A 72,089-nucleotide genomic window follows, 5' to 3' on the forward strand; every position below is an offset into this window, starting at 1 on the left:
GGAGAGGGGCAGAGGGAGAAGCAGACTCCCAGCTGAGCAGGGAGCCCAATGCAGGACTTGATCCAGGGCCCTAGGATCATGACCTGAGCCAAAGGCAGATGCTTAACCAACTGAGCCACCCAGGTGCACCTTCATAATGGCTTTTCACAGTACAATCCGGTCGAAGTTTTACTGCCAATGTCAAACACTCTATTTCTTTTTTTTTTTTTTTTAAGATTTTTATTTATTTATTTATTTGACAGAGATCACAAGTAGGCAGAGAAGCAGGCAGAGAGAGAGGAGGGAAGCAGGCTCCCTCCTGAGCAGAGAGCCTGACGCGGGGCTCAATCCCAAGACCCTGAAATCATGACCTGAGCCGAAGGCAGAGGCTTTAACTCACTGAGCCACCCAGGCACCCCTCAAACACTCTATTTCTCATCTTCATTTCTTTGAGATTATATTGGTTTGTGTTCATTTTCCCAAAAGTCAGATCTTCCTCCTTCACTCTTGCTTTGTCAGTCTTTATCTAGTTTCTGATCTTCATTTGGGTTTATAGAACTTTCTGCTCAACTTACGAACTTTGCAGGCTGAAAGGAACCTGCCCAAGGGCACCTGGGTGGTGGCTTAGTTGGTTAAGCATCCAACTCTTGATTTTGGCTCAGGTCCTGATCTCATGGATCCTGAGATTGAGCCCCATGTCCAGCTCTGCGCTCAGTGGGGAGTCTGCTTGAGAGTCTCTCTCTCCCTCTCCCCCTGCCCCTCCCCCCACTCATGCACACATGTTCTCTCTCTAAAACAAATAAATATTTTTTTAAAAAAGGAGCATGCCCCGTATTCCTCTAATCACCTTAAAATATGAACCTTTGCAAATTAGGTAAGCAGAATCAGAGCAGAAAGATAGCATTAATATTTTTATTTCCACTTAGTTCTGTCTAGACAATTCCCTTCCCCATGTTATCTCCTTTAAAGTTAACACACTTGAAGTAAAAATTCATAAAGCCAAAACAAGTCCCCCCAAAAGACAACAAACTAGAAATAAAACCCCTTAAAACAATGACATTTTTTAATGTCAGAGGCTGAACAAGTTATGCTTAGAAATTTATCTGTTTATAGTTTAGTTAAACTGGTTCATTTATTCACCCAGTATTGAGCATCTATATTAGGCAGGAAGCAAAACTGAGTATGATAAGGTCTTTGTTTTCAAGGAGCTCAAATCAGTGAGGGAAATAAATATAACTGCAATGGAGGGTGTTTGTGCTTTATTAGAGGGGTAAACAAAGAGGATTAGGGTACTGGTTCTGCTTCGGACAATTAGGAGAACCTGCTAAGAGGAGGTGTTATTTGAGCTAGGTCTCAGGAAGAAAAGAATGTTTCTGGCAAAAAGTACCATCTGAAGACTGATTTGGGGGAAGCTAGGAGATATTCAGAATGGTTGCTTACCAGTAGGTCATCCCTTGATTCTGGGCCACTAAGAATAAGTAGTAAATGAAAATTAATATTTCAGGAGTACGTAGCAATACATTTAGAAGTCTTTCATTTCATACTGGGGGCCAAATTCAGTCCTGTTTACCTAGAAACATCAGCATGAAGTTGGAAGCCAGAGTGAAAGCACAAGGAATGTAAAAGCCCTGGTTGTGATATCTGCTACCCTGTTGGTCATGGGTTGTTTTAACTGATCCAGCTGGCCGGGCACCTCTTCGTACTTCTCCCTGAACCTATTTACTTGTTTGAAGAGACAGAACCATTGTTTGGAAAAAGCCATGAGAATATAATCTGAAGGCTAATCTATGAAATTTCTAATTCATTTATTCAACAAACTTGAGTGCTAAGTTCTAGGGACTATGCTAGGTACTAGAAATACTATGTTGAAAAGACAACCAAAGTCTATCTTCATGGAGTTCACACTTAGCTACTCTTCACTCTGCTATGCATACTCTAAATGTGTATGCACTATAATTCTTGTTTTTAAGATCATAAGCTGTGTTTAGGACATAGTCTATTATATATTCTTTATGTGTGGGTATTCAGATATTAATCATCACTAATACCCTCTTAGATCTAGAGCAATTTCTAGCTGTCACGCTGCTCAGATCCAGGGAATGAAATACAGTAAGTCTAATAAATATGGACTAGATTTGTGTAACAACACGCAATATATTTTTTGTTAAATGTTTGAGTTTTTCAGTAGTTATTCCTTGATGCATTCTTCTGTTTCCTAGGTTAATAATCCAGTTGTGCGAGAAGGAACAGCATGTTCAAGATATCATTCCTATAAATAGCCACTTCAGATGTGTTCAAGGTACTAGCTTTAATTGCCTAGCTAGTTTTATAATGTTTTTCCCTGGTCATTATTGCATCGTGTAATACCATACATATTTAAATTTGTCACTGCACATAAAATGAAATGTATTACTCTTTTCATAAAATGATAACATTACTAAGCTACTATTGAGAAGATGCTTTGTCTGTGAGTGCTGAAGGATTGTACTGAAATACTTATATAGTCTCACCTGCTTCCCTGGTTGGGGGTTAGAGGTGTATGTAGTCTGTTACCTATGATGGTAGTCTTTTATGCTTATCGACCTATGTTTGGATCTAAATGACATTCTTGGGTTTAACAAACACACTGCTCATTGTAAAGTATCAAGGTCACTTGGATTCACACACATTCAGCACTTTCTCCCCGCACTATTTGAAATTAAAACATTTGGCAACAAGCCTTACCAGATTTTAATACCTTACACTCAGTTGTGCTGATTCTCAGACCTTGACATTGGTGAATCATAAGAAAATTGACTCCCAAGGAGGAAATATTTGGCTTCCTGCCTGCAAATTTGGGGACAAAGAACAGAAAATCTGTTGTTTCATCTGCTACAATGAGACTCAAAATTTGGGAGGTTTGTGTGGGAGCTGTTGCTTCTGTTATCTCACATTGCTCTAGAAGGGAAATTGATTACTAGAGAACAAATGCATTATGTTTCCAGTGGGTTCATTGTCGTCATCAGAAAGAAGTATTCTGTATCAACTGTAGCTTTTTGAAAAACTTGAATCTTAACTTACATAGATTTTTTTTCTTAAGTTTCATAGAATCTTATTTTTATCACAGAAGTAATACATATACTGTAGAAAGTTTGAAAAGACAGGAAAAGTGTAAAGCAAATAAGTACATTCCTATCCTTCAGGGATAAACACCTAACATTTTCCTTTTCTTCTACACATGTAACTTTTAGGGTGGGCAGAACTCATACTATATGCAGTTTTTTGTGTGTTCTTTATGCCGTCATATTCTGATTGTTTTTCCATGCTATTGATAGTCATATATATGCCATTTTATGAATAGCCCATAATGTAGTTATTCCAGTGTTTGACATTTGGGTTTTTTTTTCGCTAGTTTGAATAGTAATGTGATGAATATCTCTGTACATAAACCTCCTTGTATATCTCTTATTAGGATTTATTCCTATAAATAGAAATACTAAATGGGTCTGACTTTTTAAGAAAATATATATTAAGAATTAAAAATACCTGCAATGAATAGTATCCACATTATATAGAAGAATGAAATCATAGCCATTTAGCTTGCACTGTGTGAGAGGGACATATTGAACAAGACATCTGCATGCCATAGTAAGTTGCTATGGTCATTTCACTTTTCAGGGTGTAGTATCATTTATTACATGCCTAGCCCTTTAAGGAGGTGAAAAGCCATGACCTCAGTAAGTTTTAGCATCCTATTAACTCTGTACCTTTTTGTACTATTTCTACAACCTCGTTTTACATTATTTCTCTTAGTATTCTTTTTAATAGGAAATGGTCGATTGTTAGATTGTAATCTAAGAAAATATGTGTATACAAACATCGTAGTTCCCCATAACAAAAGGAACAGTTACTTCCTTGTTTTTACACCCTTTCTGTTTCCCAACCTGTTGCATCTATTTGGTAAGTCTATAAATACTTGGTTTTCATTTATTTTTTTTTTAAGTTTTTTAAAATTTATTTGAGAGAGAGAGCGAGAGAGCCACAGGCAGGGGGAGTGGCAGAGGGAGAGGAGAAGCAGGCTCCGCACTGAGCAGGGAGCTCGATGCTGGGCTCGATCCCAGGACCCCAGGACCATGGCCTAAGCCAAATGCAGATGCCCAACCAGCTGAGCCATCCAGGCACCCCAGTACTTGGTTTTAAATAATTAAAGTTACTGAAGAACAGTGAGAAATTTTTAGTACTTATGTCTTGATGCACTATTGTCCCTTGAAAGTCTCATGCTAATGAGAATATTGAGGCTATTTTTTAATATCAGACAACTACTTACAGTAGCTACTGTAGTAGCTGAATAATGGGACCAAATATACAATCTAGGCTTGTGAGGGATCTAGAAAAGGCTGAGACTACTCCATCTGGCCAAGGTAGATCCGGGCTAATCCTAAGGAGTCAGTACCCAGAGTTCAACTAGCCAGGAGGGTCTTACAGGTGCTGTTGGCCAAACCCAGGGAAGTTAGAGAGGAAGAGATGGGTTGCATCTAGACACTGGAAGGAAGGAAGGAAGGAAGTCCAGGAGAGCCAGCTGGGAGAAAATAGAACTGAACTTGGAGACTGTGCTTTGCCCTGTTTTATACTTCTTGTTGGGTGTGATAGGCCAGACCCCAGGTATTAATTGTAGCCTGAAGGTCAAGAGCTTCAGATATTCTCTGATCCTAAATGAGGCAGAGGCAGAAGAAATGAGATCACTGGGAAGTTTTCAGAGACAAAATCTGAGTTAAGAAAGTAATTCACCTCTGGGCCTTTAGGGTCACTTCCATGGCTTTTTTTTTTTTTAGATTTTTAAAAATTTGTTCATTTTTAGAGAGTTGGGGGAGGGGCAGAGGTGGAGGGAGCCCCACACACAGAGCCCACAGAGCCCTATGGAGCCAGATGCAGATGCAGGGCTCTATCCCATGACTCTGAGATTATGACCTGAGCTGAAATCAAGAGTTGGACGCTCAACCAACTGAGCCACCCAGGTGCACCTTGGCTTTCTATAAGAATTATCTAAGGGCACCTGGCTGGCTCAGTTAATAGAGCATATGACTGACTCTTGATCTTGGTGTTGAACCCCATGTTGGGTGTAGAAATCACATAAAAATAAAACCGTTTTTAAAAAAAGAATTAACCAAGTGACACAGTTAGATTATATTAAATCAGTATGTTAAAGTTGAGGGGAATTAAATTCATCTTCACTTGAATTAACATGTTTATATTGCCTACTATTGCTGTTCCTTAATTTGGTTTGAGGTGTTCCATATGGTTATTTGTTCAGTTTAGTTTTCTTTTAGTTGAATTTCTTATAATCTTTAGAAGCTAGTGCTTCCAAAATCCATTTTTAAAAATGCTAAACAAAAAAAGCAAAGGATTTTTAAAATGTTTTCTAAGACCCAGGAGTGGTGACTGAGAGAAACAGTTATTTACTTAGGCATATACCTTTTTTAGTTGTAATGAATGGTTTTCTCTTCCCTGATCCTGTTCTTTGTTCTTTTCCCTCAGAAGCAGAAGAAACTCTCTTGATTGATATAGCTTCAAACAGTGAGTACCATTCTGAATGGAATTTATTTTCATTCAACATATATTTAATTGAATACCCACTAAGACCCCTTTTGGGGCACGTTTTGATTTTACCGTTTTATCCTGTATTCTTCATTTTCTTAAGGCAGCCATACAAATTAAGTTTGCCCCCTAAAAACTTTTAGTCTAAACATAAGAAAAAGCAAGTGGCTGGCAAGAATCTAAAAAGTTGAAGAGGTGATCTGCTTCTCTAATGCTGAACTTCTTTGAGCCATCAGTATTTTTGCCATCAGTGGTTTTGTTTTTTAACTGCTATTATATTTTAAAATGTTTTCCTCATTCGCTGTTTATTTTTGCATATTAAATCATAATGGTTTCCCTTATTCGTTATATCATTTTGGGAGGCCATAGAGTCCCTCTTTTACTGAGGGACTCAGTTTGATTGATTGCTTGTCTCAGGCTACCTCTTTTTCCTTAAAATAATTTTGATCTTTCATTTAAGCTCCATCCCCTCAAGGCATCCCTTCATCAGAAAGAACACAGTCTTCCTTCTCACTGTTTCACTTTTCTCATTTTTATCTGTTTGAAGCAAATTATCATTGACTTTCTGTGCAAGCTGTTCTCTGTTTATCATCTAATTGTACTGTGTTATGGGGAGGAGAAAATGGACACTTGAATGCTACCTTGACTACTCAGTGGTTGCTATGGAAAGGAGTTTGTGACCACATGAATGTAAATCAAACTGGTTGCCTTATCTCTTGCTTGAGTCCTTGGATGAGTGGGGTTTAGCCCTTACCTTGAGGCTATGGGTTGTACATAATTTTGTTTAGAAACAGTCCCTGTCCTTGCTACCATTAATTTGTATTGAGTAGTTCAGTTACACTTTTTCTGATTTGGGTTTTATTATTCTTTTCTTTGGTCATGGATTTTAGAAGTCTTAAGGGTTGGTTCTAAAAAGCTAAATAAACCCTGCTGCTGATTTCTGCAGGTATCCAAGAGAGCAAATAACTTACTATCTATGTCTTACTGTGTTTACAAAGGAGAAGACAGAAACAACACTAAAAGAGCAAAATGTGAGCAAAGGCAGTTCAGTAGTGACTGACATTGCTGACGAAATAAGATGCCAAAATGTCCTGTTCCGTAGAAATAGATACTTGAGCCAAAGCCGAAAAGTTAAACTGAGCTGTGCCTTTTCTCTTATAAACACCTATTTATAGCATTAGTTCTTTTGGCTTTTCCTACATAGAAATTAGCCATGTGTTGCTTTGTACTGGGTTCGAGTTACTGGATCATAGGATCAGTAACCACTTGAATAAAATCCTTTGTTATTTCTGCCCATTTAGTAATATTTGCAGGGAAACCAGATTCTATCTTGATCTTTGAGCTTCATACATAAACCTTTAAAGCATATGCTATGTGCAGGAGGGAGGCCCTGGGTTTGTTAGGCAGGCCTGATTTTAATGTAAATATGTTTTCCCATTGTCTGGATGTTGGTATTAAACATTTTATATTTTTCTGATTATTGAGGTAATAAATATATCTTCATTATGTACAGTTTGGAAAATTCAGATAAGTTTGAAGTATCAAATTGAAATTATGTTCCTGCAATCTAGAGATCACTGCTATAGGTAACACTATTATGTGTCACTTTCCAGTCTTTTATGTTTTTATATGATTGGAATCTTTATATGTAGTTTTTGTGTTACATTTTCATTTAACTTTATATTGTGAGCTTTTTCCATGTCATTTAAAATTATTTAAAAACATGATTTTTAATGACTAATATTTCACCATAAGTATGTGCCAGATTTTACTAAATTAAGTCCTTTATAAAATTAAGACACTGTCAAGGAACATGGTGTATCACTGTACTAACTAATAGTTACCGGGTTTTAGATATTTATCTTTTATCCAGTCACTTTATAGAAATATATTTAAAATTTTGGGGGTGCTGATTATTTTGTTGGTTTTGATAGACAGCCTTAATCATTTGCAAATAATAATTTTGTCTCCTTTCTAGTACCTATAACTATTAGTTTTGCTTCATGTCTCATTTCACCAATGAGAATTTTAAGACCAATATTAAATAATGATGATAATCCTTGTTTAACTCCTGTTTTCAGTAAGAATGCCTCAGGTGGTGCTTCATTGTTGAGGACATGATTGCATATTGATTTGATAGGGTTTTTAAAAAACCATATTAAGAAACTGCATTTATTTCAAGTTTATGTGGTTTTTAAAATCATAAATATATATTGAATTTTATCAGATGTCTTTATACTATTTATAAAGATGATTTTATTATTATTCCTTATTTGACCTCTTGGACTATATTATACTAATTTCCTAATATTAAATCCTCCCTTACTATTCATTATTTAACAAATACTTGTTGAGTGCCTTCTATTTGCTAGGCACTGTTCTAAGTGCTGCAGAATCAGTGGAGAACAACATAGATAAGATTGCTGCGCCTGCTTTTGTTCTTGCTTCTGTGCTTTTTGGTACTATATGCCTATAATGAATTAATTCTTTCTATGAAATGTGAATACCCTCTATGTGCCAGGCACTGTGCTAGGCTCTAGGGATGTATCAGAAAGCAATATAGTCATGTTATACCATCAGTCAGTACAGAAAACAGACTTTGAACTGATAGGTGTAGATACTTACATAGTTGCAGTTTTGATAAATGCTCTCAAGGAGAAATACAAAGAGTTTATAAGAGAGTTAACTAAATTAGGTGATATGGTCAGGGAAGGCCTCTTTAAGTGACATTTAAATTGAGACCAGAGGGGCTAAGTAAGAGAGAGGTAAAAGTAGGGGAGAGAAAAGTATGCCAGTGTAAATGGAACTACATGTGTAAAGGCCCCCAAATTGGGGAAGTAGCTTGACACATTCTTTGAAGTGAAAGAAGGCCAGGGTGGTTGGAACAAGGCTTAGGCAGCAAGTTAGGATGGGCTAAGGCCAGATCCAGTAAGATCTTGTAAGCATGTTAAGGAATCTGGATTTTTACATTTAAAAAATGGGAAGAATATGAAGGATTTTATGCCAGGGTGTCATCATTTGCATGGAACCCAGTTAGGAGGCTGTTTTAGGAGTTTAAGCTAGAGTAGCATCTGGGTGGCTCAGTCAGTTGGGCGTCAGACCCTTGATTTTGGCTCAGTTTGTGCTCTCAGTGTCATGGGATCTGGCTGAGTGGGCTTTGTCCTCCACGGGGAGTCTACTGGAGATTCTCTCTCTCACTCTCCTTCTGCCCCTCCTCCCCCTGTCCCCTGGCTTATGTACACACTCTCTCTAAAATAAATAAATCTTGGGGTCCCTGGGTGGCTCGGTTGGTTAAGCATCTGCCTTTAGCCCAGGTCATGATCCTGGGTCCTGGGATGGAGCCACACATTGGGCCCCTAGCTCAGCAGGGAGCCTGCTTCTCCCTTTCCCACTGCCTGCTGCTCCTCCTGCTTGTGTTCCCTCTCTGTCAAATAAATAAATAAAATCTTAAAAAAAATTTTTTTAAAAAAAGGATTTTAAGATCTAGAATATGAGCATGGTGGCAGTATAAATGGAGAGAAGTGGACAGATTTGTTAAATGTTTTTGGAGATTAAAGCAACAGATTGGTTTGGGCATAGGGAGTGAGTTGAAGAGAAGTGTCAAGGATGAATCTTAGGTTACTGGCATGAATGTGGATGATGGTACCATTTGCAAAAATAAGAACATTGCAGAAGGATTAAGTTTTCCTTTGAGGGGGTTGTGAATTCAGTTTTAGTTATGTTTAGTTTGAGATTTTTTTGAGACATTTGAGTGTAGGTGATAAATTGACAGTTGAATGTATACATCTGAAGCTCAGAAGAAAGGTTTGGGCCACTAGCACATAGATGGTATTTGAAACCCTGAGAGATGATGTGACTGGACATAGAGCTGTGCTATCAGATATGGTAGTTACTAGTTACATGTGCCTGTTTAAATTAATTAGAAATAAAATGAGGTTCATTTCTTCAGTCACACTAGTTAACATTTCAAGTACTCATTTGCCACATGTGATTATTGGTTACCGTATTGGACAATGCTGATAGAAAATGAGGAGAAAGGTTTTAGATTGAACTCTAAGGAACCCTGCTTTTAACAGGTTAGATAGAGGAGGAAATACCTCAAAGGGTGTTAAAAAATTAGTGATCAGAGAGAGGCAAGCTAAATGAGTATAATATCATAGAAGCCTTCCGAAAAGATTATTCAAGGACTGGTTAACTATTGATTTCTGCTGATAGGTCTAATAAGACGACTGAAGAGGATCTATTGGATTTAGCAATTTGGAGGTTATTGGTGACCTTAACAAAGATATTTTAAAAGGGTTGTGGGAGCCAAAGTCATATTGGAATGGATTAATGAGAGAAATAGGACATGAGTAAGTAGTGACTGTGTTTTTTTTTTTTTAAGGCTTTGCTGTGAGGGATGCCTGGATGGCTCAGTCGTTTAAGCGTCTGTCGTTTAAGCATCTGTCTTTGGCCCAGGTTATGATCCTGGGGTTCTGGGATTGAGTCCCACATCAGACTCCTTGCTCAGCAGGGAGCCTGCTTTTCCCTGCGCCTGCTGCTCCCCCTGCTTGTTCTTTCTCTCTCTCTCTGACAAATAAATAAAATCTTAAAGAAAAAAAAAACCTCTGCTGTGGAGGGGAGTGTAGAGATAGACTAGAGTTGGAGGGAAATACGGGGTCTAGGAAGGTTTTTTGTTTTTAAAATAGTGTAGTGCATAAACAATGAATTCTGGAACACTGAAAAGAAATAAAATGAAATGAAAAAAATAATAAAATAGGATTTGGAATACAATTTAATGCTAATGGGAAGGGGCCTGTGAAAGAGGGAGGTTAAAGATAATTGGGGGGAGGTGTCTGGGAAATGATCATGAGTGTAAGGTTCCTGAGAGAATTGGAGGGATTATAATTCAAAGAGAAGGTGGCCTTTAATAGGAGGACTTCCCTTCCTTAGAATGGAAAGGAGAATTGGAGTACAAATACAGGTAGGTTTCCATGTGATGGCTTCCATTTTCTCTGAAGCATGAGGTGAAGCAATCCACTTGGAATGAGAGGGTTTGAGAAGAGGGGATCCAAAAATTAAGGATAAATGAAGAGGTGTGAAATGGTTGTCCCAGATAGTAGTGGGAGACTAGTTGACTGTGGAAACAGATGACTTCCTATCGTAGAGGGCCCAGTTGTTGTTAGCAGTCATTTTATAATGGGGTGTGTGTGTGTGTGTGTGTGTGTGTGTGTGTGTGTGTTTACTCCCTCTGGAGTAAGGCAGTTAGTTGGATTTTTGAGGGTTGAAAGTTAACCAGGTAGAAGGAACAGGATGGTGAGGCAGTAGGTGCTGTGGAAGAACAGGGTGATAAGGCAGTTCTGGACTTTTGCAACAGAGTTTAATGATGACATCTGTTTGACAAAATAGAAAGTGAAAGCAGGAGTTAGCAAATGGATATTAAGAAAGTAGAGAGGGGATCAGTCGGCTGGAGGTTCCCATATGAGCAAGTAAGCTGGAAGTAACGGGTCAGAATGGGATATTTCAATTAGAGATTTATGAGGTGATGGTTTCTATGATTAAAAGGTTCAGAGTATATCTGAGGGAAATCCCAGTAGGGACTGAAGGAGCAGGTGGCTAAGGTGGTGGGCCAAGGTCATTGGATGAGGAAGTTGAAGATGTTGACTGTGTTTTCTACACTAATTTGTAAGGAACCCAAATTTAAGTCAAGAGTTTGAGTGGAGAGAAAGTCTTAGGAGTTGGGTATTGAATCGTAGATTCAGAAATTGTAGGGAGAATGGTACATGATCTCATAGAGGGAGGAGAGAAGGGAAGAAGCTGGTATAACCCAATGGGTGAACCTAAATGGAAAAAGGATTTGTCCTGAGGGAGAAGAGGGAATGGTTTGGAGATGGCATTAGGACAAATAAGGACAGCAGTCTTAAATTCCATAGGGTGTGAGAGACCATAAACAGCATCCAGGGACCAGCCACTTCACAGGTGACTCTTTGATTTTCAATTTGGATACACGTTAGAATCATTTGGGGAGTATTACAAAAACTACCAGTACCTGAGCGTCACCCTCTGAGATTCTGCTTCATTGGGCTGGGGTGAGACCCAAATGTCCATTTTCTAAAAATGTCTCTGGTAATTCTAACGCAGCCATAGTTGAGAATTGCTGAGAGATTGAGAGATTGTTGAGAGAATTACTGAGAGAACAGGGAGTGTTCAGAGAAGTTTGTTGATTAATATAGAGAGGCTAGGGGGTTTTGGAAGGAAAAATAGTAGAAGGTTGGGTCATGGGGTAATTTGTCTTCTTTCCTATGCAACATGGTGAGAGAGTATCCAGTGTTATTTTGTAAGCAACTTCTGGAATTTTCTGTTAAATGAGTCAGTGTATTTTTTATATTTGCTAAAATATATCTTTCAAGGACTGTGGGAAAGAGATTATGTATTCTTGTTTAAGTTTATACCAGATAGAAACTTATCTTTTAATTTTCTTCTATTTTTTATATAAAGTATCCAAGAAAGGGAAGACTGTGCCCCAAAGGAGGTTTTCCCCTCTATCTTCAAGGCTGTGATAATTGACAGCCTTTATTCATGACCTTTGTTTTTTCTTCTTATGGTAACACCCTCACTAATGTTCTTATCTGTGGTTCACTTGGGTGCCTTCTTTCTTACATTTTTCTTTTTTATCTCTTTTCTTCTAATCACTAAATCTATGAAGATAGAAACATAAAGAAATGCAAAGGAAAGAGAGATTCAGAAGTGGATTTCCAACATAAGAAACAAGGATTTTCATTTCATTTTCTCATCTCTTTCATTTACAAGTGTGAGGGAGTCTGGTTCAACAGTTGTCTATTAAATACCTTTTCTCTGTGAAGTCTGACAGTGTTGTCGCCAGCAAAGTAACCAATCATCCTGGTTTGCCTGGGACTTTCCCAGTCTTAGCTTTGAAAGTCCTGAGTCCTGAGAAGCCCTTCAGTCCCAGACAACCCTAGGAGATCATCATAAGTGTTGTGTTGGATTACTTGTATGTGCGGCCCCACTTCTTGCTCTCAAGGAACTTATGGTTTCCAGGGGCATGAGAAAGCAATATATGTACTAAATCAGTTAAAATAAGAATATAAACAAGCACATAGGTTTCCTGGATTAGCATATCCAGACGATTGATACATATGATAACTAGGGCATCAGAAAAAGGGAGACAGTATGTTATATACATAAGAAACTAATGTCCTAGATCACTTTGCTGCTAATTATACTGTTTTCCAATTGGCTATGCTTGAACCAGACCACTCCTGGTCATAGGTCATTATATTGCTTTTGTACATTTATTCAAAACATGCACTTTTTACTTGAGGTAATGAGGTATAGATGCTTCTTTTCATAATAATTCAAACCAATCCCACTATTCTTTTCTTTTTAAATTAGTTTGTAAATTCAATTGCCTAAGTACAGTCTATACCCAGGAGCAAACCATCTTGTTTTCTTTATTCCCTTTATGCTTCAGATACTATTACTATATAATCTGGCTTTGAAATGGTAGGAATTTCCAACTGGGAGATGGGAGGAGGGTGGTTGGGGAAGTGATCTTTTGTTAGAATTTGGTCCCTGCACTGACATTGGGGAGCTATATTAGAACATAGGAAAACTGTTTTTAGTATGAGTCATATCACTATAATTGGGCTGCTTATTGACACAGTTCATCAGCCCTGTAGATTTCTTCCCTGTATTGTTCCCCCATCCACCCAATCCCCTGATCCTATAGGCATGTTTCCTACATTAGAGGTCTTAGAATTTTTGTGATCTGGACCTTCTCCTGCTCAACTGATAAGTTGAGAGTATGACCCCAAGAAAGCATGTATTCCATAGTTATATGTGTGTGGATTTCACTTCTTTTTAGGTGGCTGCAAAATTCGGATTCAGGGAGATCGGACCAGAGAGCGGCGCTTTGAAATCCCTGATGAGGAACACTGTCTGAAGTTCCTCTCGGAGGTCCTTGCTGCTCAGGAAGGTAAGTCAAGACTCAGAAGTTTTCTTTCTGCTCTTTGAATGGCAGTGAAATTCTGACATGCTGAGGCAGAGGCAAGCAGCCATTAGCAAAGTACCTTACCCCTTCAGTCTTCAGTGCTGATTTTTCTGCTTTCAGGAATGAACCGAGGGTTAGGTTAGGGAACAAGTCTATTCAGCTTTAAGAACACTGAGCCCTTTCCAGAATCTTCAGTGTCACAGCATGGATAGCTTACTGAAGACTATCATCCTCCTTCTGCTCCCAGATGATCCCAGAGCTACCCTCACTCTCTTTGTCTCTTCCTTTACGTTTAAGAGTGCTGCTGGGTCCTGCATTTGAGGAGTGCTGAGTAAATGGCTTTTGATTATGATAAATCCCACTCAGTGAAGGGCTCCCCTGTTTCTGACCATGACTTTTATCTCTCTAGCTCAGTCACAACTTCTTGTTCCAGAGCAAAAGGACTCATCTAGCTGGTACCAGAAGTTAGACACTAAGGACAAACCTTCTGTTTTTTCAGGTACTGTAAAGATTCTCTTTTGCCTGGTTGCTATGATCATTGCAGAGTAAGTAGGTTTCATCTGGACAGATAAGACAATGTCAGTCCCAGACACTTTCTGCTATGGAGTGGTTTTACTGAGTCCATGCCCATTGACTGATGTTCACTCTTGATCCTTTCTGTGGCATGTTAGCTCCTCGGGAGCCTGCTTAGCTGTGTGGTAAAAATTGCAGGCTCCAGGGCCAAACTGCTTGGGTTTAAACCCCAATTTTGTGACTTGCTAGTTATGTATAACCTTGGTCAACTTACTCAACAATGCTGAGCTTCCATTTCTTTTTCTGTAATATGGGAAGATTTTTAATAGTATTGGCTTCATGGGTCTTTATGATAATTAAAGGAGATAATGACATAATCCCTTATATCAAACAGGCATTATGCTAAGTCTTTAGTAAATGTTAGCTATTAATATTCAGACTATTCCAAATTAATGTAACTTGTTATTGTTCTAGTTAGTATGTCAAGTCTTTCAGGGTATCCCTATGGTACCTCTGTATTTGGTAATGCCATTGAGCAAATAATGATCAAATTAATACCACTGATCAAAGAAAAGCTCTGTCTATCCTGGATAAATTGGATGTTATCTTTATTTTTTCCCCCTTTGACTCTGGGTTCTGTGTACTAGGGCTTCTTGGATTTGAGGATAATTTTTCATCTATGAATTTGGACAAGAAAATTAATTCACAAAATCATCCTACAGGGATTCATCGGGAACCCCCTCCACCACCCCCTTCAGTGAATAGAATGTAAGTCCTGTTTCAAAACGTGTTTCCCATTTAGGAGACTTTTTTTTATTATAGGCAGTTTCACTTTTGAAATTCTCATTATTTGCTAGGCTTCCACGTGACAAAGAAGCTTCTAACAAGGAACAGCCCAAAGTGACCAACACTATGCGGAAGCTCTTTGTACCAAATACCCAGGCTGGGCAGCGGGAGGGCCTCATCAAACATATCCTGGCAAAGCGAGAGAAAGAATATGTCAACATTCAGAATTTCAGGTTAGTCTCTCTTCTACTTACTGAGGTATGGCATACAAATGGTTATTTGTTATTTAAGGTATTATTTTAATTAATAATTATTATTATAATTTAATAAATTTTATTAAAATTATTTTAATTTTAATTTAATAATAAAATTTTTAATTATTTTAATTAATAATCAAAGCATAATAAAAGGAATGGTCAGCTGGCTCAAGCCCCTGTCTCTATATTTGTCAATAACAAATGTACAAAATAACACAAATGCTACAATTTCCCTTGCATTTTCTAACTACTAATGATACTATGTCTACTAATGGTTCTAGCCACTCAGAACCAAATCAAGCTCACATGTACTAGAGAATTATCCCCTAGCACATTCCCTAAGCAAGTGTATTTTTCTTTCTGTCCTGCTGAATTTTTTCTCACCAATATTAGAAGATCAATGTCTGCTCTTACCACTAGCATAAGTTAAGTACAGAAAATTTCATCCAGTGCTCTTGATTGAGAGGTCTGTCTTGGATTCTTTCTTCTGTATCATATTTTTCATTTCACATTTACTTATTGGTATCTTTTGTGGACCTAATGTGTGTGCTGTGGCATGGCGTATATTCCGATGTGCAAAGCAGCAACATTTTTCTTTGTTGTTTGTGAACAACACATACCCTTAATAGTCCAAGATTCTGGTCCCATCTGCTATCCCAGTGTGCCTCATTTGTCCTAATTCAATTATAACCGTATCCCCTATGCTAAAACCTGTAGTTCCTCATATTCCCCATGATGCTTATTTTTGTGTATAAACAGTTAAGACAGTTATATTCTGCTATCCCCCTTAATACTGTATCTGCCTCAACAGAATTTCCTACACAGATGTCCTTGTAATCCTTCAGGAAGTGAGTTTTTGGATTCAGTTACAGCTCCTTATGGAACAGTTATCCACATTAGATGTTTTTACAGCATGAAGATACCTTTTTCCCATCCACAAGCTCTCCAAGTATAAGTTTGGGTGGACTTTAATTGAAAGGAAATATGGTAGAGCAATTAACTTTGCATTTTTTAAATAGAGACTTGGTTCCTTTCTGTGGGTTCACCTAATGTAAACTTCAGAGAATAAGCCCACTGCCTTTGTGTTCTACATGTGAGAGCATTTCTTATATGTATAGCAGAACATTTTGAGAAATTATGTTGGTTTATTGTGAACATACCCTTGTATGAAAACGATGAGAGAACTTCAATGGTTCATACTTAACCCTCGTTTTCAAATAATTTTTGGTGTTGTGTATTAGATTTTTTGTTGGAACGTGGAACGTGAATGGCCAGTCTCCAGATAGTGAGTTGGAACCTTGGCTGAACTGTGATTCAAATCCTCCTGATATCTACTGCATTGGGTAAAGAACACATCTGGAATTTCCTTTTGGCTATATATTTGGTATTAGTTTCCGTGACATTTTGTCCTCCTTTTGCTTTTTTAACTGTTTGGTAAAAACTCACCTTAGACTATATGTGAGAATTAACTTGTGGGTCAAATTTATGAGATAAGAAAGAAATGATACCTGAAATGGTGAAAGGAAACATCTAGTCCTCTCAAAATGCAAAGAAAACTGCATTCTTAATAGAAACAGACTTGAGGTCAAGTCCAACAGTGACTATTCCTAGAATATATAAACAAAGCTCCACTGTTGTCCCTTGTAGAGGTTTTTTGTTTTTTGTTTATGTTTTGCATAGTCTTTGCATATATTTTTTGGAGACAATACTATTTTAATTTTTCTATGGAAGACAATGTCAGATTTACAAAAGTAAAGATTAGTTTTTTTGACATTGATCTTTGGCAAGATTCTTATGCATATTTTTAAAATTTATTTTTTAATTTTTTATTAACATATAATGTATTATTTGTTTCAGGGGTACAGGTCTGTGAATCATCAGTCTTACACAATTCACAGCATTCACCATAGCACATACCCTCCCCGATGTCCATAACCCAGCCACCCTATTCCCCCCACCCCCCACCAGCAACCCTCAGTTTGTTTCCCTTTTTTAAAAAATATTTTTTTTATTTATTTGACAGGCAGAGATGACAAGTGGGCAGAGGGGCCAGCAGAGAAGGGGGGGGAGGCAGGCTCCCTGCTGAGGAGAGAGCGGGCTGCCAATGCGAGGCTCAATCCCAGGACCCTGAGGTCATGACCTGAGGTGAAGGCAGAGGGTTAACCCACTGAGCCACCCAGGCACCACTCTCAGTTTGTTTCCTGAGATTAAGAGTCTCTTATGGTTTGTCTCTCTCCCCGGTCCCCTCTTGTTTCATTTTTTCCTCCCTTCACCCCGCGACCCCCTGCATATACTTTTTTAAAAAAAAGATTTATTATGGGAGAGAGAGTTCATAAGCCCGGGGAGGGGCAGGGAGAGGAGCAGGAAGAGGGAGAATCTTTGAGCAGCCTAGCCACTGAGCAGGGATCCCAGGACCCTGAGATCATGAACTGAGCTGAAATCAGAAGTCAGCTGCTCAACCAATTGAACCACCCAGGGGCCCCCGCCCCCTTTTTAAGATTTATTTTGCATAGTCGGTGCATATACTTATAGAGGATCTTTTGAAAAAGAAAGCTGCTTGTCCTTACTGATCACCTGGGTCAATAGAGCAGTTCTATAAAAATTTGTCTCTTTCCCCATTCCCTTTTCACCTAATGTCTCAGAAAATGGGAAAGGAGGTAGACAGAGATAATTATGGGAGATGTATGGATCTCATGTCTTCTTGTTTTTTTCAGATTCCAAGAGCTGGACTTGAGCACAGAAGCCTTTTTCTACTTTGAATCTGTGAAAGAACAAGAGTGGTCCATGGCGGTGGAGAGAGGTTTGCATTCCAAAGCCAAGTATAAAAAAGTAAGCTGCATTTCATTTTCTTTTTTAATATACAACTAAATAGAACTCCCTATAAGTTATTCTGTTATCTATAACTTGTTCCAAAAGAATGGTTTAATTGACTTTTTCCCTGAGTGTAATACTGCAATGGGGCAGACTAATTCTTTACACCTATTTTTCTAGAAAAAAATTTTCTTGAGCTTTCTGATCCTATGTTTTCATTGTTTAGGTAGTTTTAAGAGAAAATAAGAATTTTATTCTCAGAATGATAATTAGCTTAAAATAATTACTTGTAAGGTAACAGTAAGAGTTTAAGATCAGAATTGTTCGCTGACATGGTCAGAACTGGATGCTTTATAGAAAAGTAGTTTGAAGCATGTGGGTGCATAGGGCATGCTGTGGAATCAGCAGGAAGTGTTGTAGAATTTAAATGAGTTCTAAAATTTGTTATAAATCAAAAGTGAGTTGACTTTAGCAAGGTGGGCCAATTTGTTGGTCTTTAGAAAGCATGTGGTAGAGGCTACCAGAAGAGTTATTTTAATTATATGGCTACCATACAAGCCCTTTGAAAGCAGTAATCTGAATATTTTTCATTTACTTCTTCTGACAGTTGATATAGGTAGTAAAAATCCTGAAGGTGTTACTCCTCTAATATAGGTCACTGATTTAACACATATTTCAGACGTATTTCTAGCTCTAGTTCTCAGACTAAAAATAATCAGAATAAAAAAGATTGCTCTTGGGTGCCTGGGTGGCTCAGTGGGTTAAAGCCTCTGCCTTCGGCTCGGGTCATGATCCCAGGGTCCTGGGATTGAGCCCCACATAGGGCTCTCTGCTCAGTGGGGAGCCTGCTTCCTCCTCTCTCTCTCTGCCTGCCTCTCTGCCTACTTGTGATCTCTGTCAAATAAATAAATAAAATCTTTAAAAAAAAATTAAAAAAGATTGCTCTTTTATAAATTTTAATTTCTTAAGAAATTGGAAATCAGAAACTAAGAAGGAGAAGCAAAAGGAACAAGCTGCGATAGGGGATTTTTATTTGATTTTTTTTAAAGATTTTATTTATTTGACAGAGAGAGATCACAAGTAGGCAGAGAGGCAGGCAGAGAGAGAAAGAGAGGAGGAAGCAGGCTCCCTGCTGAGCAGAGAGCCCTATGTGGGGCTCGATCCCAGGACCCTGGGGTCCTGACCTGAGCTGAAGGCAGAGGCTTTAACCCACTGAGCCACCCAGGAGCCCCTATTTGATTTTTTTTAATGCTGTCTACTCCTGGTAGGTTTATAAGTGTTTAAAATAATGAATCCTAGAGCTGAGTGTACTTGATGTCCCCAAAGACTTTTAACTCCTGCTGGTCAGAGTCAGATAAGAGCTTACCCAGAGAAATTTTGTTTCCTTTTTATGGGGTCCACTGGGAAATTAGAGGATTTGGATTCATATTTGAGCATCATTAATATCTTCCTGGTGGAAAATCAGTTGTTGGGCAAGATGTGTGGCAAAGAGTGGTATTAACATGAACCTTTTCTAACTCCCTGGAACTCATAGGTTCAACTAGTCCGCCTTGTTGGGATGATGCTCCTCATATTTGCCAGAAAGGACCAGTGGCGATATATCCGTGATGTTGCTACAGAAACAGTTGGAACTGGAATCATGGGGAAAATGGCAAGTTACTTTGGAAATGAGCTTGATTATTATTTATGTCCATTTGACGTTTAACTGCTTGTTGTGTCTTTGTACTAATTGTGAATAATTACTCTTGCTAACAGGGAAACAAAGGTGGGGTAGCTGTGAGATTTGTATTTCACAACACTACCTTTTGCATTGTCAACTCCCACCTGGCTGCCCACGTGGAGGACTTTGAGAGAAGGAATCAAGATTATAAGGACATCTGTGCACGTATGAGTTTTGTGGTCCCAAATCAGACCCTCCCACAGCTGAACATCATGAAACATGAGTGAGTGGTTCAATCTCCTTTGCCTTTGAATAGTGGGGCTGAGAAGAGATTAAATGAATAGGAAACTGTGAAGAGTGAAGGATTGCCATTTAGGGATTGGGGTCACAAAGAAGATAGGGTTTTTGAGGAATAGCAGATTCATTGAGGCAGAGAAATCAGATTTGCTATCAGAGGTAAGATTAATTCTGTTAGTGGCCATATAAGAGTAATGCTGGAGGCATCTGTCAGCTGGAGTCAGTTTTTATTGTTTTTTAATTATAAAATAGAAATGTTCATTGTAAATATAATAAAAGCAAATTAAAAGTAGAAATCACTCTGCTCTCCCGGCCAGTCTCTCAGAGGAAACTGATATTAACATTTTGCTGCATACCCTGGAACTATGCTGTCCATTGTGACAGCCAGCCATAAGTGGCTATTGGACAATTGAAAGTAGTTAGACCAAATTGAGATGTGTTGTGAACATAAACTGTACAAGGATTTCAGAGACTTAGTGGGAAAAATGTAAAATACCTCAGTTTTTCAATATTGATTACATGTTGAAATGATAATCTGGATATATTGACTTAAAGGAAATTTATTGTTAAAGTTATTTTTACTTGTTTCTTTTACTTTTTAAATGCAGCCACTAAAAAATTTAAAATTACATCTGTGACATGCATTTTATTTCCTGTGAATAGTGCTATTCTAGACCTTTCTCTATATGCATACAAATACATGCACACTTATTATATAGGACTATATCATCTTATTATTGTGGGTCTCTTTCCAAGCCATTGTGTATGTCTGTGTACTACATTACCCATATTAATGTATATATTTTGTATATACTGTATATATATATATATATATGTGTATATATATATGTATATGTATATTCTTATTAGTGGCTGTGAATTATTAAGAATAGGGGCAATGGAGATTTAGACGACAATGGATTGATATGATAATATGGGAGAAATGTTCATGGAGAATAGGACTTAAGGATAGAAGCAGAAATCAGTTGAGGGATGGATTGGGTGGTAGGAAATGAAGAGACTGTCTTTTTTCCACTGGATATTTTTTCCTGTTTTGTCAAAGATTATTTGACCATAGAGTTGAGGGTCCATATCTGGGCTCTCTACTCTGTTCCACTGGTCCATGTGTCTGTTTTTATGCCAGTACCATGCTGTCTTGGTGATCACAGCTTTGTAGTAAAGCTTGAAATCAGGTAACATGATGCTGCCAGTTTTATTTTTGTTTTTCAACATTTCCTTAGCAATTCGGGGTCTCTTCTGATTCCATACAAATTTTAGGATTATTTGCACCAGCTCTTTGAAAAATACTGGTGGAATTTTGATCGGAATGGCATTAAAAGTATAGATTGCTCTGGGCAGTATAGACATTTTAACGATGTTTATTCTTCCAATCCAAGAGCATGGAATGGTCTTCCATCTTTTTGTGTCTTCTTCAGTTTCTTTTATGAGTGTTCTGTAGTTCCTCGAGTATAGATCTTTAACCTCTTTGGTTAGGTTTATTCCGAGGTATCTTGTGTTTCTTGGTGCTATAGTAAATGGAATCGATTCTCTAATGGTAATTGAAATTCTGAGAGTGGTTTGAGATGGGAATTAGTAGGAAAAGAAAAGATAATTTAGGATATTAGCATCAACAGAGTGGGGTAATTGAGGAAAGAATAGGGAAGGGTAGTGATATTAGCCTGTTTCCATATTATCTTAACAATTAGGATCATATACAATTCTGTATCATGGTAGTAAAAAGTCAAGGCCTTGACATTTAATAAACAGTTGCCCTGAAATTCCTTAAATTTGTTTCCTCAGAATTCCAGAAATTTCGTGTTGCATTTAAGATTGCCAAAGAGACCCCATTCAGGACTTGGGATAGCTCACAAGGAGAATCCCTTTTAGTGGTAATTTCAGGGTCTCCCCGTGGGGGCTCTCAGTACATGTAGGGACCTGTTGCTGTGATTGGGAGCCTGAGAATCCTGTGGTAAGCCAGTCTTCCTCCTGTCTGCGACTTGGACTGTGGATCTGGGGCAGGGATAGGCAGGTTGGCTATAGTGTAGAGCTGTGGACCTACTTTTGCTAGGGTCCTGACTGGGAGAGCTGTCATTCAGACCATGCAAACCTTAGTGGAGAGCCTGCAGATGTCAGGGCTCAGAGAGGCAGAAAATGTTCAGATTCTTTTCCCCTGGAGACCTGGCAGGCAGCCAGACAAAATTTTGGCACTAGTCCAGCAAATAAACTATATGCTTCTTTTAGGCAGTTAACTCCTTGGCTTCTGAATCCCACACATACACTGTATTTCCCTATCTTTGTTCTTCATGTATGGAATGCCTATCTTCCCACCTATTTGGTAATCCCTGGGCCTTCTCAGTTGTTGGTAGTACTTCCTTCTGAAGGATAAGTTGTAGCTTAAACCCTTTGTCTCAGGTAGTGATAAATGAACCCTTATCGATAATCTATCTAGTTTTTTTCTCTCCATTTTCTCTTTTTATGCTAATTATTGCTACTCCTATTTATGTATTTCTTGATCTTCAGTGTTGTCATCTGGTTGGGAGATTTGAACTATAGACTTTGTATGCCTGATGCCAATGAAGTGAAGAGTCTTATTAACAAGAATGACCTTCAGAGACTCTTGAAATTTGACCAGGTGAGTAAATTTTCATGTTATAGGTACTTTCCTAAATGGCAGACAATATTGTTAGGTTTATGAGATATGTGTGTGGCAGGTGTGTCTCACTCTAGGAATAGATGGAAAGGTCTCATTGTCCTGAGAAAACATATGACTAGTAATACACGCAAGGTTTGTAGTGCTTTTATGAAGTGCTTGGATAGGAACAGGAGAGATAAAAAGTAAAAACAACATTTGTTCATTGTCTTTATCAAGAAGAGATTTCAGAGATTTATATAAATAAGTTGGAGAATGGGTGGGGTTAATTGGAGAGTACTTCCTGGAGGAAGTGGGCCTTCAGCTATGTTGATGTGGTTTGGCAGATGGAACAGGGAAAGTTGCTGTGTGATTACTTGGCAGGCTTAGCAGCAGTGTGGAGGTAAAAGAGGGAGGCCCTGTGAGGAGATTGGGAAGAACAGAAGAGAAGTTTGGGATAAATAACACAGACTGTGGCTAATGGGAACTGATTGAGAAGTTGGGGCTATCTGGCTTATCGATGTTAAAACCTGTAGGAAAAGTATTGATTCAGTAACATTTATATAAAACTGGATATTCAGAAACCTAGTTTTCTGTAAATTTGCCTTGGAACCTGGCACATGACTTGAATTTTTACTTCAGCTTCTGGATATTGGTTACTAAAAGTGAATGCTTCTTATGGAGGAAGAAAATGTTTTGATTTGATTTTAATGTCTTTAAATCCTTATGTAAGCCTTTTTGACCTTCAGACATGGTAAAAATTTAGGAGTTTTGTAGTTGAATGGTTTTTTTTTATAGTGAGCCTTTTTTGGCTGTATCTTTCTTCATATTGAGGTTGGCTGGCGGATTTCTTTACATTTCTTCCTCTGTCAGGCTTCCAAAGGGGGTACAGTTGGAATAAATTCTGAATCTTATGTAATTCTAGTAAAGTATTTGAGTGAGGATAACTTTCAGAATGATCCATAACGATTCACTGAATTTGGCTTTTGGAGTTATCCATTCATTTGTATGTATGTGTCCAAATTCACTGAATTTGGCTTTTGGAGTTATCCACACATTTGTGTGTATGTGTGTTTTTAAATTAAAATTTTGCTAGATGGTTCCTGCCCAGTTTGGGAAAACTTTAGATTATTCGTATTTCATTTTTCCATTCTACCCGATGACTGTTAGCAATAAAAACTTAGCTATGTGTTCATAATGAGCATCCTATCTGTGGGTAAGTTTAGATGCTATGGGAATGGCAAGATTTTAATTCACTAGGTACAGAAATTTCATTTATGTATCTGATAGTTGGAAAGGCTGTGGAACTAGTTAGAAATGGATGATCAACCTGATTATCACTTGTATTAAGATGGTGTTACCCTGCTTATTTCCATCTCTAGCTAAATATTCAGCGCACACAGAAAAAAGCTTTTGCTGACTTCACCGAAGGGGAAATCAAATTTATCCCCACTTATAAGTATGACTCTAAAACAGACCGATGGGATTCCAGGTAAAGTAACAAGAACCTCCTCCTGGAGTGGGTTCAGGCCTGCTTTTATTTCTGTCTGACTACATTGGTGAAGGACTAGGAATTTTTTCTGTTACACCAGAAGCAGATATAAAAACTCAATGGCTCAGTGCTATTACAGAAGAGTTTTTAATTCATGTGAACTTAAAGGTGAGCTTATCTTAAGAAAGTATTACTTCTTCTGTGTCAGAGCTGTTCAAGTTTTATGGGCTGCCTGCAGTGCCTTATTTCTGTCATCTAAACGGACTTAGATTTTTACCTTCCTGATTCTACCCTTATTTCCTTACTGATTATCCTGTTCTGAATGTTTTTTTTTTCCAAATTGTTTCTCAGCTCCTTAGCTCAGAACACCAGAAAGTGAACCATGATCGGTTCTTCCAGCACAGTGGTTCTTAGCCCTGACTGTCCATTAGAATCTCTTGGGGGGACTTTTAAAAATACTGATGCCTGGGCCCAACCTCTGCAACTGCCAGAGAAAGCTAAGAACCACTGTCTGGTGGGAGAGGGGAGCTTTGATTTCCTAATTCCCCCCAGTAAAGCGCCCCTGTCAGTATGTTCCTGGTAACTGTCTTCTACTTGCTATCTGTTCGTTTCCTATGGTGTCCTACCTGGCTGAGCCCAGAAGCTTGAAAGAGAAAATCCCTGGGCATATTCAGCTTCTGTAGACTCAGAGCACTAGGGTGTGGTGGAGAGGAGTCTGTATCCTTGTGCCCTGAGGGAGCTGGTCAGCAAGTGAAAAGTGACACTGGCAGAGCTTATGCACTTCACCTTGTTTTTCCCACTCACCTGACTTGAGAGTCAATTGAAGAGCTACTGATAAGAACTTATTTGTGTCACTTCTGGATCAGGTGTACAAGGTGTTGCTTATTTTAATATAATGATGAATAGGCTTTGTCCCTAACCTTAGTAATCTGTGGGCTGTTATATGTTCAGACTTGCATGCTTTGTTAGTTCATCTCTATCTGAAAAAGCTAGACTTGTCATGCAAGTCTAGGTTTAAAGGACAAATCTCTACTATTACTTATCTCCAGAAATTAAGCCCAGTCTTGGAATATAGGATTGGATTTTTAGATTTTTATTAGTTGTCTGTCTCTGTGAAATGTCATTGCAGTTCATCGAGCAAAGTGCTGAATATAGTCCTGACCTTCTGAGGATATTTTAAGAAGAGGCTATTATATTTTCCCCTGGGACAATGTTGTTGAAGTTGTAATGCGAATTTTGGGAGCACTGTTTATTCATTCATTAAACAACTATTCATTGAACACCTACTTTGCACAAGATAATGTGCTAGAGGTTGGGAATTCAGTGGCAAACAAGCAGACACAGACCCTTTATAGAGCTTGAATATAGGGAATATTATAGTTGGGATCATTAGGAAAGGAGAAGCATATAAAAAAGGACCTAACCCAGGTCTGAACCAGTGTGGTATGTATTACATTATTGTGTGGTATGTTCCCTTTATATGTCTTTCTTTACTTGCAGTGGGAAATGTCGGGTTCCAGCCTGGTGTGACCGGATTCTTTGGAGAGGAACAAATGTTAATCAGCTTCATTACCGGAGTCATATGGAACTAAAAACCAGTGACCACAAGCCTGTTAGCGCCCTCTTCCATATTGGGGTAAACACTTGTTTGTTCGTTTATTTGTGTGTGTGTGTGTGTGTGTGTGTGTGTGTGTGTGTTAGGTATTCTTAGAACATCATTTAGACTCAAAACAGTTCAGTAGTTCAGTGAGCCCTAAATGTTACCATAACCAAATAATTGTTTGCAACATTGAGAAATTAGTGCCCTCAATCCTCCTAAATGCTGTCCATATGCTTCTTAATGTGCTAGGCCTTATAGTGACACAGATATTTCTTATGCTGCATAATGGCTGGGTGGTAACCTTAGACTCCTACTAAAGTTGTTATGCATAAGGAAGAATTGGAAGCTACGTTTTAAAGGATGAGTAGCCTCTCATCAGATAAATAGTAAGGAAGGGAAGCCCTGGGAGAGAGGTTCCAGGTGAAGGGGTGGGGACAGCAGGAGCAAAGGCATTTGACTGGGTGGCATACAACCACTTCTGTATCTTACCTTAAAAGGCATGTTGTCAGCCATACTATTAGTGAAATTTGCTGTCCAGGAGCACAAGTTTTAAATTTTTTAAGAGATTTATTTATTTATCTTAGAGAAAAAGAGAGCATGAGCAGGAGGGGCAGAGGGAGAGAGAGAGAGAATCCCAAGCAGATCCCATGCCAAGTGTGTGGAGTCCGGTATGGGGCTCTATCCCAGGATCCCAAGATCATGACCTGAGCGGAAACCAAGAGTCAGACACTTAACCGACTGTACCACCCAGGCGCCCCCAGGAGCACAAGTTTTAAAATTTTTCTTTAACTGTTGCATCCTGGGCTGGATTGATGGCCAGTTATTTAATTTTTTTATCTCTAATGTGAGTAGTTTTTGTTTTCACTTGTATATTTTAGCTGCATGTTAATGGTATGTTATGTCTTGGGATCTTACTGATTTATTACAGCTAGTACATTTAGATTATTTCTTGTAGATTTTCCAGACCTACAGTCCTGTAATCTGTCAGAATCTATAAAGTGCAGTGCTTGATAGGGTGGACTTTAGAGATAGACTGCTTAGATTTGCATCCCAGTTCAATGACTTTCTAACTCTGTAACCATGGAAAACATATGTAACAGCCCTGTGCCTCAGTTTCCTCCTCTATAAAATGGAGATAACAATGGCACTTACTTATGAGGATTGATGAGGTAAGACATGTGAAGAACATAATAGATGTATATTTGATTCTTTTGGCTTTTCAGATTATCACCAACATGTCTTGTCCTACTCCTATCTTAAAGGGGAATGACTTTGGGGTATTTCCTTTATTTATAGAATTAGTTCTTAGTCTTAGAACAGAATCTAAGTTTTATCGAGGCACTTGTGACTTGAGTTTTGCCCATTTTGAAATTTTAAAATAATAGTAAGTATTTCTCAAATAGTAGCTAGTGTGTGCCAGGGACTGTAATGAAAAATTTATACACATCTCATTTACTCCTCATAACAGTACTTTGAGTTAAATATTTCTCATTTAACAGATGAGCAAATGGGGAACTGATGAGATTAAATAACTTCTTTACATACATTCAACTAGAAGGAGAGCTAAGATTCAAATCTTGTCTGTTTAACTCCCAAGCCTATAGGTGTTCTTTCCACTAACCCTATAATGCCTCTACAGTTCCAAAGAACTTATTAACTAGATAAACCTTTAGATAACTACTTTTAGCCCACCTAATTTTTTGTTTGTACTTGTGGTCTGCCCTGTTTTCTTCATTTTAATTCTCTTAAACCATTTTTTAAGATATTATTTATTTATTTGACACAGAGAGACAACAAGAGAGGGAATACGAGAGGGAGAGAGAGAAAGAAGCATGCTCCCTGTGAGCAGGGAGCCCTATGTAAGGCTTGATCCCAGGACCCTGGGATCATGACCTGAGCCAAGAAGGCAGACGCTTAACTACTGAGGCACCCAGTTGCCCTCCCTCTCTTGATCCATTTTTAAAAGGATGTCTTTCCCCAGACACTAACCTTTTTGGTTTAATCAGCTATGCTTGGCTTTTTTGTTTATATTTCTTTTCAGAACTTTGGAATATTTGTAATATTCCACACATATTAATCCAGAGCTCCCAGCAGGATATTTAAAAAATTTCCATGCTTCCTGTGTATTTTTGTGTATCTTTAATAAAGGTCTACCTTTCTAGTTTTTAATACTACTTAAATTGCACAGGAATTCAAAAGTGCTTTTTCTTTAAAATAAAAGAAAATGTAAGCAAAATTTACAGATAAGTCTGGAGTTCTTCAATCCCTGTTCTATCCCACACTCCCACCTTTGCCCAAAAGCCCCACTTCCCAGCCAGGCCGACTACCATTATGAATTTATATCTTTATAGACCACAGTCCAGTAGGTGTTTCTGTGATGATGGAAATGTTACAGATCTATACTGTCCAGTACAGTACTGCTAACTTTAGGTGGCTCTGGATCAGTTGAAGTGTGGCTAGTATGATTGAGAGAGCTGAATTTTCTGTTTTATTTAATTTGAAGTAATGTATATTTAAATGTCCGAATGTGGCTTTTGGCTATTATCTTGAACAGCACAGTTCTAGACTTTTCCATATGTTTTTTGCTGACCCATACACAATAGAGTATTTTTCTATGTGTTGGTGCAAATATTATAGATGGTCTCATACTGTATATGTTAGTCTGCGCTTGCTTTTAAAAAAAAATTCAGTAGTGTGTCTTGGAGAGCTACCCATGTCACTGCAGAAAGATCTTGCTCATTGATCATCTAGCTCATTCTTAATTCCTAATTTTGTTGGTAATTTCCTTTTCTAAAGTGGGTGTATCAGGTGGTGATTACATTCTATGTTTTCTTCCCCTTCATTATCCTTGATGTGCCATTAAGGGTTATGATCATGATAACCCACTGAGGAAAGATTTTAAATTTTACTTAGTAACCACCCCATATTTTGGATTCTTGGGGATGCTATGATTAGAGGGTTTAAAAAACACATTATATTTTTACCACCACTGTCATCAGTGACTGTTAACAAAGGAACCAAGTGCTCAATGGCCAGTTAACTTTAGAAGACTTGCTGTGGGCTAGCTGAGATTAGGCTGAGATTGGGTTTTGACCCTGGTACTTGGTAATGGGATCTGTTGCATTAGTTCTGACTTTGGTGGACATAGAAATTGCATAGAGAGCTTTTAAAAACTGCAGTAGGCCAAGGCATCTGTATTTTTAAGACCTACCTGAATTAATCCTGTTGGGTAGCTGGTATTTTGGAAAGGGTCTTGGCAGTAGAGGTCCATATACAACTTCTGGTATTAACTGTGGCAGGGAGCAACTTAGTTGATCTTTTTGTATCTCGATCTATTCAATGATCAGAAGAATAATACTTGCTTGGGTAGCTTTGCAGGTTATTGTGAAAAGATGACACATGTAAAATACCTTATAAAAAACAAGTTGCAAAATTTTATAAAAATATTTTAAAAGTATAAAATTTCTCTTAACCTAACACTATAGTGTGGATGCTGGTGACACTAGTGATTGCCTGCTCCTCAGTTTTCTAAGTGTTATGGTTTAGATACATAAAACCTTCCCAGTCTTTGAGATATTTGGCTCAGCTTTGATGCTCTTATTTTCCACATTTGATTTATAACTTCTACATGCATCAGTCCTTTTTTTTGACGTTGAATTTGTAAAGTTTCCTATTCTAAAAAGAAACTGGGACTTCAATAAGTTAAAATGCTATGTTAATTATGTTCATTTTTGGCATTGATTTGTATGACGTTTTAATAGTGAAAAAAAAACACAACTATATCAGGAAGCCTGAATGTGCTGTGGGAGATGTTTTTTGATCTATTAGTTGAGATGATTTGTTTGTCCGTTATCATGCTTTTACTCTAATCTAGGGCATTTTGTATTGGCTATTTTCTAAAATGGCCATAGGATCTATTTACTGACATGCCTTTATCATTATATAATCTGTGTGTTGACGTTATGATTCTTGGCATTGTGCATAGCAACTAATAGAATTAAATGGTTTAATCATTTTTTCCGCTGTTTCAACACTTTGTGATCATTACTAGAAACAGTACTTAGGTATGTTTTGACACTTATTTTCTGCAATGCAAGAAATAATTTCTACCACAATTGTCACATTTCCCTCACCACCAAATAACAGTGGAGCAAGAAAATGTTCTTCCCAAACATTACTGCCAAGCTTCTTAGTACAGAGGTTTGACTTTTCCAGGAAGTTAACCAATTAACCATACCTTTACGATAAAGTGGGTATGCTGTAATGCTTACTTTAATTTATATTTGTTTTAGTGACATTTTTAAAAAAGACTCTTAGATTCAAGCTGAGAGCACACAAGACTAAAATAAGATCTGTTTTCTTTGAGGTGAAAGTTGTGGATGGAGCGGTATTTCAGAAAGTGTTTGAGGATGTTGTTTGCACCACAGTTTATTTTAAATGATTGCTGTAACAACCCATTTTAAATTATTAGGTAATCTCAAGGGAAGATGAACTAGGAGCATGTAAGACTGAAAAGAGGGTTTGTTTTCTTTCAGGTGAAGGTTGTGGATGAACGGAGGTATCGGAAAGTGTTTGAAGATATTGTACGGATTATGGACAGGATGGAAAATGACTTCCTTCCTTCCTTAGAACTCAGCAGGAGGGAGGTGAGCAAAAATACATGGCTTCCCTATCTACTGCCATTGTGGTTAGTTTGGGGGAAACCATGTTTGGTAGAGGAGGCAGCACAGCAAAGTGGTGAAAACCGTGTGTGCTAGAGTCAAACTGCCTCCCGTGATTCCAGCACTGTCATTTAGAGGCATTTGTGTAACTCTCTGAGAGCCACAGTTTCCTTTTCTGGTAAAGGGGTGGTTGTGAGGATTACATGAGTTAATATGTGTGACGCTCTTAAAACAGTGCCTGGCATGAAGTACGCCCTCAGATGTTAGCTGCTCTTATTTAATATTTCAGAGTTGCGCTGGTTAATTCATATGTCAGGAACCAGGGCTTACTTGGTCATGGGATGGATGTCCTGACCCAAGGTTGGGTTACCGTCTTAGGTTCTCAGGAACCATTAGAATAAGCCTGGAAAAGTAGTAAGAGCTGTGTAATTCTTCCTCTGCTGGTGTGAATACAACAGGAAATGAGAGGGCATCTTGTCCAGCTGGCTCAGCTGGTGAATGCATACAGCAGTTGCACACCTGGTTAATAATTACTTTATTCTTTATTCATATTCTCTATGGAATAATCCAACTGACATACTCCCCCTACTAGTGATGCATGTTTGTGTCTGTCTGTTATTCCCCAGTTTGTGTTTGAAAATGTGAAGTTTCGGCAACTACAAAAGGAGAAGTTCCAGATCAGCAACAATGGACAGGTTCCCTGCCATTTTTCTTTCATCCCTAAACTTAATGACAGCCAGTACTGCAAGCCATGGCTTCGGGCTGAACCTTTTGAGGGCTACTTGGAGCCAAGTGAGTTGTCCCTTTCCCATTGTCTCTGCTTGCAATGTACCATCTCCCCATGACTCCCATGCCTCCCTTTGTTTAACTTCTTGTTTTCTAACCACATGTCTCTTACCTTCACTGTCATTATACTGGGGAGACCTCTTTTGTGTGTCCAATGTCTCCTCCATCACTTGGTGATTTTTTAGAGGACACTACTTCTGTTGGTTCTCATCTCCCTTTTGCTCTTCCATCAGAAGTTTCTGTTACCATGTGTCATTTCTTAAATTTCAGATGAGACTGTGGACATTTCCCTTGATGTGTATGTCAGCAAAGACTCTGTGACCATCCTGAATTCAGGGGAAGATAAGATTGAAGATATTCTAGTCCTTCACCTGGATCGAGGCAAAGATTACTTCTTGACCATTAGTGGAAATTACCTCCCAAGTTGTTTTGGTACATCCTTAGAGGCTTTGTGCCGAATGAAAAGACCAATCCGAGAAGTTCCCGTCACCAAACTCATAGACTTGGTAAGAAAGATTCTAAGACATGGAACCTCCTCTAGATGTAATTTTCATAATACTTAAGGGATATCCTCATTGTCTCTGTGCTTTCTCTTTGGTCGGGGTTGGGGGAATTGTCAGGTGATAAATAAGAGCAAGAATGTCACTTTACTCTGGCACTACTTGCATTAGATTAAGCCTAAAAGGAAAGCGAAGAGAGCAATCGGTAATTGGCTCTTGTCAGGAATATAATGTGTAATACTAAGTTCACTGAATTAGATTAAAGGCTCCCTTCTCAAAGATCTAATGCTTATTTGTTACGCTCTTCCTACTCTAAGTCACTCTTGTATATATTAGCGTGTATGCAAGATACAGTAATTGGGGGCAGCAGTATTATCCTCATTAAACACATGAGAAAGCTGAGGCACGAAGACAAGAACTTGCCCAAAGTGGAATAAGTTAGTGACAAGTCTGTCCCCCAGACTTTTTGATTCCTAGTCTAATAACTCCTCACTGTATCATCATATCTAATCCCAAACTTGGCTGCGTGTTGCAGCCCAGACCTATAAGTGAACTTCGGAGTACCTGCCTCAGAATCCCGCAGGGGTCCTCGAACAAGTACACATTCTCTCCCCACCCCCACTCACCTCTGGCAATAGAATCACAGTCACAGGGCGCAGGGCTTAGGAACCTGCATTTTATCAGCATTCTGGATGATTATAATGTGCCCTGAAGTTTGCGGCATGTTCATCGGGACACACTTAACAAAGGGAAGGAGTAGGATTTCCCCTCCCTGATTCCAAGCTCTAATATCAGTTTCCTTATGGAAGAAACGCTTATCTTCAGTAACATAAACTGATTTAGTAACAAGTTCATCCTATTAAGAACTTTTCTTCTAAATGAAAATATTCCTGCACCTGAAGAGTGCAGACCTCTTCGGGCTATAAAAGCATACTTTTGGTCTTTTACCAAAGAAAATGAGGTGATGTAAAAAAAAAAAAAAAGAAAATGAGGTGATGTGACAGCCATACTTTATCATTTCTATTAGTAATCGTGTTGATCCTTTCAGCCTCGCCAGAGCAGTGATTTTATCATCTAGCAAGGAGGGCCAGACCAGCGGGCAGGCTGCTGGCTTGTCTGAGTGTGATCTGTTCTGTTGCCATAGAATTGTTTTAGCTATGACTCAGATGGTAGATTAAAACACTTGAGTCCAGTCCCAGCATTCTTTCTTGGAATTATACTTGTTTCCCTAGAGCCCTCATGACTGGGTGTATTACCTCTGTTTGAGAGAGAACCATTTTCTTCAGAAATTCACATCCTTACATTCTGTTATTTCTTACAATACTTGTTTTCTCTTTTACCACTATATTCTGTCTTTCAAATTGAGTATTTCACCATTTAGGATATATTCCAAATGAAGTTTCCCCTTTTTTCCCTGCCTCCTTCCCTCCATCCCAAACACCATTTCCCAGCTTTCTTTTCCCCAACTTTTAATTATGAAAGTGACAAATATGCAGAAAAATGGAAAGAACAATACAGTGAACATTCATGTTCCTTATAGATATAGATCTGTATTTTTTCTTTTCTGCCGTACCATTTGAAATGAAGTGATGTGTCACTTTACTGGTGAACATGTTAGCCTGCCTCTTAAGAAAAAAGACAATTTCTTTATAAGCACAATACCATTATTATGCCTAAGAAAACTAGCCACTCCACATTTCAATTTCTCCAGTTGTCTCAAGAATTTTTTGATAGCTTTTGAAGCCAAAATCTCATCTGGGTTCGTATAATACCTTTGGTGACGTCTCTGCAGTCTCTTTTATTTATTTTTTTTAAAGATTTTATTTATTTATTTGAGAGAACGAGAGCATGCACAAGTGGGGTAGGCAGGGGCAGAGGGAGAAGCAGACTCCCAGCTGAGCAGGAAACCCGACAGAGGCCTCTATCCCAGGCCCCCCAGATCATGACCTGAGCTGAAGGCAGATTGTTTTTTTTTTTAAGGATTTTATTTATTTATTTGACAGACAGAGATCACAAGTAGGCAGAGAGGCAGGCAGAGAGAGAGGGGGAAGCAGGCTCCCCACTGAACAGGGAGTCCGATGCAGGGCTCAATCCCAGGACCTTGGGATCATGACCTGAGCCGAAGGCAGAGGCTTTAACCCACTGAGCCGCTCAGGCACCCCCGATTTTTTATTTGTTTGTTTGTTTGTTTGTTTTTAAAAATATTTATTTATTTGACACAGAGAGAGCGAGACAGCGGAAAAAGGGAACACAAGCAGTGGTGCCGGTGGTGGGGGAGGAGGTAGGGCAGAGGGAGAAGCAGGTTTCCCACTGAGCAGGAAGCCCGACCTGGGAGCATGACCTGAGCATAAGGCAGACACTTAACAGCTGAGCCACCCAGGCGCCCCTGCACTCTCTTTTAACAATTTTTTTAAAGATTTTTATTATTTATTCACTTGACAGACAGAGATCATGAGTAGGCAGAGAGGCAGGCAGAGAGAGAGAGAGGAGGAAGCAGGCTCCCCGCAGAGCAGAGAGCCCGATGTGGGGCTCGATCCCAGGACCCCGAGATCACGACCCGAGCCGAAGGCAGAGGCTTAACTCACTGAGCCACCCAGGTGCCCCCCTGCACTCTCTTTTAGAGTAAAACAGTTCTCCCCTTTTGTTTCTTTAATGACATTGACTTTTATTTAAGAGTCCAGGACAGTCACCCAGTCAAGGATCCACCATTTCCTAAATTTGTCTGTTTCCTCTTGGTAACTGTTTAAATTTAATCCTTTCATACTCCCTCCTTTCACTTTATTTCCTATAATCCGGAAACTAGTTTTATTTTTGGTCCAAGTTGGCAGTGGCATTATGATACCCTTTGTTGTAATTGTCCTGTTTTAAATAGAATGACTGGAAGGAGGCTCAACCAGCGTGAAAGTGTTTTATTTTGTTTAAAATATTCAGGTAATTCATTGTTTGACCATGGATAAGAAGTAGCCAAAATCTTTAGTGGAGTTAATGGGTCTGTAGGAAGCCCTTTTCCTGCACAAATGATTCAAGGTTTAAAAAAATAGAACCCCGTTAATTTTTTCATTATGAAATTCTGAGTTCTTATTAAATTATATGTGTGTGGTCCCTGTTTATTCTTTTAATTTTGTAGAATATAGGATTCCTTTTAAAAAGATTTTATTTATTTGAGAGAGTGGGGGGTGCACAAAGGAGAGAGAGAGAAGCCAACTCCCTGCTGAGCAGAAAGCCTGATGTGGGACTTGATCCCAGGACCCTGGGATCATGCATGACCTGAGCTGAAGGCAGAATATAGGGTTCTGATTTCTTTCCACAGCCTGTCACATTTTGGTATTATTAAATTCCTGTATCTCATTGATGAAGAAGTTGTCCATATTAGTGTAGGGCAATAAACAAGAAATCTAAAATTATCTGTACCCCATTTGTATTATCTTCCCACTCTGTTTTGACTTGATTTTGACCTTCTGCAATGCTTTCTTATGTTTGTTCCTATTTGTCCCAAGACCCAGAATGATATTTCAGATCCTGTGAGATGATGCTATTAATAATGATACCTATTATCCTCTATTATATTATTTACTTTAAAATTTTGGTGAAACCAGAAATGAGTTCAGTGCCTACGTCGACTTTCCATGTACTATTTCAGAAAGATTGTTGTGCCACACCCTTTTCCTGCCAAATGTGGAGTGAAATAACTGGCACAAGTCCTTTTCATTCTTCTTGCCCTTCTCAATGACAGTGACTTTGCCACTACTAGCATAGTTGGAATTAGCACAAATGGCAAACAGAGGAGAATTTATTTGTAATTTTCTTTATTCTTTTCCAGAATAAAGATAGATTTTTTTCTGGTTTATTAACTAGCATATTAACTAGCTTGGAGTCATCAATATTTATTCATTACACATTGAATACAAAGTATTATGGAGTTTATGCAGGGACTGTAATTTAGTGGTGATGAAAGTTTGTTTATGTATACAATATGGCTAAATTCTAAATCAAAGTTAATAGGGAATTTGGTTAAAGGTAATCTGAACATTAGCTACCTTTACTAGCTGATGTCCAATGTGTTTGGTAAATCAATATTTTGGAAAGGCATTTAGAATGAGAGTTGTGGAGCTTGTAATTTGTATTAATAGATTCCTATGCCATTTACTCAAGCCTTATATGCTATAAAAGCTTATTGATTGACCAGCTAATTTCTATAAAGATCAATGTCAGAACCAGCCTATTTTGGCTTTTTGAAAATTTGATTTATGTAACATTAACATAACTAGAAACAAATTCAGCACATAAGAATAAAGTGGACTAGGGGCACCTGGGTGGCTCAGTGGGTTAAGCCTCTGCCTTCAGCTCAGGTCATGATCTCAGGGTCCTGGGATCGAGCCCCGCATTGGGCTCTCTGCTCAGCAGGGAGCCTGCTTCCCCCTCTCTCTCTGCCTGCTTCTCTGCCTACTTGTGATCTCTGTCTATCAAATAAATAAAATCTTTAAAAAAAAAAGAATAAAGTGGACTAGAACAGTGATTTGGGGTTCATCATAGACGTATTTTGAGTCAAGTCCAAGTACTAAAGAAATATGTATTAACATATTGGGCGAGCAGGTTCTTCCAGGTATAATGGACATGATGAATAAATGTTAGAAGGTGAAAACAAAAAGACCATATATGAAAAATAGTAAGATTTCCCTGGGAAGAGTGAAGATTAAAGAAAAGAATAGGTGAGGCTGTTGGGGTGGTTTGGGAGCAGGGGATAGAATCTCGAAGTCAACAGATAAGTTTGTGCTGGAGCCACAGGGCATCTACAACTATCAGAAGCCTTTCATGAGTAGTATGAGGTTGTAAGTTGACATATTTTGAGGAATCGTCTGGTGTTGCTTATAGATTGGACTAATGGAGAGACCAGGTTTGAACTTACCAGATCTGGTTAAAGGTGTTGCTGGTAGATACAGAGACAAGAAAGGTTGAAGGATGGGTGGACAGACTGTATTTGCTTGGGGACATGTTTATTTGGAGAACTGTATCAAAGTTTGAAATAACAAGAATAACAGCTTGGTAATTAATTCGTCCCTAGTGATCTTTTCACTAGGTGTTTACTTCGTCTTACTGATCCAACCTCTCATTCCTTATCCTGTTAGGTATATGGTTTGTGTTTCTTCTCTTTATAGTTTATAGGAACTGATCCTTTCTAGCACTTTGATATCCATTCAGTTTTCTGCTTTTTATTTTTAAATTTGAATCTGCCTCTGAGTGACTCTTTTACATTATTTTAACTGCATTTACAACTGGCAAAATTCCTCTATGGGTGAATGTTGGAGTGAATAATGATTTGCAATGCATTTGTAGCATGTCATGGTTGCCCCACTGGGGAATCCTGAATTAGGTTCCTTTTTTAATATTAGATCTTCATGAATCTGAATTTTTTTAAAGATTTTATTTATTTATGTGACAGAGAGAGAGATCACAAGTAGGCAGAGAGGCAGGCAGAGGGGGGGAGGGAAGCAGACTCCCCGCTGAGCAGAGAGCCTGATGCGGGGCTTGATCCCAGGACCCTGAGATCATGACCTGAGCCGAAGGCAGAGGCTTAACCCACTGAGCCACCCAGGAGCCCCTAGGTTCCTTTTTTAAATGTGAGCAACACACAGCCTTTTGCAGAGTGGGCAGGTCAGTTGAACCAAGTGATTATCAGCAACCTTAGGACTACCTTAGGAGTGTGCTGTTTTTGAGTGGAGGCTAAGTGGTGTTTCTATTTTCAGAATCAAGCCTAGTGTTAAGATAAATGTTATTTACATCTACTATATGCCTATAGCCAGAGAAGTAAACTCTCAGTGTAAATGTGCTGCTTCTCCACCAGTATCTAATCAAAGTCCTTTTGATTCTTCTTTCAGAATTTTCTCTTTAATCCATTCATTTAAAAAATATATTATTTTCCCATTGTTAAAGTGTTTACTTCTTTTTGACCTACCTTGATAGCCTTTTAAGAATTCCCTTTGCCTTGGGACGTCCGGGTGGCTCTGTTGGTTGAGCGGCTGCCTTCAGCTCAGATCTTGATGCCAGGGTCCTGGGATCTAGTCCCGAGTTGGGCTTCTTGCTCAGCAGGAGCCTGCTTTTCCCTCTGCCTGCTGCTCCCCCTGCTTGTGTATTCTCTCTCACTCTGTCTTTAAAAAATAACAACAAAACCAATTCCCTTTGCCTCTATCACTACCCTTTCATTTTTCCTATTCAGGGCTGTCAGACTGATCTTCCTGTAATACAGCTTTGGGGCCTATGACTTCCTTAAAGGTAGTCAGCAGCTTGCTCGTGCCTGCTAAATACAATCCATATTGCTTTACCTGTCATTCAAGTTCCCCCAAAGTCTGACTTCAACATTGCTTTTCATATTTGTTTCCCACTACTTTTCTCAGCATCCCCCCCCCCCATGCTTCCTGCAGAACAGATGACCGACTTTTCCCTACTTTCACCTTGGGATTTACCTTCTCTGAACCTGTGTTTATTTCCGCCTCTTCCACTTGTAGTGTCCCGACCCCATCTGCACTCTTTAAAATCCTATGAATCTTTTAAGGGCTAGTTAGGTCCCGTCTCCATTGTAAAAAGTCCCCTGATCGCCCCATCTGAAAGCCATCTCCTTCCTTTGAACCCCTGTTTTGTTTGTTTTTCCTATTAACCATTTATTGAGAACCCATATTTGTGAATTATAACAATATCAGGCTATAAATTCTGGGACTTCTTACCCCAACTCAATTGCAAACCCAAGTCAGGGACCATATCGTTTTCTTCTGTATAGCCTCATTTTTCATCCTCCCCCGCCCCCACCAACACTCCCCCAAAACATGCATTGCACTAGTAGATGGTCACTGCTTGAAGAAAACTTCTTTGAGGGCCTGATTTAACAGGTTAGTATATGAGAACTGCCTAATTTTACTCATCATGTCATGTGGCATGTATTCATGGAAGGAAAAATAGAGAAGTCTGTTAGGCAGGTTTTACAATTTCTTAATAAATAGTCCTAAATTTTTTAAAAAGGTTGTTCTCCAAAATTGTGTTAAATTGGGTATTTGGCACTCAGAATTTAACTTTTAAATTAAAAAATATTGTAATTACAATACTATAAATATCATATATTTTATGAAGCAATATTACTCTGATGATTTTTATCTCATATGTGGTATTTAGAAGTATAGGTAAACCTACAGGAGCCTGTTTAATTCATAATGTATCTAATAATACTAAAATATCTACCCACCATATCTGTAACAGTCATTTGGGGGAAATGCACTTAACATTGCTATTTGGAACAGGGAACACATACTCCCCCGCCTCCAGTCTCCTGCACATCTTTCATAGTAAGATCAGGACTTCTTTTACTGTCAGACCTGAGAAATGTGTTTTATACTCAGGTTCTTGGTGGCCTATGGCAGAATTGGGAGGATTCCAGTTGGCAGTGGCCAGGAAGTGCTCATACACTGCGCTACCACTGCCTTAACATGCCTGGATTTTAGGCTGCCTCCTTGACCCTACAAAGGAGATATTATTCTCTCTGTTTTGGAGATGAGGAAACTGAGGCTTTACAAAGTTGAGTAACTTGCCTAATGTCTGTACAAAATTAATTGGGGGCAGAACAAAGATTTGAACCCAGGACTGTCTACCACCAGTGCCAGTGCTCTCTCCGCTAACCATGGTGCTTTGTTTCTCACTGTCTTTTTCACAGCTTTCCCCTGCCTCTCTGCCTAGGAAGCAGCCAAATTGTACTTTTTGAGTTGTGTAGGAGACCGTGGTGGTAATGATTATAGAGTCCATCGGACCTGAGTTCTAATCCTGATACTGCCACTTAATACCTAGTAGTATGACCTTGGGCAATAATTTAACCTCTCAGAGCCTCAGCCTACTCATCTATAAAATGGGAATAATACCTACTTTGCACACTGTGCAGACTAAATGACACTGTACATGAGCACGTTAGGCAGTGCCCACTAAATGGTGGCAGTAGTTATTGTTGTAGTGCTCGTTACTGGATTGTAATAAGAGCACAAAAGACAGAGACCATTAAAAAGGTGCCTTCTTCCCTTTCCTTTGCTTCTTTTTCATCTTATACATTATAAGAAAACATGATAGGGGTTAATGATGGGTCTTCTGGTCCACAAAGTCTGAAATGAAATAAATTTGCAATTCAGATGGGCCTCCATATTTGGGGATTCTCAGATCCTTTGAAGAGGGGAGTAGGTATAGGGCTAGGGAAAAGAGTGTGGAATACTGCTTAGGGGACCAACTAAGGTGAGAGGAATGGCAGTAGAGAGGAGAGAAGCCGATTGTCTCCTTCTGAATGGCCACTGTTGGACTCACATTCGTCCTTCGGGTAGCATTAGGATGAGGTAAGAAGCTGCACTGTGTAGCAGCAGGGCCTGGCTCCAAGCAGCATGTGGAAAGGAGCCACCACTGGGCATTTGGCCAGGTCAGCTGGCAGCTGCCAAGGGACACAAAAGTCTAGGACTGTGCATGTATGTTTCTTGAGTGATAATCTCAATAAACTGCATGAAAATTTAATATGTATAATAGAGAACTTTTACATAGGAGAACATGTTCCATTTTCAACAATAATGATTTATTTGAAAAATTTAAATCTGTTTAAAGTGTATGTATCTAGTAAGCTAGTGAGTTCTAATAATACTGATCTGTTTCTAATTCTGTAAATTAATTCAAATAATTTTCTGTCTGTCAATGACTTTCTTTTCCTGCTCTGCTCTCAGGAAGAAGACAGCTTCCTAGAAAAGGTAATGCAATCCATTGGTGGTTATGTGTTTCCTGTGCTTGGTTAACAGTTAACTGTTGTCCCTAGAATTTGTCCCTAGTCTTTCCCATATCAGAGTCTTCTGGCTCCATGAGAATCCACCAAAGTCCTACCAGCTGTCTTTAAGTATGTCTGAAGCATAGAAAAGATTTTTGTTGCACTGGTAACCATTGAGACCCAGTACATAAAAGTAATAGGACTCAAATTCCAGATTTGTATGTTTAAAATGAGAAATAACTAAAGAGCTGTCTTGATATATCTACAAGTTCATGAAGTGAAGGAGGGCACTGCTTAGCTGTCCTCCATTTCCAATGATAGTAAAACCAGAATTGGATTTCTGTCGCATTAAGAATGGTTTGGAGTTGGTGACAATAATGGTTAATTACTAAAAGAATACATAGGTATATGGTTAAGAAACAGCACAGAATCCTCAAGCTGCACGAGATCATAAGGGATCATCTGGTCTAGCGCTCTGCCTTCAGACAGGGTAAGGTATTTTCTCCATTCTAATAGACAGGACAACCAAGGCCCAGGAAGGTTGAAACACTCACTGAAGTCCTACTGTTCCTGACATCAGGGGTGTGGGGCAGAGGGGACTAGAACCCAGGTCTCCTGAATACCTAGTGAAGGAAGCTAGTAAAGCAGTCGTGCAGTGCTGGGCCACCTCCCATGTTCAGGCTGGAGGGTGTCTGGCTCCATACAGGCCTATCCAGTAGAGAAACGTGGGCTTGAAAAACATTCTTAAAGCACTGTCACATAGTATGTAATGTGATCTCCCCATTTGGTGGAGTTTAATGCGTTTTGATAATGGGGATGGTATACTATTTTCTGCCTTAGTTTTTAGCACTATGGTTTCAAACTGTGGGCTTATCAGGCACCACATGTGTCTCATTGAAAGAAAACAAAGTGTGCCTGATTTCCCTTTGAAAATTAGAATTCAGGATAATTTGTGGACGTGAGAAAGTATTGTTTCTTGTGCATGATCTTTCTCTAGACTTTAGAGACACAAATACGACATTTCATATTATCACACATGATTTTGAAAATGCATAGTGAATGATGTATATAACCTACTGGCATTTTATTAACCTTTTTAAACTGCTAAGGATTGAGGCGGTTCTGCTTTCCAGCCCTTCCTTGTTAATAGCGGGCCATAATGTCTTTTCATCTCAGACAGTGAGATGAAATTGCCTTGTATTGCCTTAATGCCTTAGTGCAAGAAAAGCGTCAGTTGGATGTCGAATTTTTTAAAAAGTACATGAATCAGTGCTGAATAACTTATATATTGGAGGCATCTGCTAAATCTATACATGTGTTGCATTTGGTTCAGAAAATGACCAGAGTGCATTATGGACAGTGCTTTGGTTCAGACACCATGTGTCTGCCTGGATTTAATACTAGCAACTGGAAAGAAGTTAGTGGATGAGCCACTGGTAGAAATTCTGGCAGCTACATGGAACATGAATATCAAGTGATAGAATCCCAGGGAAAAAAAGAAAGGAAGCAAAATGAATGTGAAGAAATTAGATTTTAAACAGCAACGGAATGTCATGCTCTTTTCTCTTCCTCATTCTCTTAGAAAGGTACAGCAGCTTTAAAAGGTCACCAGTGCTTATTGAAGAACATAATGTTAAGCAGAGCCCTCAGCTCTGCTCTAGTATACACAGTCTCTGGAAGCAGTGAAGCACTTCTTTTTTTTTTTTCCATAAAGCAACGTGGTTGGGGGTTGGGGATAGAATGTACAGAGTTTCCTAAACTTGGAAGTACACAATATATAACCTTACGCCAGAGTTAGAGAAAGGGGGAGAAGATCCAAAAAAATGGTCACCATTTTCTCCACTAGGATTTTTCTGAAGGCTGCTTTCATATGACTTTTAATCTGTTGCAGACACTTTTTAATGTAATTTCTATTTGACTATATAAACATAAGATAATTGAGTTTATTTCCCCAGCCATTTACAAGTTCAGATTTGGTTGTCACTTTTGGGTTTTTCTCTTAGATTCCTTCAGGAGAATCTAAGAAAGTAGAAGATACATGAAAAAGGTCACAGCCCTGAGAAATCTCTGCTGAGTTTTTAATATAAAGAATAACTTCTGGACTCAGACGCTGAACTGTTCACAGTATTTCTGGCTCTTGGTGTGCTGTATTTGGTTTACTATTTTTGGATCTTAAGGGTTATGAGTTTTAGTGCCTTAAGATTAGACCTTCCATTGAGCCTGAAATATTCATGAATGTAGGTGTAATGTGGAGAATTGTCTTTAATTTCTGAGTACCAGAGAGCCTCATTTAAATCAGCAGTGAAAACTGTAATATTTGTGGTAAGACCTGAGAGAATCGTAGGTTAAAAGTCAACAAAAACTTGCCCTCTCCGAGGACTGTATAGGCTGCCGTGCTGGAACGGTCCCCAGGTCTTGGGCAGCCTGCGCACTCCGCTGTGCCCGTACTGCTGTAGCGCTCGTTCTTCACGTCACCCTGAGAGGGTTTACAGTACACAGTGCACCCGGCACCCATGTGATGAACATAATAAACCCAAATGGAATGCTTCACTGTTAAGCATCTAGAAGAGGAAGGAAATCCTTTAACTGTGGGAATCCGTATCAAGTGCCTTCTGACCAGGGGTGTCCCCAGGAAGAAAAAAAAAATGAAAAATCTTATGAAGATCACATTGTACCTACATAAGCAGAATATGAAGGAGATTAAGTTACAGAAGTTTTTACTGAGAACTCTTTGATCTCCTTTTTCATCTATTAGGAGAAATCCCTTCTGCAGATGGTTCCCTTGGATGAAGGTGCCAGCGAGAGACCCCTTCAGGTCCCCAAGGAGATCTGGCTTCTGGTAGATCACTTATTTAAATACGCCTGTCACCAGGTAAGTGACTGTGGGCCTGCCCTGCAACTTTGGAAGGTGTGTGAATCTGGTAGGAAATGATAATACCTCATGTCAGAATAGGGCTTGTAACTTTTCCAAGCTACATTCACAGAGCAGCACTATTGGGTCATCTGGGCAGATGGAAGTATCCTTATTTAAAGATATGAGACTTGAAGCCTGCAAACTAAGTGATTAAACTAAGACCACAGCATAAGTGTAATGGTGGAGCCAGGCCCAAACCAAGCACGCCTGTCTACTGGCTACACAGACTTTTCCCTGGACCGCTGTGTACCTCAGTCTGTAAGGCCTGCTTCCGGGTCTCATGTAGGCATTGCAGATTTTAAAGTCCAAAGCAAACTTCAAGCCCATTTCTTTAATTTGGTTTTCTTTTCTTAATCCTATCTAAAATGCTAGCTACCTCCAACCCAACCCCCCAGATAGAGAAATTTCTTGGGACTAAATTGAAGGAAAATGTTTTCTTACCTACCGAAGAGTAATAGAACTCAAAGGCAAGGTTTGGTACGGGCATGCCATTTAACCCTGCCCTAGCATTCCCTAGTATCAGTATCTGAATGCGGTTCAGCTCTTTGGACTCTGCCTTCTACTTGTCAGGGAGCTAGAAGTGGGGACACCTCATCTCCCACTCTAGGCATCTAGTCCTCTTCCATCTCAAGTACAGGCTAAAACATTTGAAGATCATTTTCTGGTTTGAAACAAAATTTCATGTGGATTATGCAGATGATAAGTGGAAAAGATGCCATTATCACACCTCTGTTCCTAATCATGAGTGTGCATATTACCCTTCCATCTGCATCCTGCCACTCTCTTGATCCCTGGGTGGTCTTCAGAACCTTAGGGCTGATTATCTTGCTTTGTTCCATTCATTGTGACCTCTCTGGTAGGAGGACCTGTTCCAAACCCCTGGAATGCAGGAGGAGTTACAGCAGATCATTGATTGTCTGGATACTAGCATTCCCGAGACAATCCGTATCCTTTTTGACAAAGGCTTAGGAAGCAGGATGAAGAATTTTTGATCAAACTCTCCTTCCCACCTGCATTTGAGTTTTGTATTTCCATCTTTACTTTCGTTGTAACTGTCTTTTACTATAAGGTAATCATTGACTCTGCAGTTGTTTTTCAATTCCTTTCAGGAACTTTTGACTTCTCTCTGTCTCAGATTCTTACTGAAAGGAATCAAGGGGTAGGTAACAATGACTTTTAATAAACATGGAACATAGGACCCACAGCACTGGTACTGTTCTGCTTCAGGCCCTTGATCACTCCTGCCACCACATGTGTTGTCACTAGGACATGGAAGAGGATGGGAAACATTGGTGACTAGTTTCAAGGACTGATCCAGTGTGAACGTCATTCTGCACGCCATATTCCCCTGACTCGAGTTGAGCCAAACCTCCCAAGAGTCTTTGGTCAATTCTGTAACAACTCACCTGCAGCATACCTGGACCAATAAAATATCAAATCCCAATTAGGATCAGTGTGCCCTGAATAATAGGAAGGACACGTCCCTGAGGGAGCTGGAGGAAGAAAGCAAATCGGGTCTCTGTGTGGACTTTTTCCTGGAGCCCCTTTCCCTTGACTTAAGTTAATCCAGCTGGCAGTAATCACTCTGTGGCTGAAGCACTGCTCATTTTCCTGGAAGCCCTGCCAGAGCCTGTCATCTGTTATGAGCTGTATCAGCGATGCCTTGACTCTGCTCAGGATCCCCAGAACTGCCGACAGGTGAGTTTTACTGCTCTGAGGATATATCTGGGGCAAGTGCCCCCATAGAGAAATCAGTTTTTAGATATGGTAGGATGGGTTTGAATCTGTCACTCATGGTAGGACACCAACATTGAGAGTTGGGACTCTTAAATTTTAGGTTGTGTTATTTCCTGTTATATTTGCCACACTTTTCTGGTTGGCTTATTGAGTAGGGCAGATACCTCTACTCTGGCATTGGATTGGTGAAGCTGATCATACATGGAATTCTGGCTGACATTACCAGGAAGGATCTGTGACATTTGTGAGCCTTTCTCCTTTTTGTCTTCATGGTGTTTTTTTTTTTAAGATTTTATTCATTTATTTGAGAGAGCACAAGCGAGGGGGCGGGGCAGAGGGAGAGAGAGAAGCAGACTCCCTGCTGAGTGGTAAGCCTGCCACGGGGCTTGATCCCAAGACCCTGAGATCATGACCTGAGCTGAAGGCAGACATGTAACCAACTGAGCTACCCCGGAGCCCCCTTGGTGGTTTTTTTTTCTTTTAAGATTCTTTTTTTAGGGACACCTAAAAGGCTCAGTTGGTTAAGTGCCTGCCTTCAGCTCAGTCATGATCCCAGGGTCCTGGGATCAAGTCCTGTATCAGGCTCCTCGAGCCTGCTTCTCCCTCTGCCTGCTGCTCTCCCTGCTTGTGTTCCCTCTCTCTCTCTGACAAATACATGAATAAAATATTTTCTTCAAGATTTTTTAAAGTAATGTCTACATCCAATGTGGGGCTCGAACCCACAACCCCAAGATCAAGAGTCGCATGCTCCACTGACTGAGCCAGCCAGGTGCCCCTTCTTGGTGTTTGTTTTCAATCTTGAAATAATTTTTTTTAAGATTTTTAAAAAAGATTTTATTTATTTATTTGACAGAGACCACAAGTAGGCAGAGAGGCAGGCAGAGAGAAAGAGAGAGGAGGAAGCAGGCTCCCCACTGAGCAGAGAGCCCAACACAGGGCTCGATCCCAGGACCCTGGGATTATGACCCAAGCCGAAGACAGAGGCTTTAACCCACTGAGCCACCCAGGCACCCCTTTTTTAAAGATTTTTATTTATTTATATGAGAGAGAGATAGAGAGAGAGATAACAAGCAGGCAGAGAGGCAGGCAGAGAGAGAGGGGGGAAGCAGGCTCCCCGCTGAGCAGAGAGCCCAATGCGGGGCTCGATCCCAGGACCCTGAGACCACGACCTGAGCTGAAGGCAGAGGGTTAACCCACTGAGCCATCCAGGCGCCCCTCAATCTTGAAATAATTTTGATGCACAGTGGCTGAGAATACCATTCAATCAGACTAGTAAATATTGAGAGGAGCTCCCATCCATGCTAAATGACATTACAGAGAAAACCATTGAGCTTGGCAGATGCCGAGGCTACTTGTCTGAGGAGATGGAAAAGACCAGATTAATACTAACCTGCTTGTGAGGTGGTGTATATGTGTGAATGTGTGATGACCATATCACACATGTGACTGTGGCCTGGTCATCGAGTGTACAGTGACCAAACAGAATGACCATTCTGACTTGGAAGTTTTCATTTGGCAGGTACTCTGGTAGTCATGAGGAAATAAAAGAGAGTTGTGACAAATGAATGGGATCCTGTATGGGTTGGATTATAAACTACTGTGGCAGCTATAAGCTCTTCTTACTCCTTTCTTTCACTTGTTCTCCTCACTGTCCGCCCTCCTCTTTTTAAAAACAGGTGATTTCCCAGCTTCCAAGATGCCATAGAAATGTTTTCCATTACTTGATGGCATTCCTTCGAGAACTCTTAAAATTCTCTAAATACAACAATGTCAGCGAAAACATGATCGGTAAGAGTACTTCATGAGAATAGCAACATGAGCAGGAGGGCGGGCTGGTTGGGAAAGCTTTCACATCCAGGCACATGGCCCACTGCCCTCATCCCCTGGTCCCCCAGTTCCCGTCCCTGAGCCTTTGCTTAGGTTGTGTCTAACAAAGATTTTTCCCCTTTCCTTTCTCTCACCCTCTAGCCACTCTCTTCACTAGTCTTCTCCTAAGGCCTCCACCCAACCTTATGGCAAGACAGACTCCAAGTGACCGTCAACGTGCTATCCAGTTCCTTCTGGGATTTCTTGAAAGCGATGAAGACTAATAAGCCTTTTCCTCTTAGTACTCTCTGAGATTCTAGAGGTGGAAGATCTTGGGCACCAAGTATTTCAGAATGATTTGAAAAGTCATGCCACAGGAAGGGTCTGTTGCAGAATTTTGAGGCTGTTGGCATAAAAAGGTTGTTTCTAGTGCAAGAGGAAGAGAGTTGCCTAATCGCTCCTTTACCATATCCTACACAGCAAAATACTTTTAGACTTATATTGCCAAGCCAAAGGTACCATATTTTGGTGTATTTGTGTTCTCTCTTTATAAGGCAAAGGGATCTGTATTTACACTCCTTTACCTGGGGATGTGTTTGTTGCCCTCCTGCCCAGCTATCATGATTGTCCTTAGCGCCCTAGGCCTAGATTCTGAGATGTTCCCGTTCTAGGTCTACAAGCACTACGTGCTGTAGCTCAGACTCGTTTGCAGTCCTTCGTCTAAAGCACTTTTGCCTGACCCCCTCCCATATCATCCCTTTGCACTCCACTCCACTAGTTCTATTACGTCGAAGGAAGTCTGAGTGAAGCTAGTGACTCCTCGAATGTCCCCAACAGTGAATTAACCATCTACATGTGGTTGTGACATGCATTTGTGCATTTCTACTACAGTGGCATCTGTATGTCTATAACATTGGCCTTTTCATGGGTCTGCACTGAGTGGAACCATATCCTCTTGTCCCAGACCACATTTCCTAGCAGAAGTTTAGGGACTACTAGAGATGACATCCCATTGATGTGAGAGAATCACGGTCAGAGTGGAAGCACTTTGAGCATTTCAGAAGTGAAAATATTCGTGTTTGACAGATCCTGCTTTCTACCATCTCTGTCTGTTCTTAATCAGATTTTACATGAGAACTAATACTGGTTGTCTGGGGGACCCATTCCTCACTTAGAAATCCACCTCCAGAGCAATGCTTGCATCACAGTCAAAAAGGCAGTCTGGACCTCAGGTGGGCCTCTCTGGCGATACTGCTCCTTCCCCCAGCAGGGTATTGTGAATAATCCTTAGAACTCCTCTCTGGTCTCCTGAAATACCGGGGGGCAGCTGTTGCCCCCTCCCTCACCAGGGTTGGCTCTGGGCTCTATGACCAGCTCCCCATGGCTCCTTATCCAGTGTTACGTAAAAGAAACTGTGCAGTGAGCCCAATGAAGCCCCTTTCTCTCCCACCCAAGACAACCCTCTGAGCTTTTCGTTTACTCAAGCTCTGTGGGGCAGCATTTTTTTTTAAATTATTCTGTGATGATTGGCAAACCAGCTACCAGCCACTGACTGCAGAACTGCCTGATGCAGTTGGCTTCTTCCTGGATGTCTTTCATTAAAACCACCCTGAATCAACTCATTCTTGACTATTAACATTAAAGCCAAGGAGCCTAATGTACGGGCTCTGTGTCTGGTCTTGGGCATTGACTCTTGACACTCTTAGCACACTGAAGGAGAGAGCCAGGGGAAACACCACTGCTGAATGCTGCTTCAGTTCCCCCCATCTCTCGTAAGTTGAGTTCTGTAGGGGAAGAAAGGGCATGTATCCTGTGATACACTGGTTAAACCCTTTCCTGATTTGGAGTTATGAAACTAGGAGTCAAGTTCCTGGTGCCAAGTAGCTGCAGATCTGATAGGTCAGAATTTCATTAATGAAAGACTGTGAGCAGAATGCTTTTGTCATCTCCACTAGGCCAGAAAGTGATCATAGGAGAGGCAGATTATAGAAGCTGGGGCAAGGTCGTAACACAAAGACAGGGAAACACCTGTCCTGGGCACATTGTCTAGTATATTGCCAACCTGGGATCTTTGGGTCATCAAGGATATGGTTGGTGGGGACCGTTTGCAGCATCCTAGCTCTTTGTTCTTGAGGCAAACACACTAAATTTGTTTACTGCCTCTGTGTTTTTCCAGCTCTGGCCCTGGGATGTATACAGCATTAAGGGTTTGAGACAATCTTTAGGCAGGGGAGACAGAAATAGAGTAGGTGTAAGAAATCTGCTCCCCTACTGTGCCTACTCCAGCAGCCAACCTCTAATTCCTAAGTAACTCTAATGCGCTATTTATTTCATAGCAGCTCTGAAGTAAGGAGTTCAGATCCAGCTGGTAGAGAAGAACTCTGCATCTGTATTGTTTTAGGGAAGAAATGGTTCGAACCCACATGGTGACATTGCATTAGTTTCCCTTTCACTGTTTTCTGATTCTTACTCTGTAATTCTTATATTTCCCAGAAATGTCTTGGTCACTAAGCAAAGCTGCTAGTGGTATTCTGTATTTTGTGTCATCTTTTTTTTATTATAATTTATTGCAATTTTTTTTCTGAATAAATATATGTTGTGTGAAAAATCAGTGTGATCTTGGTAAGGAAGACCTGAGGAGGGAGGCTTAGGTCACTGGGTCCCACTTGACTGCGGTCCTCACAGCTGTGACTGTTCTGTCATTTCCTTACAGGGAAATACAAGAAATCTCAGTATATTTGCCCTTGGGTGGGAGAAGCAGCCACGTATTTTCAGAGGCTAAGAAAGAATTCACAGTGCTTCCAGAGACCAGCCCAGGATTTTATCTTAACCCTGGGGATTCAGGCATCAAAATAACACCGTTAGGAAAAAAAGATGTTGATTCTTTACGCATGTAAATGTCACCCTGGGTCAGATTCATGATCATCTCACCCCCAGAAATCCAACAAACCCCAACATACATATTTTGGGAGAACCCAATGTCCTTGCCAACATAGCCTCAGCAGTTTAGACATTCCCTACAAAGAGCCTGTTTTCACAGGATTCATTTTGCAACTTTGAAAATCAGTTTTGAACCTTTATTACTTCTTGGGGGGACAAAGTCCATAAATTTAGTTTTGGGGGGCTCTAATCTGAACATTTAAGAGGAAACCCCTAATTTGAGCATGGTGCCTTTTATTCCCCTGCCGATCTCCATTCTGGTTCTGTTCCCTTTCAGACCAAAGAGTCTTCAGCTGGAGCTTTCTTTGCAACCAGGGCCCTCTTCCAGTTCCGTCTATGAGCTTGACCCTGATGAATGTGCTGATTCAGTGTTGTCATAAACAGTTTTTTTAGCCCCACCCGAAGCCTTGGCAGAGGAAGGTGTTTCCTTTTGAGAGAGATTTCTCCCCAGTGGACAGAGACCACGGACATCCAGCAGTTTTTACACAGCAGCAGGCAATGTTGGCAGAGCAGCCTCAGTGACGACCTTTCCGAGGTGACAAACTGCAACCCTGGCTGCTGTTACAGGAGAACCACTGGGGTCTTTCAGACCACCGGGCAAGTGGATGACCTGGCTCTTGGTGTAGCCTAATAATTAACAGCTACCCACAGCCAGAGTGGGATCACCAAGTGTTAGGGAGAGAACCTTAGTGATCTAACTCAATCTCATTGTTCCCACAGGCAGACTCAGGCTTAGAAGGGACAAGGAGGGACTCAAGGTCACTTAGGTTAGTGACAGCATGCCAGAGTGGGAAAAATGAGTTTAAACTTTGGTGTTAGACCTAGTTCTTTCTTCCAACTTTTTATTACAAAATCTTTCAAACATACAGAAAAGTCAAAAGGATACAGTGAACACCCTATACCCTTAACTCACCACTGTTAACATTTTGCCACCATTCATCTCAGAGAGGTTTGATCTTCGCTCTGGATTCTGCCACTTCCTCCTTGTGTGTGACCCTAGATTGGCTAGCCTGTAGTTTCCTGGCCTATAAAATGGAACAGGCCTAGCACTTGTTTTGATGACTTAACTACATCTCCTCACTTCCCTCTTCAAAACTCCTTAGTGAGTTCCCAGTGCATTTAGAAGAAACTCCAAACTTCCCATGGCCTACCAGGCCCTGCATTATTAAATGAAAAAGAAATGACGTGGCAGGCCCAGTATGTAGTGGGTGCTGTGTAGATGTTAGCCGCTGCCCTGCGCCCTTTAGCTCTCCCCTGTATTTCACTGATTGTCTCGCAACTGCCAAAGGCTTTCTGTCTTTTCATTTGACGTTAATCATGTCAACTAGATAACAGACCCCACGCTCAGCCTAGTCCACTGCCCTCCCCCTCCACCACAGACACCCTACAGTGCCACCTTCTATACTCCCATATTTCAGCCTTCTCCTGCACGTTTGGGAAGTAGGGCTGAGGTGTAAATTAAAGGATGTATAACAAGCGGCCATCACTAGTATGTGACACCTGGCTGTTGTTGAGCCTCAGGAACCACACCTACAGTCTGCCCATCGCCCCAGGCACCTCCTTTTGCTTTTTCCTGTCCTGCTCCGACCTGCCCTGGGTGCCTGGTTCCTGGCCCTTCTTTCTCTGCTTTGTAGATAAATCCCCCCTCTAGTTTCCACTTCTGCTGCTCCTACCTGAATTGATTCTTTTTTTTTTAAGATTTTATTTATTTATTTGACAGACAGAGATCACAAGTAGGCAGAGAGGCAGCCTTCCCGCTGAGCAGAGAGCCCGATGCGGGCTCGATCCCAGGACCCCGGGATCACGTCCTGAGCTGAAGGCAGAGGCTACAACCCACTGAGCCACCCAGGCGCCCCGCCTGAATTGATTCTTACCCAGCCAATGCCACTTAACCTTCTCCCTTGTCTGTCCTGTGGAGGCTACTCCTATCCCCCAGCTCCCCAGGTAGACAAGAGGGACTTGCCTTTTCTTCAATCACACTTTGAAGCCGTGGTTTTGTGCCTTTCACTTCCTCATCTTCAGTATAGATGAGTGGTTCTCAACCCTGGCTACTCACTAGAGTCATCTAGAGCATGTTTCTCCAAGTGTGGGCCCCAAGTGAGTATTACGTGGAAATTGGTCTATATCAGTGATTCTTAACCCTGGGCACATAACCCAGGGTTTTAAAAAATACCAGCGCCTACACCCTACCTTAGAATGTTTGAATGCTCACCAGTAATGTTGCCCTGTCCCCACCACTATACTCTGACACTGTCCTTTCACTCCTCCCAGTTAGCTAAGCTCTTTCCCACCTCAGGGCCTTTGCATGTGCTGCTTTCCTCTACCCAGAAAGTACCTCTCTTGTGCACTTAAGAATAGCTAAGCTTCCTTGGGACACATGGGTGGCTCAGTCGGTGAAGCATCTGGCTTCGGCTCAGGTTATGATCCCAGGGTCCTGGGATCGAGTCCCGAATTGGGCTCCTTGCTCAGTGGGAAGCCTTCTCTCTCTGCCACTCTGCCTGCTTGTGTGCTCGCTCTCTTTCTGACAAATAAATAAAATAGGTTGGTTTTTTTTTTTAAAAAGGGCTCATGCTTACTGAAGACTGACTTGAACTGAGCCCAAGAACCAAAAAAAAAAGACTAGCTCGGCTTCCAACTTGGCCAAGCCTAACAAAGTCATCACCACCCCCAGCACCTCCATTCCTGGGCTTCCTGGCATAGCCTGGTAGCTGGCTGACTGCTATAGGCCTACATATATCATCCGTTCCACAGTCTTCCTCTTCCTCTCTTGAGGACCCTTCATAGACTTGCGCCTCAGGGACTGAGAGACAGGAAATTGCTGTGGTTCTTTGCATAGGCTCCAACAATCAGATTGCCTGGATTCAAATCCCAGCTGTGCCACTTCTAGGTGTCCAATGTTGGGCAAAAGTATATTGACCTCTCAAGGCCTCAGTTACCACATTTTGTTTGTTTGTTTGTTTATTTATTTAAGCGGGGGTTGGGGGAAAGAACAGAGGGAGAGAGAGAATCCCAAGCAGACTCCGTGCTGAGCATGGAGCCCAGCGGAGGGTTTGATCTCACAAGCCTGAGATCACGACCTGAGCTGAAATCAAGAGTCAGATGCTCAACCAACTGAGCCACCCAGGCACCCCAGTTACCCCATCTTAAATTAATAATAGTACCTTTCTTCATAGGATCATCATGAGATGGTATCAGCTAGTACATTTCAAGGGCCGGGAACAGTGCCTGCTGCGCAAGTGCTAAATAAATAGCAGCTAGTATAATTACTCCAAAACTTCCACTGGCCTCAAGGCCCAGACCTCTTCCTCAGCCCTTCCGCTCTCAGTAGGTGGCCACACCCTTTACCTTGTGAAAATGTCAAAGTGGTTAGCCAAAGCAACCCTCAAAGTCTTGCTCTGCAAATCAAAATGTCACAGCTTTACCTCATCCTTCTCCCTTCCCACATGTGTCAGAAGTAAGTGGTCTTCCTTCTTGCCCAGGCTAACTCTGTCGCTGTGCTTTGAGTCCATCTCTTCCCACTCTCACTGGACTTGTTCCCATCATTCATCACCGCCACCCCACCCCACCCCTTGCCTTGCATCTTCAATATCAGCCGTTCATTAAGTATTTATTGAGGCCTCATATGTGCAGGCGCTGTTCAAGGTGCTGATGATATAGCCGCCATGGGGCAGGATGGGGTAAAGCAGACGGAAATAATGCACAAGGTAACTGGAGAGTAGGACAAACGCTCTGGAGAGAATAAGGCAGGGTGACGCACCAGAGGGCACAGCAAATAGACTTGGTCAGGGAAGGTTGCCTTGAGGAGATGATGGTTGCTAAGACCTAATCTCAGGAGACCAACAGGTCCCATATTTTGATTGGAATGATGATCGCACAGTATATAGGCACCTGCCCCCTAAAAAGCCAGCTATACAAGATCTGGCAAAGAACATTCCAAGCAAAGGAAAGAGCAAATGCAAAGACTTTAAGGCAGCAAAGCAGCTTGCTGTGTTCAGGAGACAGCCAGACAGAACACAGTGGGGTGGGGGTAGCGGTTTTGTTGAGAGGTGGGCAGAGCCTGTGGAGCCTGGGAAGGCTGCCTTTTATTCTACAGGCAACAGGAAGCCATGGATGACTTCACTCTGGAACTTCATGATTTATGCTTCTCCTTAATAACAGTAATAGTCACAAACAACTACAGCTATCATTTACTCCAGATGCTGTACTAATATATTTAACCTCACTTTCAGCCTTGACAATGACTTTATTACGGACTACTTTATCCCCCTTTCATAGTTGGATAAAACAGGCTCAGAAACACTACTTAGCTTGGTACTTGGCTAGTGGCAGACCAGAATATGACCCCAGACCAAAATTTGTGCTTTTACATATAGCTAGTATCTGCCCAGCTGGAGTGGGGATGAAAGAGGGGATGCTCCTTGAAATCTCTCTTCAAGCTACATCCCAAGATTTCACATCAGCCGGATGACCTGCCGGTAGGTCAAATTAACCTGACTCTGACCCTGACCAACTTCTCCTGGCATTTCCTCTCTCCCATCAGCCAGACTGGAACCTTTGATTATTTTTGGTCCCTGGCCCACTTCTAATCAGTCACCAATTGCAATTCAACAAATATTTATGGAGCACCTGTAAGTGTAGGCCACTATGCAAGGTTCTGAAGGAAACCAAAATGAGTTGAACTGGTCATCATAAGACATACATAATATTTTTTATAAAGAAAGAGGAAGAAAAGAGGGAAGGAAAAGGAGGAGAGAAGGAAGAAGGAAAGAGGGGGAGGCGAGAAAGGGTGTGATGGGACATTCTAATGGGGCCAAATTCAGGTTGTTCACAGTCTCATCCATCTGACACCTTCTTTCCTCCTTTCCACTGCCTAGTTCCCAGGCCCACCACCAAATTCAAACCCTCATTACCTCAAGCCTGGCGTGTCCTGCTTAATCCTTTTCTGACTAATTTTTCAGCTCCCTTTCAGTTTATTCTACACACATCACTGCCAGACTAATCCTCCCAGTGTACTGCTTTGATGTCATTCCCCTCATCAAAACCCCTCAGAGTCCTGAGCCTCCACTTACCACAGAAGTCCCAATTTTTCGGCCTGTTATTCAAGCTCTCCTTAGTCTCTTCTGCCCACCTCTCTGGCCAAAACTCCCAGTCTTGACCTTATCATGCCCTTACCTTCCCTAAACTCCACTTGGGCTCAGTCTGTGTCAGTCGCTTGAAACTCTAGCCCCCACCACTCCACCTGCCCAAACCCTATCAAGCCCAAATGTCACCTCCTCCAGGAAGTCTATTCCCACAACTCCTGCTTCCTCTGAACTCTTAGAACCTTCCCTTTGTACTACTGTTTTAACACACCACACAGAAAAGGTGTTGTTGCCCATCTGGGACTAGAAGCATCATGAGAATAGGAACCAAGCTGGGCATATTTTGGATTTCCCCACAATGCCTGAGAACATCGTCAGTGCTCAACGATATTTTGTTAATAAATAAAGACTGTCCTTCAAAGCACTTAAAGACACAAGTCTATATACAATAGGTGTTTCTGAAATGTGAATACACTTAATTATTCATACTGAGCTCTATTAACTTGAGGGAAGTTCACTTGTGGGTGTGTACAGGGTACTTGGTAAATTATATTAGTGTCGTCCAAAAAGTTAATAGCTTTTAACAGCCAACCAGTTCTATTTTCTTTTGTTCTGTAGCCAACAAAATCAGCCTTGCTGAATTAGCTTTTTAAAAGTGATACTCAAGTTTCCTCAAAAAGTTAGAACTATAATAAGATCCATCAATCATACTTCTGGGTATAAGATCCAAAAGAATTGAAAACAGGGATTTGAACAGATGATTTGCACACCCACTTTGATATCAGTATTATTCACAATAACAGATGTGGAAGCAGCTCAAGTGTCCATTGAGGGATGAATGGAGAAACAAAATGTGGTATCTGCAGGCAGTGGAATATTATTCAGCCTTAAAAATGAAGGAAATTCTGACTTGTTATAGCATGGAAGAGCCTTGAGGACATTATGCTCAGTGAAACGAGCCAGTCATAAAAAGACAAGCACTGTATGAGCCCACTTGTATGAGGTGCCTAGCACTGTCAAATTTAGACAGCAAGTAGATGGTAACCATCAGGGGCTAGGGGAAGGGAGATATGGGAAGTTGTTGTTTAATGGGGATAGAGTTTCAGTTTTGCAAGTTGGAAACATTTTGGGGATCTGTTGCACAACAATATGAATATATTTCACACTACTGAATCATGCACTTAAAAATGGCTACAGTGGTAAATTTCGTTACTTTTTTACCACACTTTTAAGAATTAAAGCAATTTGTAAGTGAATCTCCAAAGGTAAATCTAATCACATCACCCCTCTGTTTAAAGCCATTTAGTGACTTCCCAGAATTGGGACCCACTGCAGGTCTGAGTGCCACTGACTCCAACCGCCTCCCACATCCTACCACCCCCATTCTCTCCGCTTCAGCTACATGGGCTTGTTCCTTGACTGCTCTCAGCCCCCTCTCACCACAGAGCCAACTCCTCCCATGCTACACTCTCCGCCAGAGCATCATCACAGTGTGATTTACACATTCATTATTGGATCAGGCCGCTCTCCCACTGGGTCAGTCACTGTGGAAGCAGAGACCATGGTTTATTTCCTTTACCATGGTATCCCCAGCACCTAGTCTAAAGTCTAGCATCCAATAATCCATGTCATCTACAACTCCAGTGTTAGCAGAGGGGAGGATGAACTTGCGTGTCTGCTGTTTGTCAAAGGGTAAATGAGTATCACCTTCCTAGAAGCAATGTGGTCATGTATTAAGAGCCTAGAAACATTCATAGTAGCGATTTTGCTTCTAGGAAATGACCCTAGAAGAGCACAAAGGGTTAAGTCCACACAGGGTCATCATAGCATTCTTCATTAGAGCAAAATCTGGCAACAATCTACGTACCCTTCAGAACCAGAAGATGGGTAAACACGTTATATATTTTATGGATAAAATATGCAGCCTTTACAAATAATGTTGCTGAGGAATGGGGACAGGGAAAATGCTAAGAGGTAACATTGAGCAGAAAAGCAGGCTTCTAAGTAGGTATGTACCAAATGTCCCTAAATTTAAGAAATCAGATATAAAGATAATACATAAAGATTAAACATGTGATGTATAGCATGGTAAAGAATTTAAAAAATGGTAAAATGGTAAAAAATAAAAAATAGCATATATTTGTATATATTCTGTAGCATATATTTGAAAGTTGCTACAAGAGTAGATCCTTTCTTTACCAAGGTTCTATTTAATTTTAAGTTAGTTAACATGTAGTGTAATGTTGGTTTCAGGAGTAGAATTTAGTGATTCATCACTTAGTATAACACCCAGTGCTCAGCATAACAAGTGCCCCTCTTAATGCCCATTACCCATTTAGCCCATCCCCCACTCAGCTCCCCCTCCCGCAACCCTCAGCTTGTTCTCTATTATTAACAATCTTTTATGGTTTGCCTCACTAAGAGAGTAGATCTTAAAAGTTCCCCTTCCAAGAAAAAAATGTGTAATTCTGTCGTAATGGATGTTAACTAGACTTACTGTTATCGTTTCGCAATATACGCAAACACACCTGAAACTAATGTAATGTTATATATCAATTATATCTCAATAAAAAGTAAAATTTTAAAAATAATCCATAGGCACAAAAATAACAGAAGTCGATGCTCCGTTCTATAAATAGCTGTTACCCCTGGGTGGTGGGATTTTGGGCTGTGGTGGCTCCAGAATGTCTATAAAGGAAGGTTTAGAAGCCATTCAGAAAGAGGCTAGTGACTTTGTCTTGAAACTGGAAGCTGTATTTGCATAGCAAGCAGAGTTTTTCCTTAAACTGCATGTATATTTGGAGAGACTTTGGGGGTGCTGTTGGAGATTATGGCCCCCCAAGCCACCCTCCAATGCCAACCTAAATTATTTTTTTACCTTCATATTTGTCTGGTTCTCTAAATGTTTTACAATGAGTGTGCATTACTTTTTTATTTCAGAAAAAGATTAAAGAAAACATTATTTCATAAAAGAAAGAAACGTCTGTGTGTTGGAATGAACAGACACAGTGTCCTTCTCAGGCTTGTAGGCGGCTGGAGAGGGCCTCTCGGGCACAGAGCCCAGCCCACTCCATACCACTCCCTCACATCGCCGGCCTGCTCTGTCCCCAGCATCTGCAAGCTTCTTCTAGCTTCTGGCACGTCAGACCAGCACGCCATCAGACAGCCGAGGGGCCCTCCAGCCAGCCTCACAGCTCCCTGGGGCGTGAGGCCGTAAACCACATCCTGACACAAAGCACACTTGCAAGGGCCATTTGGTGACCACGGGCCACCCCTCTACCTCTAATGGTGACCCTCGTTCCCAGGAGCAAGGATCATTTACTGATTGTAGTTGTGGCCTGTAGGTGGCAGAGGAGAGTGTTCCCAGTTGGAAAACTGGTATTTGAAGCTGCAGTTACTTTTCTGGTTTCATGATAATTTCTTTCTATTTTGAGGAACTTTATTGACTGTTCGTTCTCCTTACAATCTCTTACTTACAGCCTCAAAAGTCAGCAAAAACAAAAACAGTTTCTCAGAAATTATCTAAAGGCCATGGAGCGTTCAGCCCCATCTTGCTGAAAACAGGCAGAATTAAATATCACTTTCCTCTCTTTCTTCCTTCACCATCCCTCAGTGTTGCAAGTTATTTAGAAAGTTTCAACAAGGGCGGGAAGTCTTCTTGCTGCAGAAAGTTGATGAGTCAGATCTCCAGAGAGGGGTAAGCAGGGAAGGAGGGATGGAAGCGATAAGGAGCTAGAAGAGGGGAAGGCACAGATGTGAATGGGAAGGAACAGAATAGTCTCTGGGCAGACAACTGGAGAGGAAGTGGAAAAAATGAGACCAAAAGGCTTGTTATAGGTTGAATTGTGCCCGACCCCAGTCCGTATGTTAGAATCCTAACCCCCTACCTGTCATTTTGACCTTATTTGCAGATGTAATCTGTCAAGTAAAACGAAGTTATTTTGGAGGAGGGTGGGCCCTAGTCCTGTATTACTGATGACCTTATAAAAAGGGGAAATTTCGACACAGGGACACACAGGGAGAAGGTCATGTGAGGATGAAGGTAGAGATCTGGGTGCTGCATCTACAAGCCAAGGGACACCAAAGACATCCAGCAAATGACCAGAAGCTCTCGGAGAAGACTGGAGCAGAGTGTCCCTTGCAACCCTATGAAGGAACCAACCCTGCCAACCTTGATATGGAACTTCTGGCTTCTAGGACTGTGAGAGAATAAATATTTGTTACTTAAGCCACCCAGTCTGTGGTACCTCATTATGGCAGCCCTCAAAAACTACAATCTTTGGAGCAAGGTTCTAGGAAAAATGAGATGATGGCAGAAAACGGAGGTATTTCCTTTGCTTCTCCCCAGGACTGCATGCCCTAGTATGAAGGAGTGATGACTGATGGAGAGAAGCCTTCCTGCTCTAACAATCTGTCGCCAACAGCCACACTTAAAAGAGTTGTCTCCACTTGCTGTCCCCACTTCTTCACCTCCACTCACCCCTTACCCTTTCTGGCCCTTCCCTCTGATACCACGCTCATCAAGGTCACCAGTAACCACCATGCTTCCAAAGCCAAAGGTCATTTCTTAGCCCTCACCTTCTCTAACTTCTCAGTAGCACTTCCCCACTTCTGGAACACTCCCTCCACCAGACTGCCAGGACCAAAACTCCTGGTTTCTCTCCCACTTCACCCACCGTTCTGTCGCAGGCTCATCTCTCTCCCTGGTCCTGTTGGCAAATGACAGCACATCCTAGGTCCAAGGCCTTGGACTTGGGCCACTTCTCTTCTTACTCTTTTTTCTTGCCCCGAAAACCGCACTCAGTCTTCTGTCTGCTGTTGCCACCCATCCGCCAGTAAATCTCAAAATTCTGAAGCAGTGTCCTTCCCCACTACCTTCTGCTTCAGACTCATTTACAGTGGCATCACATCCCATTCAGCGTACTCTACAATTACTTCAGGAAAAATGGAATATACCCCGAAAAATCCCTTAAATATCCCAAAGTGAAATAATGGTCCCAGGAAGCAACACACACACACACACACACACACACACACACACACACCATACAAGAACAGCTTTATTTTTTGATAAAGATTTTATTTTTAAGTAATCTCTCCACCCAATATAGTACTCGAACTTATAACCCCAAGATCAAGAATCTCATGCTCTACCCAACCAGCCAGGCACCCCACAATAGCAGCTTTAAATGCATGACCCATATCAGCCCAGACAGATGGTCATACCATGATAGCTATGGAAGAACTGGGACTCACTGAAGGAGCGGCAGACCTACTTCTTTGTCTCACATTCTTTCCAGAGTCCAGGCTCAGTTGCAGGTGGAATCACTAGAATACTTTCCATCATCATCTTTTCTTTCTTTGGCAGCATGAGTAGACTTGAATTCAGGTAAATCAAATGCTTACGTGAAACCGCCTGCTGGATATCTCCATTTGGATGTTCCACAGCCATCTTAAACTCAACACATCACAAACCGAACTCACCGTACCCCCATAAACCTCCTTCTCTTCCTGTGTTTTCAGTGAATGTCAGCTCCGTCTCACCCTGGCAATCCTCATGTCCTTTCTCTCCTTGGACAGGCAGGGCAAGGGGTGGCCCAGGGTTAGCTGGTAGTGTGCTTGGCATCAGCCAGTGAGCTAACACAAATGGCTTGGTGCAGGTAAGGGACCAATACCTATGTGAAGCGGCCCTGGCTGAGATTTAGACTTAATCTAGTGATAATCTAGGAGACCTAGAATGCCAGGATGGCTTGCTCTGTGAGGGCGGGCACGGAACATACTATTGAGGAACCTAAGCCAGAAGCCCTGTCCACCTACCCAGCCAGAAAGGCTCCATTTAAGATGTCCATGAAGACTCTCGATGACCCCATGTTTGATATAGCACTCTCCTGTGTGACTCTTGTATAATTTGCCTCGGACAGGTCTTGTAGAACTATGTCTCAGTTGCTCTTGGATGTTGGCAAACTATGGCCCTCTATCTGTTTTTGTAAATAAATTTTATTGGAACATAGCCATGCTTATTTCTTTACATGTTGTCGATGGCTGTTTTTGCATGGCAAAAGCAACATTGAGTGGTTGCAAGAGACAATGTGGGTTGTGAAGTCTAACATATTTACTGTCTGGTCCTTTACAGAAAAAGTTTGCTGACTCCTGCTTTAGACTGTGGTGGTATGAGCCCCCCGCCCCAACACTGGAGGCTGGGGCTTCTTAACAGAACACCCACAAACCTGGAGGTTGGCCTTGGTAGTAAGTACATATCATGTAGCTGTAGCATTTAACTTCTAGGAATTTATGTATATATGCTCAGAACAAAAAGAGAGATTTAAAAAAATGACTAAGTGCAGGGATTTCAGCCTCTTACCACTCAACGAGCACATACCTAAACAGAGCGTGAGCTACACGGGGATTGTGAATCTGCTGTTCCCTCACTGTCTGTCCCTACATGCTTTTCCCTGCATGAGTAGCTCGCTGTGCTAGTTGTGATTCTAGTGTTTACTCTTCAACAAGCCATGTTGGGACAACCAGGTAACCATTCAGAAGAAAGTACAGCTGGATCCAAAGCTTACATTTAAACAAGGGAAATGCCCCTCAGTCAGGGACTGAGAAACTCCTGCCCTGCCCAGGGAGACCACTGGCAGGATGGTCAGGTTGCACACCTTTTGGGACTCAGAGACTGCAAGGAATTTGGGTATCATGGAGCTGGTCTGCAGCAGGTGGAGCCCTTGGCTGGACAGAAGGCACCCACCCTGGGCTTCTCAAATGTGTATCTCTCAGAGCCAGCCAGGAAATGGGGCTAAAGCAGACAGTAGGATGGAACATGCCAGCGGCTCACATAAGGCGAAGCCTCAGGAGCATATCTCGTTGGCCTAAGCAGACCACAGCCCGTCAGGCCAGGAGGTCAGGCCAACTGTTACTCATTAGTTACTGAAAGATTGCTGGGGAGCTGCATGACTTAATGACCATGATGATGGGCTCTCGCATCGCCTGACCTGTCCTGATCCACAGAACCTCCGGAGGTCCTCATTTCGGAAGACTCAAAGCCCATGCAAAAGATGAAGCAATTCGTGTTTCAAGTCAACAACCGGAGTCTCTAAGGGGAAGAGAAAGGGAGAAAGTTGGAGGCACTTTGGACCCAAGTTTGTGTTAATATCCTGGCAGGGGCCCAAGCTCAGACCCTGAGAAGCAGTAATTACAACAAACAATGAAGCACTTTATGTATATTAACTCATGTAGCCTGGGTGACCCCCCCCCTATGAAGTGAGTATTATTATTATTCCCATTTTACAGATGAGCTTCATGATAAATTATAGATTTCTCCAAAGTTGTAGGCCCAGGAAAATAAGGTCCAGGCTTCCCAGGGGCCATGACAAAGGCTGATGACTAAAACGTGCTAGGAGGGGATGCCATTCTTTGGGGATGGCCCACCATCTCTAGTCAAATGGTATGGGAGATACAAGCAGTGGGTTAGTGATCATCTCAGCCTCAGTGACACAGCCTGGTGTGTCCCTGGGCCCTCATGACAAGTTCCTGGAGTCAGAGGGCAAGGGAGGGAGCTGCATTTCCTGAGCCAGTCTCCTTAGAAGACCTTTCCAATTACTCCAGACCAGCCTTGTGCTACAGCCCACAGGGTCATCTGAGGCCTGCTGTCTCTCAGCTCCCCAGCTGGAGGGCATAGAACGCTGGCTCTGGCCATCCACTCACAGGCTCTGGTGTGGAGGAAAGAGGGGCACTTGGTAGTTCTTTCTGACTGGCTGTAACCCCAGAGAGGGAGGTGGCATGCTGGAAAGTGGCCGGGCCCACTGTTTGGCTAGCAACTTGCCCACCATGGGGAACCCAACTGTGGGACCCACTCTGCTCCTCTAGTTTTCTGGGTGGGAATGTCCACAAGCAGGTGTGGGAGGGACTGCAAACACAGCTACTTTTACATAAATACCAGGTTTGCATCTACCAAATATGGAAGGCTTGGAAATTTGAAGACTATGACCAGTTCAACCTGGAGCCCAATTTCCTGAGTCCAGCCACGGAGAGAAACCTCAAGGCCTAGTTGTTCAGTTCTTTGGATGCCATCTTGAGCCACCTCTGTACCAGTAGGTCCAACCAAACGGATGTGTTGCTCGGATTCGTAAGAGTTGAGGAGTATCATGGATGGATAGCCACCAGCAGAAGGAGGACCCATGTGCCCTGCCAGGGGAGAGATAGGAATGTGAAGCTCTCCCAGTGGTCCGCAAAGCAGTCTCCCATCTCACCTTGGGCTGCGGTGTGCTGTGGGACCACTAAGTGGCACTGTTGGGTCACAAGAGGCTCTGAGAAAGCAGGCCACCTTCAAGCCCCAGCCCTAGGGGGTGAGAAAGCCTCTAGGGGAAATCTGTGGTCTGGGAATGTTTGGGATTTTCCTCCCTGGCGGGAAGAAACTGTTCTAGTCAGTCATGGAGGCCTGGCCTGGGCACCTCATGCTAGCTGTTGCAAAGAGAGGTGCAGAGAGGCAACCCTTGCTTGATTCCAGGCACCAGACCCTGGGCAATTAGCTGGACCAAGCAAGAGGTAAGACCAAAATGCAGAATCAAGCAGGTGTGGAACCGAAATGACCCAGGCAGGACGTCAGCCGGAGCAGGGGAGGACAGGGCTTTGGAGGCTGTCTTGGCTCCTGGATTCGGAGGTTCTCTGGGATATTTTAGGAAGGAACTTTGACCTCAGGGTATGTGTTAATTGGGGTGAGGTGCAGTTAGAGGACCCAACACAGAACAAACAGCCCAAACAGGAGATTGGGTGTTATGTTTGACACCTCCCTCTCACTTTTCCTCATCCATGTCATCCCCAAGTTCTTTCATTTCTATCTCCTGAATACCCCTTGAATTTTTTCAACTTCTGTCCAACCTGACTACCTCTGCCCTAGTCCAAGCCTCCATCATCTCTCCTTGATGGATCTAAGATAAGGTTACCAGATAAGATACGGGATGCCCCGTTAAATTTGAATTTTGAGTGCATAAAGAATAAATTTTAGAATATCCCATACAATATTTGGGATAGAATTTTACTAAAACTTGTTGTCTATCTGAAATGCCAATTTCAGTGGGCATCCTGTTTTCTTTTCTTTTGTTTTCTTTTGTTTATACATCTGGCAACCCTCCCAAGAGCCTCCCCAGCCTTACACTTCTACAACCCATTCTCTACAAAGTGGCCGGAATAAACTCACAATGATTCAAATCTAACAATATCACTACCCTGCTCAAAGCCTTTCAAGGATTCCTGATCACCTAGGGATCAGGTCGAAGCCTTCCATGTGGCACGCAATGCCCTCCAAGCCCTGACCACCAGCCCATTCTTGACTTCATCTTCCCCTGTCCCTCCAAATGCACACTATGGCTGCAGCAAATGGAACATTCTATAGTCCTTACATGTGACCCCATGCCTTCATATATACCCATCTCTATCTATTCCCTCAGCCACCTAAAGAACTCAGTCAATCAGCAAACTCAACCCCCACCTCTTCTCGCCAAGCTCTTCCTGCCATGTCCCTTGCCTCTCCTAAGCCAAGCAGTCCCCCTTTGTGCCACATAGTCTTGAACAGAGCACTTATTTAAATGCACCAGGATGATCTCTTGGTGTGTCTATCTGCCCCACTAGACTACAGCACCCTGCAGGGAGCGGTCTCTGTACTATTTGTCTTTGTACCCACAGTGTATGGAACAGCGCTGAGCCCAGAGTGGGGCACTCGATAAGTGTGTGAGGCACAAACGAATAGTTGAATGAATGAATGTAAGTGATGCTAAATGTCCTCAAGCTTAGATGGGCCACTGGCAGTGACTGCAGTGACAGAAGGGGACACCAGGGGGCAGAATTACCTCAGTTTTGTTTGGCTTGGTAGGGCGTGGTACGGAAAGCTGCCTCCTTGGTGCTTGCCCCCAACATCCTTTTCCCCTCTAGTAAAGTCTGTCTGTTCTCGGCCTGTCCATCCCAGTCGAAGTTGGCTGCCCTGCTAGCTCCAGATCTCTAGATCCTCAGCACCCAAGCCTAGAATATCTTCATGGACCTGAAAGGTTCTGTGAATCCCAGGGAACCCAGCCCAGACCTCGTGGCAGCTACAGGACTAGGATGGAGGTGAGGCAGGTGAGGTGCCTAGGGCGCAGAATTTAGGGAGGCGCTCACCCACTGCAGGGCTGGGCAAGAGCAGGGTAAGCACATGACAGTGAGAGCCTCACCTGCCTCTCCCTGGCCCTGGCCCTGGCCCTGGGCACAGCGCTGAGAACTGAGACCTTGTTCTCCATCTGGCTGCCAGGCCAGCCTGACCCCAGGTGGGCCATAAGGAGGCAGGGGCTGCAGGAGCTTTTTTTTTTTTTTTTTAAGATTTATTTATTTGACACAAAGAGGGAGAGAGATATCACAAGTAGGCAGAGAGGCAGGCAGAGAGAGAGCGGGAAGCAGGCTCCCCGCTGAGCAGGGAGCCCGATGTGGGGCTCGATCCCAGGACCCTGCGACCATGACCTGAGCTGAAGGCAGAGGCTCAACCCACCGAGCCACCCAGGCGCCCCTGCAGGAGCTCTTTGAAGACAGTTCAAATCGATGGCAGGTGCTCAGGGATAGTGTTCCACACTGTCTTCAGTCACTATCCCCAACTTGGGAGGTGTCTGGAGGCCACCCCACTTCAGAGTTTCCTGATATGGGAGAAGCTATTCAGCCACTACTTCTTCCAACCAAGCTCCCTGCCCTCATGCCCACACTCACACACCCCTGCTGTTGGCAGTATCCCCAAAGGCCGTTACCCCCAGGGCCCCCTTGCCCAGTGGCCAGTCCTCTTGGATAGGATAAGGTAAAACAGCTCAAACCTCACTACCTTCTGAGGCAGCCACTTGATCTGAGGAAAGTGGCATGAGTCTGCCATGCAAGCAGATGTCCCACCAGGAATGAGGTGCCATTGTCCTCTCCTCACAGACCCCCCAATCTTGATGGCTTTCTCTTGGAACCCCCTTACCTGACTTGGGGTCTGGGGGAGAAAGAAGCTATAGCACCAGTCCCAAATTTCCTGATCCCAATGATGCCCCCCCCTTTCTGCTTACATAGAAGGGGCAGGAGGGGATTGGGAGCAGTGGAGTGGTGGCCCCCTACTGCTGGAAGTCCCTTAGCGGTTCTCATCAGACATTTGACCTCAGCTTTAGGCACTAGTAACCAGTTCTAGGCCTACAGGAGAAATCCCACTCACATCCTGTTGGCTGTCAACTGCACAACTCCGCTCCAAATCCCAAGGATCAGAAATAAAACGAGTGCCTTTATGGAGCCCAGCTATTCTCAACTGGACAGAAATGAGGCTTAGAACACCATAATGCCAGGAGAGGAGGAAGGGATTAGATGGTGCCCAATTCGCAAGCGAGTGATGCCTTGGGCCAGCAAAAAGAGCAGCTGGTTGTCATTCATTGGATATGTGTCTTGTGCAACTCGTGGACCTGTCTGAGCCTCTGTCTCCTCATTTGTTAGCTGAGGATAACACAGATGTCTCAGGAATGTAGTAAAGATCAGATGACACCAAGTATGTAGAAGCCCTACATAAACTGTAAAGTTCTGGTCAAAAGAGAAAGGCTAATTATTAACCAGTTAGAAAAAACTGTCCCTACGCTCAAAGAGCTTATGGGGATTGGGGAGCAATTCAAAACATATAATAATGGAGTCTGAGATGTTGGGAGCAGGAGAGAGTAGTGTTTATAGTAGGGATCTTAGAATCTGATAGGCCTGGGTTCCAGCTTTGCCCTGTATGAACTATGGGACTTTGGGTAGGTCACTTCCCCTCTTTGAACTTCGGTTTCCCTGGGTGTAAAGTAGGGATGATAACACCTCCCTTGGGATGTAGGAGGATCAGATCAGATACAAGATAAGAAATATGAGCTACTAGAGAGCTTAGTACGTCGTGGTATACAATAAGTGTTGGTTATAGTTACTATTAAAAGATCATCAGACATGACAGTGGGAAGGGGAAGTCAGGGAAGGTTTCATAGGAGAGGTCAAGGCTTGAACTTGGCTTTGATAAAGAAGAATTTGGGAGGTCAGATGGGAGGAGATGCTTGTAGGTAAGTCTTTCAAGTTAAAAACAAACAAACAACGAAAAAGAAAAACCAAGTCCCCAAAGTTCGCTTCCATTCTCTCTCATGGACGGTTTATAGAGATGGTCATATGGGTAGCCCAGAGCAAGAGGGGCACACCAGTGAGAAGTCACAGGGAACCTGGAGGAGTGAAATGACCCTCCTGCTCCCAGTGAAATTCAAATCCCTCACAGGCAAGGGAGGGATCACTTCGGTCCAAGCTGTGTAGTCTGCCTCTAATTTGTGACCCAGCATGGCCCTGAGACCTCAGGCCCGTCCCTTTCCCTGAGAAATCAGTCCTTAAGAAATGCCTCCTCGGGACACCTGGGTGGCTCAGTCAGTTAAGCATCTGCCTTCTGCTCAGGTCATGATTACAGGGTCCTGGAATCGAGTCCTGCATCCGGCTCCTTGCTCGGCGGGGAGCCTGCTTCTCTCTCTCCCTCTGCCTGCTGCTCTGCCTGCTTGTGCTCTCTCAAAACAATAAAATCTTAAAAAAGAAAAAGAAAACAAAATGCCTCCTCCTTTCTTCACGAAGATGGTGCCAAAGGAAAAGAAGGAAGTCCCAGCCCCAACCAAAGCTAAAGCCAAAGCAAAGGCATTGAAGGCCAAGAAAGTGGTGCTGAAAAGTGTCCACAGTCACACAAAAAAAGAAGATCCATGCATCATCTACCTTCCAACGGCCCAAGGCACTGTGTCTCTGAAGGCAGCCCAATATCCTCAAAAGAGAGCCCCCACAAGAAACAAGCCTGACCACTGTGCCATCATCAAGTTCCCCCAACTACCAAGTCAGCCGTGAAGAAAACAGAAGACAGCAAGCACCAGATCAAACAGGCTGGGAAGAAGCTCTATGACACTGACATGGCCAAGGTCAACATGCCAATCAGGCCTGATGGAGAGAAGAAGGGATGTGTTTGGCTCCTGACTGTGATGCTTTGGATGTGGCCAACAGAATTGGGATCATCTAAACGGAGTCCAGCTGGCTAAATCTAAATATAAATTTTTTCACCACAAAAAAAATGGGGCACCTGGGTGGCTCAGTGGGTTAAAGCCTCTGCCTTCGGCTCAGGTCATGATCTCAGGGTCCTGGGATCGAGCCCTGCATCAGGGTCTCTACTTGGCAGGGAGTCTTCTTCCCCTTCTCTCTCTGCCTGCCTCTCTGCCTATTTGTGATCTCTCTCTCTGTCAAATAAATAAAAAATGTTTTTTTACAAAAGTGTCCCCTGGTTGTCACAGGATAAATGACTGAGCCCTTGAAGGGTACTGGTATGCATTTCAGTGGGGGCTTCCTGGAGACAATGTTTAGCAGCTGGAGCTCTTGGTTTCTTATGTGAAACCTCAATGGATTCCTTGAGCCTTTGACATCTTCATCGTGGGCTGAATCCCGGGACCCAGGAAGAATAGTTTGCATCTGTGTGAATACCCAGGCCTCACTGGTGCTGGTGGCACTCATCTGCTTTGGCCCTAAGGTGTCTGGACTAACATGGTATATATATATCATGTCCTTTTCTCTGCCATTGGGCATTGGTCAGGATGGGCTAGGTTATGCCGTAGTAATGCAGAAACCCTGAAATCTCAGTGGTTTAACACAGGAAAGTCTGCTTCTTGTTCACAGAACAAACTGAACTATCTGGAACATGTGATCTTTGAGATCACCATAGCAGGGAGGAGAGAGTTGAAGAAGCATGTGTCTAAGTCAGGTTGGGCTGCAATGACAAAATGCCACAGATGCGGTGGCTTAAACAACAGAAATGTATTTTCTCATAGTTCTGGATGCCAGGAAGGCCAAGATCAAGGTGCTGGGCAATTCAGTTCAGGTGAGACTCTCTTCTTGGCTTGCAGACTGCCACCTTCTCACAGGCATCCTCACATGGAAGGGAGAGGGGGAGAGGGAGGAGAGACAGAGACAAAAACAGAGACAGAGACATCACTTTCATGATCTCGTTTTGATCTCGATCTTAATTACTTCCTTAACACAAATATAGCCACACCGGAGGACTGGAGGTTAGGGCCTTTACATATGAACTTGGGAGACAGGATGCAGTTTGGTCATAGTACATACCACCTGTTAACTTTCTCAGCCCAGAAATGCTGCCCACTACTTCTGATGACTCCCACCCTGGTCAGAGTTAGTCACGTGGCTCAAACTTAACTAGAAGGGAGGCTGGGAAATGTAGGGGAGCAAATGTGCATTTGTTGAGCATGATCTTTGCCATGTACTCTCTTCTGGGCTGGGCTAAGACACGGCCTGGACTATCTACCAGGTATGTTTCAAGAAGGAAGACCTAGAAGCTGATTCTGAACAAAATTTGCAGGGGTGAGCAGGGGAGGGTAGGAAGCTTGTCCTTGTGTTTGGTATATTTTGAGTTTACTATGTCCTGCCCAGGATGTAAACAAAATGTTTCATCACAGATATACCAACAGATGCTCAGGAAGTTCCAGCGAACTGCGCAGAGACCAAGATTTGAATCAATTTTTAAAAATTGATATATTGAATATCCCTCCACCAAAGCTCTGTTTTGTTTTGTTTTGTTTTTAAATCATTTTGGGGGCCCCTAGCTGGCTCAGTTGGTTAATCAACTGACTCTTGATCTCAGTTCAGGTCTTGATCTCAGGGTTGTGAGTTCAAACCTCACGTTGGGCTCCACGCCCAGCATGGAGCCTACATAAATTTTTAAAAAAATCATTTTCCACTAATGTCAATATGAAAAAGGCTAACAATATGCGGCCAAGTCAGAGTCTTCAGCAACCTACTTTAATGGCTAGATAAGCCTGCTCTGTGAGCTGCACAGCCATGGTTGATTTCTAACTTGCTGGAGAGTCTGTTCTTTTCAACAGATAAGCTCTGCTTTTATCTGGTGGCATTTGGGAGGCAGTAGAGCAAACCCACCACATCATAGCCTGGCCTCTGTGTGGACTCGTTCAACGTTGGAATTGGTGAAGTCCAGAATAGACAGGCTTTGCTGTTTGGAAATGTCCATAACCATCATGGGGAAATGCGTGACTGGGTGCCACTCTTTCCTTTTTTCCAATAGACTGTGGATGATTGTGCAATATGTTTTGATGGTTGTTTTAGGTAAGGCTCTGGGTCATCTGGGATTGTTCTCCACTGGCTTCTCTTACTATGGCTTCCATCCGCACCTGCCTCTGCAGCCTCAGCCTTCTGCCTAACAACCCAGGTATGCTGGCCCACACTGTATTCCAATAAACCCCAAACCCTTTGGTGCCTCGGGGCTTTTGTGCTTGCTGTTTCCACTGCCTGGAATGTTCTCCCAGATTTTTGCAGTCTGCTTCCTTTCCATCTTTCAGGTCTCTGCTCAAATGCCACCACCTCATAGCAGTCTTACTAGTCGTTTAAAGCCAAAGTCTTCCCTCTTCTCCCCCAGCCACCCACATACACATACACATATACTCTTTATCATCACCCAATTTATTTCTTTGGTAACAATGGTCACAATCTGCACCTATCTGTTTCAATTACTTGCTCATTAACGACTTGGAAGTGATTTCTGAGGGCTGGACGTACTAGACCGTGAATTTCCTCAGGGAAAATAGGGACTGAGGTCTCTATATCCTTCGTCCCCTCCCCCCAGGAGGAAGGGGCACTGCTGACTCACATTTAGGAATATTTGAGTCCTAAAGCAGCAGAAGAGTTAGCAAAGCCCTGGGTGAAGGTCGTATGAGAGTCAAATGAATACCTACTGTATATAGTTTAGGAGTTACTATGCTCTAGGGCTCTAGGAAGTCGTGGTCCCTGCCTGACTTCATGGAGCTCACAGTTCTTAAGAAAGACAGAGAAATTAAGTAATTATACCAGCCCTACTCCTAATCATCATCATCGTCATCATCCTGGGAGCAGTAGTAACAACTAACACAATGTGCTTACATATTTTGTTCTGGACATGGGGGGAGGGGGCATATAGATACTCTCCTAGAAATACTCACTATCCAGAAATGACAATACAAATAACATGTGACACTTACAAATAACATGTGACAATACAAATAACATGTGACACTAACATGTGCTCATTACGTACCGTGCATTAGTTCCAAGTACCTTACATCTAGTAACTCATTTAAACTTCACAGACAGGCACCATAATTATTCCCATTTTTACAAACAAGGACACTGAGGCTCAGAGAGGTCAAGTAAGTTGCTCAAGGTCACACAGCCTTTGAGTGTGAAATGAGCTATTATTAGTCAGTAACGGGGGAATTCCCCTGTTTCTGTTGTGGTTGTTGTTGACCCAGGTTGCTTAGGAAGTGCTACATCAACCCCTACTGCAGTTTAGATCCTGTCTGCTGATAGTCATGGTAAACAAACAATGCTGTAGGAGACCTGCCTGTGTGCCCAGAGCACTTCTGAATTGTCTCATTGATTTTGTATGCAACTGAATAGCTTTGAACCTCAGTCACTGAGGCCCTTTCTCAAGAGTGACCGTTGCAGTAACTGATCTTGGCAGGGAAGTCATGTTTATAAGAGTTTTTCTTTGTTCTAAGTTAGGATCTCCTACTGGCCAGTTTAATGGCTGTGCTCCCAAATGCCATGCCTTCCCCTCAGGGGTGGCTGAGGATACATGACAATGGGAATATCATCATGTTTTGTGTAGTGCTCAAAAAGAATTGAAATCAGTGAATTCATTCCTTCAACAAATTCTTCTCAAGGACTATTCTTGGTACCTGGGCACAGCAGCCAGCAAGCCAACCCATCCCTTCCCCTCCCCACCCCGCTGGCCCCTGCCTCTGTGGTCCATACCACGTAACAGACAACAAAGAAAATGAATAAGTAAAAAATGTCATTTGATGATAAATGCTACTGGAGAAAAAGAAAGCATAAAGGGGGTATGGGTACAATTCTAAATAGGGTGGCTGGGGGAGTCCTTACTGAGAAAGTGACGAGTGAGCGAAGATGGAGAGATGGGGGCAATTCCTGTTTCCTGGAGACTAGCCCGAGGCCCTGGGCATCATCCGGGCTTGCCAAGGCCTCAGAGGTGGATCTCCTCTTTTTTAAAAAAATGTATTTATTTCTGAGAAAAAGAGAGAGAGAGTGCAGTGGGTAGAGGCAGAAGGAGAGGGAGAGAGAGAACCTCAAACAGACTCCACAATGAGCAGGTGCCTGACACAGGGCTCGATCCCAAGACCCTGAGATTGTGACTTTAGGTGAAATCATGAGTCAGATGCTTAACCAACTCAACCACCCAGGCATTCCTGGATCTCCTCTTTTCAAGTCAGTTCCTG

The 72,089-nt window shown here is 41.9% G+C and overlaps 1 protein-coding gene across 1 annotated transcript; it reads left to right on the forward strand.

Moving 5' to 3' along the window:
* Window positions 1-13,496: 13,496 nt before the first annotated feature.
* On the forward strand, window positions 13,497-49,362 carry OCRL (OCRL inositol polyphosphate-5-phosphatase). The gene is made up of 19 exons (XM_080795181.1): window positions 13,497-13,528; window positions 13,953-14,042; window positions 14,704-14,824; window positions 14,914-15,075; window positions 16,341-16,442; window positions 17,814-17,928; window positions 19,445-19,561; window positions 19,666-19,853; window positions 22,388-22,499; window positions 23,879-23,988; window positions 25,489-25,624; window positions 30,124-30,234; window positions 30,876-31,041; window positions 31,306-31,541; window positions 43,061-43,177; window positions 44,080-44,164; window positions 44,790-44,917; window positions 46,633-46,744; window positions 46,925-49,362. Exons 3-19 carry the CDS (start codon window positions 14,736-14,738, stop codon window positions 47,044-47,046), a joined length of 2,208 nt encoding a protein of 735 aa, XP_080651307.1. The 5' UTR covers window positions 13,497-13,528; window positions 13,953-14,042; window positions 14,704-14,735; the 3' UTR covers window positions 47,047-49,362.
* The last annotated feature ends 22,727 nt before the right edge of the window (window positions 49,363-72,089 follow it).

This window comes from Martes martes (assembly GCF_963455335.1).
Source record: "Martes martes genome assembly, chromosome: X".
In the NCBI taxonomy this organism is placed as follows: Eukaryota; Metazoa; Chordata; class Mammalia; order Carnivora; family Mustelidae; genus Martes; species Martes martes.

Bases quoted from the DNA above. Each gene is read 5' to 3' on its own strand.
- OCRL (XM_080795181.1), top strand. From the start codon at position 14,736: ATGAATTTGGACAAGAAAATTAATTCACAAAATCATCCTACAGGGATT. The intron at 15,076-16,340 runs GTTAGTCTCTCT...GTTGTGTATTAG, and splicing joins GTCAACATTCAGAATTTCAG to ATTTTTTGTTGGAACGTGGA. The intron at 17,929-19,444 runs GTAAGCTGCATT...TGGAACTCATAG, and splicing joins CCAAAGCCAAGTATAAAAAA to GTTCAACTAGTCCGCCTTGT.